A 72089-nucleotide genomic window follows, 5' to 3' on the forward strand; every position below is an offset into this window, starting at 1 on the left:
AATAACCTAGAAAAAATGAATAATGAAAACAGCATTTGTCCAAATGAGGTGATCATGCATCATTTACTTTGCAAGTTATTATTTTGGATTACAAATTATTTCTTTATCTAACTTTACTTGATTGAGCTAACCCTGCTAGGCTTTTCAGATGAGACCTTTGAGACATCCAATATTTATATAAAAATGCATACTGTATGGTTGAGACCCAGTACACATAAAAAATGACCCAGCAGAGGTAGATTACAGGAGAAGAAAAGAACAGTGTTACTCATTTGAACATCTCAGTGTACAGAAGTAATTTACTTGAAGGTACAAGGATATTTTTCCAATTAATCAAAATGCATCTTTTCTGATTTACTGATATAATCAGATGGACAGAAAAAACAAATACAAAACATTTGCATAGCTGCTGGCATACGGTATCACATAGAGTTTCCATCATTAATTAATTGCCATTTTCTTCCTTTCCCCCATTTTATGCGTTTGCTTTAGATATGTCTTTAATATATATAAGTTTTCATCTTTTTTGAGAAATGCGGGTTTTCAAATACCAATACCACCATTTTCATTTCTCTTTTAGTATATTATATACATGTACAGATGTATTACATCTCAGCACTTCATGTTGTTTGCAGTGCAACAGTGCAAGCTTCATATTTTCAGGGCCCCACCACCACTTTCAAAGATCCATTCTATTTTGTAATTTATAGTTATACAACCCAAACTTAAAGAAAACTTTACAAATTTTAATTAATTGTAGAGATATATTGTAATATTTCTTAAATTCTTCTTAAATGATATCATACCTCTCATCCATAATTCCACAAATAGCACAATCCATATCTTTTTAAGAGGATCTCTACTGACCATCATCATATATTTTAATAGATCATCAACAGAGATTTTTTCTAAAATTATGTTAACTATTTGCAGAAATAACTGTATTTATTAACAATCATTTGATGATGTTACTCTCCATATAAGCAATCTTCTCATACAAAATTCTCAACAAATATAAATCTTTAATGAAGCACAATGGTAAATAAACACCCTGCAATATATTTTCCAGTGTGTGTGTGTGTGTGGGGGGGTGTTCAGTGTGTTCCATTCTTTGCACTATTATGTCATCACCTTATAAGTACATAGAAGGTAACTGCTGTTTAACCAGTTTATACACCACTCTGAAAGACTGGACACTTTATCTACTGGTATAGGTTTATAGGAGAGTAAAGGCACTGTATACTCCAATATATTGTATTTTACTGTGTTTATTACTTCATTAAGAGTATAGTTACCTCCAGATAATAACATGAAGAAGCCTGGATATATGTGAAGCTTGCAACTTTTGTAAATATAGTATTGCTCAAGTACTAGCATTTTTGTATTTTTTTACCTTTAAATCTAGATCCATTACATAATCCTTCAATTTATAAATATTTTCCTTAGTTCCCCTTTCAGATAAAAAATAAAGTATTTGATTGTTTGTATATGGTATGGTATAGTTCCTGTTCTACCTTCTTTTGAATTAGCAGTACGTTATGGGTCTGCCTTGTTTTATTGATGTCTCAAAACTTTTAAACTCATATGGCCATATGATCGAAGTTTTGAATCTTTGAACACTTTGAATTGAGATCACCGCACAGCACAGAAAGGGAGGTTAACCATTTTCCTCACCGTAGTGTGATCTTAGAGTTGGTATATTTAAGTAGGAGGGGGTGTGGGGGTGCAGGGGGTGCAGGGGGGCTATAAAAAATATAAAGGTGAAGCTTTTTGTTTAGGTTTAGTGTTTTTGGGTTTACTATCAAATGACTGAAAATCAAAATACTGAATCCCAAAAAGACTGAAAATTCAAAATATTGAATACAATTTTAATGCATGGGGCAAGCTCCCCTCATGTGGGGGCATACGGCCCTCACACCCCCTGCTAACTATATATACCAACTCCAAGATTGCACAACGGTGGAGAAGGGGCAAATTCCATCATTCAGTATTTAGAATTTTCAGTCTTTTTGGGACTCAGTCTTTTGGTTTTCAGTTACTTGATAGTAAACCGTGTTTTTGTTGTAGTTTCGAAGTTTCAAAACTTCGATCATATGGTCTCGGTCATATGGGTTTCAAAGTTTTAAAATTTCGATAAAACAACATAGACCCCGCTTATGGGTCTACCTTGTTTTATCAAAGTCTCAAAACTTTCAAACCCATATGGCTGAGACGATATGATCGACGTTTTGAAACTTCAAACTCTTTGAATTGAGATTGCCATACAGCACGGAATGGGAGATTTACCATTTTCCTCACTGTAGTGTGACCTCAGAGTTGGTATATTTAAGTAGCAGGGAGTGTGGGGGAGTCAGGCGGGATTGCCTTCCCTGCAAAAATGTAAAGGTGAAGCTTTTTGTTTAGGTGTAGTGTTTTTGTTGTAGTTTCAACTTTTCAAAACTTCGGCCATATGGGTTTCGAAGTTTTGAAATTTCGATAAAACAACATAGACCCACGCTTATACATGTGATTCAGTATAGCCAAAATATAATTGCTATATAAACAGAAAAGTATGTGTGTATCAATAGTTGCACATTTTCTTAGATGTAGAAATGGCAATATATGTATGTTTTGTTAGCTACATGAAAATAATAGCTATTTGTTGTAGTAATAATACAGTTGTGTATGATAGAATAGACCTTTGCACAATGACTGCATCTTACCAAAAGCTGCATTGCCTCATATTACAATGCAACTTTGATTTGTGTGTGTTCTAAAAGAGAGAACCAGTCTGTTTTGTTTTAATTAATTTTCTAGAAATGGAGATGGCCTGCTACTTTTTCCTTTATGTTTGGACTGCTGTTTTGATTTGACAAAATCTCTAATTGAAAATGATACCTGAATCAGGATACCCATATTTCCCTCTTACTCTAGATTATAAACATGAACTCTGTAAAGCAGTAACAATTTTTACAGTGATTGTATAGAAAAGAAAATACAGCCAGATTTCAAGGAAACAATAAGGTAAAAATCTGCTAATGTGCCTATTTGTCATTTGAAGCTGCTAAATGCATTCAGTGACTTTGCTATAGTTAGACTATTGTGTTTTGTACAAAGTATTAAGAGAAAAATATTAAATGCAGTTAAGAGTTATGCTATTACCAGCCATCTGTTTAAAATACATTCTTTTGCATGTTTATTTTGGTCATCTCTATACCTTTATCCACTTTCCACAGACATAAACAGTTTTCATTTATTCACTTAGAAAAGACTGACTAGTTTTATTACCTTATAAAGGTAATCTCATTGACTGGTAAAATCCAATCTTTTTGAAGAGAGACTGATTATAAACTTCAATAATTTAATACAGTGGTTGTACCATGAATGCATGAAATGGATTCGAGTACTGGATATGTATCAGCAGTTTCTGCTGGGAAACAGAGTGTGTGTGCATGTACGTGTGTGTGTGTGTGTGTGTGTGTGTGTGTGTGTGTGTGTGTGTGTGTGTGTGTGTGTGTGTGTGTGTGTGTAAATGGTGGCTGTATGTGTGTGGGTATGTGTGTGTGAAAAATATTTTGGATAAGTCTCAGCTGCTGTTGCTAATATTGCACAAGAAGACACTGGCCTCAGACCGAGGTGGGCAAAATGCTGGGGAAATCAATGATTTTAAGCCTGTTCTGTACTTGTACAATATAAAACCTTGCTTGGGTTTAGAAGGTGTTATTTATTACCAGAGGCAGAAATGTGCATTTGTCATAAGTTCTGAAGGCTGGCTATTCCCTTACAAATCTGTTTGGGTGACCATAGTGTGGGATTCAAGGTCAATAACTCTTGTTCTTAACATAGCTGATGATAGTAGTGTGAGATGCAAATGCCAGAACTCTATCCACCAAAGGGAGTATAAAATATTCCTATCTATTTATCTTATCTTCCTTATTATTTTCAAAAGATGATGACATATCTAGTTCACCTAAAACTGTGTGGCAATAAAGCTAATGAATTATGCTTTCTGGTAAACAGTGTTATTTCTTCAAGTATATGGCCAGACCTTGCTGTTAAGGAAACCATGCCATTATTTTTTAATTTTTTATACTGATTTCTGACACTATTAGCAACACTTTCACTTTTATTCAAAAGTGTTTTTTCTGAAGACTTTGTTGAATAATTTCCTCTGGCCAATATATTTCCATAATTTATTCTGTATTAACCTTTATTTCCTGTATCTAAAATGCACTGCACCCATTCCCCTTTGCTTAAAATCCTCTGTCTGCTAACCGTATCACTATTACTAAAATTTAAGCAGTGATAATCCCCTGGATTCAATAAATTCCGTGCAGGAATAGCACTATTCTTGCACGGAGTGGTTTGTGTCCGTATAGCACAGCAGCGCACCTTGCATATTCATGAAGGTGCGCTGCTGTTCTACCTATACAGACATGAACCGTGAACAAGTGCAGGGGACATGTCCCAGCAGTGCTTGCACAGTTAACACTCCCCCTGCACTCAGAAAGTGCCATTACGACACTTTGAAAACCAACAAAACTGTCCGCGGACACAAATGGAAATAATAACTGTGTCCGGGGACACTGAAATGTAGAAAACAGACAGGCATACCCCTTCACAGTATAGACCAGCACAGGATGTCCAGATCAGGACATACATAGGCCATTAGGGGGCAGCAGAACATAAGGCATGTAAATCTGTTTTTTTTACTTATAGCTGAACTTCACCAGCTCTGCTGAACAATCTTTTCCAATTATCCCAGTTGGAACATTACTTCTAGATATCACCCCCTATCCCCAGAAAGGTATTAATAGGGAATTACCTTTTATTCATATAAGTAAATAACATAGACAGCTTAATCTATTGTAATGAAATACTCCTGCTAGAGGACTCATTAATTATACCTTCTCCCCTACATACCTAGACCAAAAGGACACCCTTTGCATGTAGTTAAGAAAAGTAGTTACAGAAAGTGCCATGTACCTACCCAAAGCCTTGTAGAACACAGGCTCACTGTATAACTGATTACCTCTCAGCTCTGCCTGCTCCATTCGCCCTGTGGGCTCACTCCGCTGCCCTACCCTACCCCCAATTTCTACACACCCTCAGGGGCCCTAGACTTATACTTCTCTAGCCAAACCCTCTCTCCCAACCCTCCAATCCTACGCTTTAACCAATCTAGCTAATTTAACCACACCCCTCCTATCTACCTCTCTCCTTCCCACTTCATCCACTACCTCCTCTTAAAATACTTAATCTTATTTCATTACTTTTACCACTTCTTCCTCTTTAAGGACTCTTCAAAACCCTTACATCTTTTTATCTTATCCTAGCCCAGGTCCTGCTTTAGCAATACAGGTAACCCTAACAATATGTCTAAAACAACAAAACCTATCCTAACCAAGTTAATACTCATAGCTACTCTTATACCTGTCCTCACCTCTGCCTATCGCCTCACCTCCATTGAAAAATTGAACTATTACCACTTCAACTACTCTCCTAAACAAACAGCTAATCAAAAGTATACCCTTACCCATTTTCAAATAATTATTACATCCACATCCTGCTACCTGCTAGCCAAGTACCATCGACTCACACATAACAAATTCAATCACATCACTGTAAAAAAAGCTGAAATATCTAACCAGCTTCATTAACTACCCTGTTTCTGGCCTAAAAACACCCACCTTAGAAGACGGTGACATCCACCCTAACCCAGGCCCAACTAATGTCCCCACACTAACAACTCCTTGTACCACTCCCTCCACCCTAACAACCCAAACCAGTCTAATTCCTTACTTGTAGGTCATCTCAATATCTACAGTATTAATAACAAAATTGCCCATCTCCACACCCTCCTTGCTATGCATTCCCTTGATATCTTCTGTCTCACAGAAACCTGGTTAAACCCTGGAACTAAGGACAATGAAATAATTCCCCCAGGTTACAATATATTGAGACTCAACCACATAAAACGTAGAGGAGGGGAAGTAGCACTACTATTTAAATCCGTGCTACAGATCTCCTCTATACCTTATAACCCACCTCAAGATAGTAAAGCCAAAGCCCTTATCTCCCTACTTCAACTTAACCCCAGCAAAGCCCTATACATCATCTGTATCCACTTACCTCCTGGTAATAATAGTACTATAATAGAGAATATTCTAAGCTGGGCATCCAGTACTTACCCACAAGAAACAATTATATTAGGAGACTTTAATACTGACTGGAAATGTGTAAATACAGATAATACTTCATCACATATTAATCTTCATGGCTTTAGTCAAACAATTACCACCACCACTAGACTTAACAAACCTAACAACAAAGAGAGTATCCAGGATTGTATACTTATTAATAAACAACAAGAAATTTACAAGGTAGGAACTCTACCTAAGGGTTTTGAAGAGTCCTTAAGTGATCATACTTTAACTTACATTATAAGACAAAAGAATGACATCCCAAACACCCCCACTTATAGGACCTCACGAACCAACAAACACTTTAACCCTGTAGTATTCCAAAATGAACTTAATGCCTGTAACTGGAACCCACTAAAAATTCTCCCTCTTGAGGAGGCTGTTAAATATTTCAACTCTAAATTCTTAACTATCCTTGATAAGCATGTACCTAAACGGTCCATCAGAATAAAGTCCAAACCAGCTCTCTGGCTTTCAAAAGAAACTAGACAATAAATATTGCTTAGGCATAAATCTTGGGCCATGTGGCGAGCATCCCAAAATATCTCTGAGCAGCAAACATTTAGACAGTTGAGAAATATTACAAAAAAAGCAATACTCACTGATAAAAAAACGTAAAAGTTCTGGTCTAGCTTAAATAGACTCGTACACCCAGGGCACTCTAGTACACCCCCCCCCCTTTAGGGGCGGATAACAATACCTCCCATCAAACTGCCAATGCCTTCAATATCTTTACCAGAAAGGCTCATCCAGACTCTGCTACACTTTGTTGTGAAGGAAAGGTTAGTTTGCTTTTATTTTTTGTATTTTTGTATTACTTTATTGCCTTTCTATATTTTGAATACTGTGGTTTGTTTTCTTTACCTTGTGTGTTACTTGCATTCTGCTTTAACAGCATATTAAAACTTCAGTATCCTTCCTTCACCAAGAATGATGCCACAATATAGAGACAAGATGATCAGCTTTAACAATTGGCTTAATGTCTGGTGTCATTCAAAGGGGATCCAGTGTCTGTCTGCCTGGGATGACATGCTTGACAAGCCACGCTGCTTCGCAAGGGACGGCTTGCACCTGTCACCCCTGGGATTCCGGATATTGGCTAAGGCTCTTGCCACCCCCATAGTGCCTTTTTTAGGCAAGGCTCAAATTCTAAACCTACCACCCTAGAAAACAAAAATGGGAAGAAATTGAGGGTAATGCTGCTCAATGCCAGAAGTCTAAATCTCAAAATGCACGCACTCGAGGCCCTTCTCAGTATGGAGAACATCGATGTCTGTGCTGTAACTGAAACCTGGTTCAAGGCTCCTGAGAGCACCCGGCACTATTAGGTTTTACCTCATATCATGCGTTCGGCCCCAAAACCCGGACCACTCCACAAAAGGAGGGGTGTATCCATATTCATAAAGGATACTCACACCTCCAGGTTGGTGGCAACGCATGAAGCTTCGGAAACCATCCAGGTGCAACTAACAATAGGCAAAACTGCTCTACAAATTGTAGCATGCTACAGGCCACCCTCTCAAACTCAGGAACCCCACACAGCCTTCCTGAAGACACTGGAGGGTATAAATGTATCTCCAAACACCATCATATTGGGTGACTTCAACTACCCGAATATAGACTGGGAACATTACTCAAGCCCTAACTTTCTAGCCCAACGGTTCCTGGAGTTCATAAATTCAAATGCCATGGAACAGCTAGTCACTGTTCCCACGAGAGGAGAAAATATACTAGATCTCATTGTCACAAACATGGGGACAAAATGCTCCACACGAAGTATATCCCTCATTGGTGAGATCTGATCATAAACTAATCTCACTGGAAATCCACATCCCGGCCCCACCCCAAACAAAAAAGACCATAGTGAAGAACTTCTCTAAAGCAAACTTCACACTACTCAAGACTGGTGTGGTATCCTTCAAGGCCCCTGAGTCAGAGGAAACCACAACCCAAGCTGGAAGCCCTTACAAATGCCTTCTATGAACACCTCCAGGACTGCATGGATCAGGCAATCCCAAATAAAACCAAGACTCTTTCCACAAAGGGCAAACGTCCAGTCTGGTGGACCCCAGCCATTAACAAACTTTACAATAAGAGGAGAAAGCTATTACATGATAGAACAAAATCCATAAAAGGGAAGTCACCCCTGATCATTATTAGTAAAAATTACGAGCACTCATAAAATCAACTAAGGCCAATTTTGAGAGAAAAATTGCCATGGATTCAAAGGACAATCATAAGGCCTTTTTCAGCTATGTTAGGAACCTGGGTGGAAACTCACAGATATGCTCAGAATTAGTCCAAAATGATACAAAAATCACTGAACCCACAGACATTGCCAACATACTGGCAGACAGGTTCAGTGCAAACTTCACCCCTCTCCCCTAAAGGAGAGATAACTATCCCAGCCGAGTGTAGCCTCCCGGACATCTCAAATGCGCAGGTGAAAGCTGCTCTCTCTAAAGCTAAAAACACAGCATCAATGGGACCGGATGGTGTCCCCGGCTGTGTGCTACACGAGCTAAATGAGGAATTAAACCCGCACATAAGGCAGCTGTTTAATCTCAGCCTTACCACAGGATACATGCCCAAGGAGTGGCGACGGCAACTGTGGTCCCACTCCACAAAGGTGGCGCCTCACGGACCCTGGTAATTACCGCCCATAAGCTTAACAAGTCTAGTCTGCAAAGCTATGGAGAGGATCATAATGGAGCTCATAAACAAAGATATAGGGGACTTGCAGACATTGGACCCGACCCAGTTTGGCTTTGTCAAGGGAAGATCATGCCTTTTGAACTTGGTCGACTTCTTGAAATAGTCACCAAGGCCATTGATGAGGAAAGGCAGTCCATACAGCCTACCTTGACCTTGCAAAGCTTTCGACACAATACCCCACTCGGGTATTGTAGAAAAGCTTACCAGCTTAAATGTAAACCCATATGTCACAAGATGGGTTGCAAACTGGCAAGGACAGAACCCACAGGGTTAGAGTTGCTGGCGCTGTGTCAGACTCCAAGCCGGTCACAAGTGGTGTCCCACAGGGCTCGGTCCTTGGCCCCTATTGTTTGGCATCTACTTCTCAGAAGTACAGGCCAACATGGGAGGACTTTGGCTGACAAAGTTTGCAGATGACTGCAAACTGGGCCATAGTGGAAAGTGCATCGGACACTGATATCCTTCAGAAGGGACTCACGGAAACAGATAGCTGGTGCCAGAGCCATGGCCTGAAGTTAAACGCCAAAAATGTATAGTCATACCCTTCGGGAAAAACAAGGTAACCCCAAGCTACCATATAGGTGGCAATCCACTAAGCACAGAAGAGGTTATCAGGGACCTGGGGACCCAGGTTGACAGTGGCCTTTCTTTTGACACTCACATTGCTAAAGTGGTTAGAAAGACCTTCTACATTGCCCACCTGATCATGAAGGATTCACATCCAGATCTAGTGAGGTCATTGTTCCCTGTACTCTTCACTTATCAGACCAATGATCGAGTACAATGCCCCATTCGGGATGTATCTCACCCGACATCTGCAGCAATTGGAGAGACCCCAAAAGTTCCTCACCAAAAGGATAAAGGACTCCAAAATCTGTCATATGCTGCCAGATTGAAGAAACTCCAGCTCTATTCAGTCGCATACCGTCTGCTCAGAGGTGACATGTGCCTGACATACAAGGCCATGTCCAACCCGAATTAATGGACATGCTCCACCTCAAAAATCCAAATCCACCAAAACCACTAGAGCAAGCGACTTAAACCTTAGCACGGATATAAATAGGACGTGCTGGAGGGATAGATTTATCACTCAGAGACTCCCTATGCTGTGGAATAAAATCCCGGTCCATGTGAGGCAGAGCACCTCGCTGACTCTGTTCAAGAGAAATCTAGACCTGTGGATGGGAGATCGTAGGTTTACCCCGGGAATCATCTCTGGGTCACTGCTGGACAGAGGCACAACAAACTAATGGGCACAGTATTTTTTCATATAAGGGGTGGCGTAAGCCACAATAATTTGGGCTAGGCTTATAAATGCCTTAGGGCAGATAGCCTAGTATAAACCTATGAACCTATGAACCTATAAAAGAGACCACAGCTCTCTCTCTTCTGAGTCAGGCAGAATTTTTTTCCCGCCCTCCCACGCAGTTACAGTTGTCTTGTTAAATGCCACTGTCTTTCTAGTTGTCTGTCTCTTATGTTAATCTGACCATATATCTCATTTCCTCTCTACTTTCACTGGCTTGTGTGAGTAATCACAAAATCATCATTTTGAAATCCCTCCTTCAACTATTTAAATTTATTGGCCATCCTACTGTATTCCATAGTACCAGAATACAAAAGTGACCACCCTTTCAATCCATCTTGCTGTTTTAAAAATAGTAACTCTCCACTAAACCTTAACTTTTTAAACAGGTAAAACTTAAGTTACCTACTTTCACATCTAACTTCTCTAGTGCACACTGCAGTGTGCATTTTTTTTTCATCTTACCTTTAAGCATCCCTGTGACTAGCACTTTCTCTAATACCTGCTGGAAAGCACTAGGAAGCCTTAAACTGATACAATCACTCAACTCTCCTTGTTAATAAGGAGAAATTAATAGTAGGCACTAAACAGCCTATAATTGCAAAGTACCTTGCTAAGGTAAGGGAAAACAGCTCCTGTACTTTACAAAAAAAAAAAAAAGCACCAAACCAGGCATGTCCAAGGGTCAGCTTCCGGTGATTTCTCCTGTCCACTTGGTGAATCTGGGCATACTGGGGCAATGCAGTAATTACCTCATGTACACAGACAACCCTCTCCTTCTACCACCCAACACTACAACCTGTGAGAGATGCACTTACATAGCCAAAATGTAAGCAAAGCTCTCTCCACCCAAGATTGTGCTAGACAGTCAAGAGGAGAAGGTTAACACCCACACTACACCTCAAGCAAAACATAGCCCTTCTAAACCCACACCACCAACACCCACATATAGCAACACTAAATCCACATATGCAGAGGCCCTTAACTGTAACCTGCCCAAGCAACAAGGACCTCTGAAGCTGAAACGTAAACAAACACCAATCACAACCAAAGTGTCACATAGTTCACAACATCAGTGTGCCACCCACGAAAAGTCCCTAAGGCAAGACAATATACCTAATACTTTAGTCATAGGTGACTCTATAGTCTGGCACACTGATGTCCCTCTCACCAGGTTGAACAAGGAGAAAATTACAGTCAGCTGCCTGTCGGGTGCCAGCATCCGCCACATAACACATGCATTCAAGTCACTTCACAACAAGTACAAATATGACTCTGTCATTGTCCATGTTGGAGTGAATGACTTGAGATGTACCTCCCTGGTCTACATGAAAAGAGACATGGAAGAGCTCTCGGATCATGTGGCCCAGGCAGGTATGACCCTAGCCCTGAGTAGCATCCTGACTTCGCCCAGAATTATACCACAATATAAGGACAAAATGATTGACTTCAACAATTGGCTAAGCTTCTGGTGTCATTCAAAGGGGATCCAGTATCTGTCTGCTTGGGACAACATGATTGACAGACCACAATGCTTTGCCAGAGATGGTCTGCACCTGCCGCCCCTGGGATTCAGGTTACTGGCTAAGGCTCTTGCCACCCCTATAGTGCCTTTTTTAGGAAAAGTTCAAAGGACAAAACCACCACCGTAACAGTTACAAGCATGCAAAATCTGAAGGTAATGCTAATCAATGCTAGAAGTCTAAACCTCAAAATGCACTCTCTCGAGGCACTCCTAAAAATGGAGAACATCGATATCTGTGCAGTAACTGAGACCTGATTCAAGGCTCCAGAGAGCACCCCTGCAATACCAGGCTACAACTCTTACCACACTTTTCGGCCACCAAACCAGGACCGAAACACTAAAGGTGGAGAAGTGTCAGTATTCACCAAGGATGTTCACACCACCAGGCTAGTTGCCCAACACAATGCGTCTGAACTTCTGCAGGTGCAACTAACACTAGGTAAGACTGCAATCCAAATTTTAGCTTGCTACAGATCCCCCACCACACCCCAATTCTCACTACACCTTTCTAAACATACTGGAAAATATTAAGATAGAACCAAACACCCTAATACTGGGTGATTTTAACTACCCTGCCATTAACTGGGAAAACTACTCATGTACCAACACCTTTGCCCAACGGTTCTTGGAATTCATAAATTCCAATGCCCTGGATCACTAATTCATAATCCCACCAGGAGCTCCAGTATCCTAGACCTGGTCATTACCAACATGGGAAATCGATGCTCCACACCTATGGTCACCCCCTCATTAGTCAGGTCTGACCATAAGCTAATAACCCTTAACATCCACATGCCACCCCCACCCCCCAGTAAGGAAACCTCCATAAAAAACTTCTCCAAAGCCAACTTCATGCTACTCAAGTCAGAAATGCCAAACTTCATGACACCCATGCAGACGGGAACTGAAAGTTCAACTGCTGAATCCTACACTAAGGCACTGTATGAGCACATCCACTCATGCATGAATCGTGCCATCCCAAATTGAACCAAGATGCTCTCATCCAAAAAAAGGAAGCCAATCTGGTGGTCCCCTTCCATAAACAAACTTTACAACAAAAGGAAGAAACTGTTGCAGAAAAGAGGAAAATCCCAGGATGCAAAAAACTCCCTTACCAGCCTCAGTAAGAAACTGAGATCCCTCATAAAATCCTCCAAAGTTAGTTACGAAAATAAAATTGCCAAAGATTCCAAAGACAACCACAAGGCATTCTATAACTATGTCAAGAATCTAAATGGCAATACTCAGATCTGCTCTGAGCTAAAACAGAATGGCATTAAATATACTGATCCCAAGGATATTGCCAATATCCTGGCAGATCGATTCAGTGCCAACTTCACCCCCCTCTCACCCCCTAAATAGCCCATCTCAATACCGGAAGATTGCCAAATTCCAGTAATAATGGCCACAAAGGTAAAAAATGCACTCTCCAAAGCTAAAAATACAGCATCCATGGGACCAGATGACATCCCAGGCTGTGTACTACATGAACTACATGAACTGCAATATGAACTGGCACCTCACCTAAGTGTCATGCTTAATCATAGCCTCACCTCAGGTTTTGTGCCCACTGAGTGGCACAGAGCTACAGTTATCCCACTCCACAAGGGGGGATCCACCTTGGATCCTGGAAACTACTGTCCCATCAGTCTGACAAGCCTTATCTGCAAGGCCATGGAGCGTATTATCATGGAACATAAACAAAGACATTGGCAACCTTCAAACACTGGACCCCACCCAGTTCGGGTTTGTGAAGGGCCGATCTTGTCTCCTGAATCTGATTGACTTCTTCGAATCAGTCTCCAGAGCCATGGACAAGGTGGTCCACACAGCCTATCTAGACCTTGCCAAGGCCTTCAACACCATCCCCCACTCTGGAATCATAGATAAACTTACTAAGCTGGGCATTAATCCCTACGTCACGCAATGGGTTGCTAACTGGCTTACTGACAGAACCCACACTGTAAAGGTAGCCGACTCCAAATCCAGCTCCAGACAAGTGACAAGTGGAGTACCTCAGGGTTCAGTCCTGAGACTGCTCTTGTTTGGCATCTACTTCTCTGAAGTACAGGCCAACAGTAAGGGACTCTGGCTAACAAAGTTCGCAGATGACTGCAAACTGGGAGCCATTATTGAATCCCCAAATTATGTGGATACTCTACAAAAGGGCCTTACAGAAACAGATGCTTGGTGCCAGAGCCATGGGCTCAAGCTCAATGCCAAGAAATTTATAGTTATCCCCTTTGGGAAAAAACATGTATCTGTCAATTACCATATAGGTGGCAGTACACTAAACACCGAAAGTGTGATAAGAGACTTAGGACACAGGTGGACAGTGGTCTCACCTTCGATAACCACATCGCCACAACAGTCAGAAAATCCTTCTATGTGGCACACCTCATCACTAAGGGCTTTTCATCCAGAAAAAAGGAGGTCATTGTCCCACTGTACTCATCCCTCATTAGACCCATTATAGAATACAATGCCCCATTTGGTATGTACCTCTCAAGACATCTGCAACAACTGGAAAGGTTGCAGAAATACCTCACTAAAAGAATCACAGGCCTAAAGCAAATGTCCTATGCTGACTGTCTTAAAAAACTCCAGCAATACTCTGTCACATATCGTCTACTCAGAGGCGATCTCTGCTTAACATACAAGGCCATGTCAAACCCAGAGCTGTTGGACATGCTACACTTAAAGAAATCCCAATCCCTCAGAGTCACACACTCCAGGGATCTAAACCTTGTCATCACAATAAACAAAACATGCTGGAGGGATAGGTTCCTGACCCAGAGACTCCCCAGACTCTGGAATAGATTGCCCATACATGTCAAGCAGAGTGCCTCTTTGGCCCTCTTCAAAAGGAACCTTGACGATTGGATGGGAGAAAGGAAATTCACCCCAGGGATCACGTCAGTTGCCCTGCTAGACAAATAGTTTAGGAAGAAATAGCCAGGGAATTGTTATGGCTAGGTTTGTATAGGCCCTAGCGCTGATTGCCTAGTACCAACCTATGAACTTATCTTCTTCACAGACACCATAAAATCTCTAGCCTGACAAATTTTCTCAAACAACTCTAATCTCCCTACCACTTTACCTGATACTCTCCCAACATTCCAAATACAACCCATCACTACCTCGTACATCCAAAAACGTATCCAAAAACTTAAGCCATGTACCCCCGCTGCTGACCAAGTTCCATCTGAATACCTGCAAAAAGCAACTAAAGCAGTTATCCTGTATCCATCTTATAAACAGAATCATAAATGAAGAAACCATTCCTGATATCTGGAAAATCTCCCACATTATCCCCTTACATAAAGGCGGTAACTCCAGTGATTATTCCAACTACAGGCCCATAACTCTCTTATCACCCTTAGCAAAACTTATAGAAAAATGCATTCACCATCAACTAATAAACCACTTAACCCAACATAATATACTAACTAACTGTCAGCATGGCTTCAGGCCATTTCATAGTACCACCACAGCTCTCCTTTCTTTCACCGACTCCATCAATAAAAACTGTAATAACAACATCCTCTCATCAGCACTCTTTATAGATCTGTTAAAAGCCTTTGACATGGTCAACCACCCCCTGCTCATAAAAACTCTTGAATCCCTCTTTCTAGACACCAAGGCTGTTCTCTGGTTTAAGTCCTACCTTAACAATAGGCAACAAGCAGTCCTCTGGGAGAATAAACTATCTTCCCACCTGCCAGTCTCCCTTGGAGTCCCAAAGGGCTCCATTCTAGGTCCACTTTTATTCTCATTATTCATCAATGACCTTCACTTAGCAATCTCTCAAGCTACCTGCATACAATATGCAGATGATTCCACATTCATATGTTCTGCCATCTCCACATCTGAACTACAATCTCTAACCCAAACAGTATTTAACACAGCCGAGGCTTGATTCTTAAAATGTTGCCTCCTTTTGAACGCCAAAAAAGCCAAACTCTTACTCTTCGCACCTAACAGTAAGTCCCCCCTGGTAAATTTCTCTATCAAATCGAATACCTTATAACCCCCGATTCTACCACCAAACTGTTAGGAATCACAATTGGCAATTAACCTTACCTTTGATAACCATATAAATAACACTATAAAAATAAATAGAAAATTGGACTCCCTATATTGAATAAAACCCTTTTTAACACCAACAGCCAGAACTACAATAGCTCACTCCCATCTAATCTCAACTCTTCTTTGTGCTTCCTCCATTTATACTAACCTAAAGAAAAATAATCTCTCTAAACTAGCCAACTCCTATAACAATATTGCCAGATTTGCCACTGGTAACCCATTTAGAACTCACCACTGTCTGAACCTTCAGCAGCTAGACTGGCTTGAACTAAAAAACATTTTGATACTTTCCCAACTTACTATTGTCCATAAGATATTCTACCAACTTAATAACACACCAATACTTTCTAATCCTATTACCGCCTATACAAACCTCAATTCCTTACGCTCTTCCACTAAACTATTGGCTAGCATTAACAAGTCTAATAACTTGGCAGGTGACTCCTTGTTTTCTAATACCACTGGGAAATGTTGGAACCTGTTCCCATCTGATCTAACCTTACTTCCCTCCTTTCCACTCTTTAAACAAAGGCTCAAGATGCATCTTAAAACACACTGGTTATGCCCTTGCTGTTATCCTGACTAATCTTCTGCTTTCTCTATTACCTTATCTCTATACTGCCTCCCTTCACCAATTAATACTGCTTACCCCTTAGGAAGTAGTAATTGTCTTAAATTATTGTTACAACTATGAGATGAATTAAACTGTGAATGGATTGTAAACTACCTCACATGTTTTAATGTAAGAGTATCTTATCCTTTTAGGTAGTGTGTTTTACAAATAGTATAAATCTTTTTAGCTAATGCTCTCTGATTATTTTAACATAATTTCTTTTATATTTGTGTATGATAATCTTTTTGTATGGTGTGTTGCATAAATAGTACAATTTTTTTTGCTAATGCTCTCTGATTATTTCTAACATAATTTTCTTTTATATTTGTGCATGATAATTTTTTTGTATTTTATTATTGGAGCTTTTCTCCCCCGGCGTCTGCTGAAAATTGAAATAAATCCAGTTGGACTAGCCCGGTTAACAAATGTAAAATAAAATAAATAAATAAAGTACACACTAGCATACCAAATAACTCAACACCATCATGTTCCCAAGAGGAAGCAATTAAAAAGTGTCCCCAGTTGTGGCCAGAGTCCACCCATGTATGATGTAGTTATCCAGATGTCCTGCCCAAGAGGCTGAGAGGTATGTGCATACCCCTAAAGTGAGAAGAAAATTAAAATCCATTTCATTTTTTTCCATCCCAAGTTAAGTTTAGCATAAATGAGCAGGTGTGCGTATCACACAGCTGTGCTTAGCACAGCTTAAATATCCCAAGGGCCTAAATATAAATATACAGCTAAAGCTATCAAGGTGAGGTAGTGCAGTGGTTAGAGCTTCTGCTTTGCATGTAGGTATTCTGGGTTCGAGCCCCAATGAAGTCTGTTCACTTTTACATGGGAAAGTAGTATTAAAATTCTTTTGTTTTATTAAATGGGGTAGTAAATAATATTTATCAACCAAGGTAGTGTAGCTTGTCCAAAAGTGAGGTGTCAGTCTAGAAACATGTAAAACTCCCATATAAACACAAGTGCCTCATACAGTATAGTCACACAAGAATACAACATAATGAAAGCACATAAAGGATGTCATGGATGGTAAATATAAAATTATAATATGTCAGTAATGATGAAACAATCCTGATACTCTATAAAATGAAATCTGAGCAATGCTAAATAATGGTCAGCTATGCTAAGCTGGTGTAAGCATTCCTTGAATGTAAATGCTAAGCAGTAAGTAGCTCAGCTAAACAGATTTGTACACTGGTAAGCATCGCTAAGCAAAACCTACGCAGTTAAAGCTCCTGATAGTTTAACCATTTGTTGGCATCGTTTAGCTTCACGCAAACCTGTGCAAACCTGGTTACAACTGCTTAAAACTGCCTTGATCACACTGTCTGCATCAGCCTCTGTTCTGCCCAACAACAAAATAAACAGCACTTACAGGTCTTGAACCCAGGACCCTATAATCCATAGTCACAGCAATTTACCACTAAGCCATCTGAGCTGTTGGATTTCCTGCTGTTTTTCAAACATATCAATAAGGAAGAAACATTGTGGAATCACTAATGATTGGTATTTACAAATATATAAATAAATATATATATATATATATATATATATATATATATATATATATATATATATATATACAGGTTCCCTACATTAGAATGACAGCTCAGAAGCTCAGAAGATCGACACTCAAATCACCGATGCCAGAAGAACAAAACCTCAAAAACATGAAAGTTCACATGCCCGACTAACCACAATCACGACACTTAACAAAACAAAAAGTTCACTGTTACACACAACACACACACACACACACACAACACAAGCACACCAACAACCTAAAAATCTACACTACACCTTACACAAAACTATCTATGCACTAACCTTAACCCAAACCCTTACCCTAAGGTCCGACACTACCGCACACTTACCTTACCCGCACCCTAACCCTAACTCCCTCACTATCGCACACTTACATTACCCGCACCCTAACCCTAAGTCCCTCATTATCCCACACTTAACTTACACGCACCCTAACCCTATGTCCCTCACTATCGCACACTTACCTTACCCACACCCTAACTCTCTCTCCCTCACTATCGCACATTTACATTACCCGCACCCTAACCCTAACTCCCTCACTATCGCACACTTATCGGGTCACACTCACAAGTTACCCCATCGGTGTTTTCGCTGTCAGGATTACGACTTGTTGGTCATCTGCTTCGTCGATCTTCTGAGCTGTGGGTCTAACTTAGGGAACATATATATATATATATATATATATATATATATATATATATATATATATAGATATATATAGATATATATATATATATATATATATATATATAGATATATAAATATATAAAACATATACATATATAAATAGATATGCATGGGGATACATATATATATATATATATATATATATATGTATAATATATATATATATATATGGGTCTACTACGATGACCGAGCGGCGGTACCCCGACCGGACGCCGACCGACGCCAAGACCGACGAAAGACCAAAGGAGGGAATGGGTGATTTGAATCGCGGTAAGTGTGCGGATTGTGGAATGGGGGTAGCGGTCAGGTAAGTGCTCATTAGGAGCGGATGGGGTTAGGCTGGTGCGTGAGAAGGTGTGTTAAATGTCGGGTGGGTGGTATGGTGTGTGCAAGGTAAGTGTGTGCTGGTTCGGTAAGGTAAGTGTGTTAGGGAGGGTAGAGTTAGTTAGGGTTAGGGGTGATGTAGGGTTAGGTGTAGGGTGTGTGGAGCTTGGTCGGAGCTTGGGCTAGGGGTGGGGTGTTTGTGCAGGTGGTAGTAGGTGGTGTGTGGTGTAGGTGGACCTTAGGGTTAGGGGTTTGTTAGGGGGCTAGTGGCTAGCTAGTGTGTAGTGTAAGCGTGTTGTTTACGTCCGTAGGTGTCGGTACGGTGGTTGGTGTGTAATGGTGTTCGTGTTTTGCATTGTCGTTTGTGTGATGATGGTCATCTGGCGTCGGGGGAGTTTTCCATCGGGAATTGTCGGTCGGTAATTAGTAGTAGACCCATATATATATATATATATATATATATATAATATATATACATATATATATATATATATATATATATATATATATATATATATATATATATTACCAATAAAGACTAAAGTATATAATATATATATATATATATATATATATATATATATATATATATATTTATACTTGGCCATTAGCATGCTTAAAGACTTTAATATATGCTTTTTTTGGAGCTGTCATGCCTCCTTTTTGTTATTTGCCGAAATGTATTTGGTTAGTAACCGAATCCATTTCTGCAACTAACACTGTTCATGCATGGATACCTGCCAGCAAATGAGTTAATTAGAATTCTGCACTGGTTTCCTTGCAAGAACAGTGTAGGCAAGCTCGTGCATGTCAAAACACTAGTTTACTGGATTGTTTGATGGCCATATTCTGTGCAGGAGCAGCTACACTGTTCCTGCATGGAAAAATTACTTTATCAAATCTCAGGGAATATCTTTCACTTCTTATCACCTCACAAAAAGAGGTGATCCAGTTTGATCCTAGGGTGGAGTGCCTTCTGTGCAGAGTCTGCATGTCCTCCCTGTATTCAAGTGAGTTTCCTCATGGTGCTCCAGTTCCCTCCTGGATTCCAAAGACATGCAGTAGGTGGAACAGACACTCTAAATTGGCCATAGGTGTGATTGTACATGTGAGTGTGTGGTGTAGAAGAATTACTGAGGTACATCCAGCCAGTTGGTGATGTAAACCTTGGCTCTAGATGATTGTCACTGTTGACATGACACGCTGACCCCATGTGCAAAAATGGGAAAAGGAGTTGTGGATGGATGGATAGCTGGATGGATTTCTTTCACTTCTAACTTACCAATTTATCTTCTTTATGCCATCCTGTAGTATTACTCACCTGATTAGAATCAACAGTACTTTCCTCATTTACATTCATCTGCAACTAACTGAATGCTTGTTAGATCAGTAACATTCTAATTTGATTAATATTATTTTCATTTACCATATTAATAACCCTGTTTTTATCCATTTAAACTGAGTTTTGTGTATTTTCTTGATAGACTTTTTGCTTCTGCTCAAGTTGTATGTCCTTTTGTTCCTCTGTGTTTTTTCTCATTCCTGCTGACCATTAGGCCTTTGCAGTTGAACTAAATCCAATTTGTTTCATCATGATGGTCATTTGCAGCACAGGAGCAATAGCTTGTGTCGAAAAATGTATTTGTAAAGCTGTTTGTGTTAAAAATATATCAACAGTGTGCTCTACTGGGCAGAATAGAAATGTGCATGCATTATTGTAAGTGTTTAAATGTATATATTGTAAGAGAGGATACTGTAAAAGAAGAGGTTAATCTCAATCCATCTGACTTGAAAAATAGTAAGAAAATTGAATTACTGGACCTAGGCCATAAAGATGTTATCTCACAGTTTTGAATGAACCCAGGGATGCAATGTCTGTAAGAAGCATGGTCTGTTAGTCTCTGGAGGAACAGAAGTTTGTAATTGTTTTATGACTTCCAGAAGCTGCACCAGATCTGAGCAATGCTCTTGTGTGTTTATTATTGACATGTAGGTGCTAAATCCTGTAAGTTTCTAAGAATGGGGGGGGGTTGCATGGGAACCAGAAGTCAGATGATCAGCTGTATATTATGTCATTCTGTACAGAAGTAATGTTTTAATATTAGGTGAGACAGAAGTCTCAGGGCAGTCTGTTTCTTGCACCTGACATAGAAGGATCCCTCACTTATTTCATCTTGCCTTGTTTTATTAAGTAAGTAGGAACAGTAATTCTCTAGATCAGCCAGGAAAATATAGTGAGAATAGTTAAGCATTGTTTTCTGTAACTGTGTGAATCTTTCCAGCTGTGTTATTTTTAATATTTCCTGTGATTGAAACCCTTGTGTTTACTGTAAATAGATATTTTGTATTTTCATGTGCTTTTATTATTTAAACTTTTCATTGTGGCTGGTCCTTTAGAGAATATTTTAACATTTGAGAGTACTTATATATATTGGTGACACTGTGGCCACTCCTGAAATCTGGCTGTTTGGTCAACATTAACATTTGTATTAATATTAATTGTGTTCAGTATAATTTGGTACCTTCTAAGATCATTAGGTAGCTGGCTTTGTAGTGTCTGGTAGCAGTGATAATTACCTTATAGTCAGGGCAGAAGGGGGTACAGTGGGTAAATCTGTGCCAGCCTTTCCCAGGTGTGTGTGTGTGTGTGTGTGTGTGTGTGTGTGTGTGTGTGTGTGTGTGTGTGTGTGTGTGTGTGTGTGTGTGTGTGTGTGTGTGATAATCAAATCTCACAGGGTATTTGTGTCAGCTACTTGGAGCATGGACATGAAGCAGTGGTTTCACAGTGAGGGTGCTGGAGGACTTGGTTTGGACACTCTGCTTATGACTTAACCCAATAGCTGTGCTAGTAGGAGTCTTATTGGGGTCCTGGAGGGAAACAGATATAAAGAAATACATACCCCATGCTGACTTTGTTCTCTGTATGCTCTTAAGGGAGATTGTACTTGATGCAAAGAAGTCTGCTTCTGGAAATACTGAGTGTATCCATTTGTATTGCAAGTGAACACACCTCTCCAGTATCAGTTATGAGGATACAGGCTCCTTGATTCATAGTGGCTACAAGAGAAGGGGCAAAAGCAGCTTTTATACAGCCCTTCTAAGATTTTTATCAGTTATTGTGGCATATAACTGCCACACCTAAAACAGATTTTTGTAAAAGGAGTTTGAAAATCATATTGGGTATTGCAGGTTTAGCTATACTTTGTAATCAAAACAGACCATTCCCAACAGTTTAACCTACATACTAAAAAACAGTGTATAAAAAATGTAAACATGTAGAGAAGCATAAAACATCAAACTTTCAAATTAAATAGAAAATACACAGTGAGAAGATACACCAAATATCAATTATACAGTATTATCTAACTGAGCAACTTTTCTCATCTCTATATCTGCCAGACATCAGCTAAAACAGTCTCAAGTACTAGCTATTTCAGTCCTGTCCCTTGTTAACATATATATTTATTTTACACAATTCAGATTAGAAACATTAGGTTAATGGCCTCTTTTCATGGGAGAACTGAGGTGATATCCATACTGACAAGGAGCCAGGGCACTGAGGAACTTCCTGTACCATGACCAAACTCCTGGTGCATACAGCCATTGAGTGTGAGTGTTCATTCTATTTTTAGCACATTGAAGGCTGGGAGAACAGCACACAAAACATGGCAACCAAAGTAAATGGAGTAGAGGCAAATGCTGACTCTGTAGAGATGTTTGCTGAGCTTGAAAAGGAAAGTAATGTTTGGGAGAAGGAAGCCAGTGATCATATTGAGGAATCATAAGAGATATTTCAGCGCAAGCTATTTGAAGTGTCAAAGATGAAGAAGAAGAGGAAGTTATAATTGCAACCCTCTAGTCAAGTAGCAGGCTGTGGGATGATATATTAGAAAATTTGATAGAACAAAGTGAGCCAGAGATGGGGAAGGAAATATCGTAGCGTAAAATGATGGAGGGAATAAATAAGGAAGAAGAACAGCAAATAAAAAAGATATCATTTGCAGTAGTAGTTGGAACATAAAAAGAATCTAGAATGGAGAGAAAGAAGACAGAAGAACCAGAGAGGAAGAAGTATGTAGTGAGAATTCAGAGTAAAAATGAATTGGAAATGGATAGGTATGAAATATGGGACAACATAATTGTGCATTTAGGCATAAAGGCACAAGAGGTAAGAGCTTTTATTCTGATTAAAAAGAGATTTGTTATGATATTTGTTGATACTAGTGAACTTTTTGAAACTTTTTTTGAAAGAATATGAAGAGAAAAAAGATATATATATCCATGGAATAAATATATTACAAATATTTTTTTCAAGAAGCACAGAAATAAAGTTAATATACAACTTTGGACAGAACCTGAAAGTCTGTAAAATACTTATTAAGGAACATTTGTAATAAAGTGAGGGACATTTCTAAAGTTATTTATAACAGAGGATGTTGGACAGAGTCTCGGGACTGTAATGTGTTTTTGAAAATGTAAAATGGCAAAATTGTACATATTCCAAGCATGATTAATGTTGATGGTCATAGAGTTATTGTTACAACTGAATACATGTTTTTTCCGTTATAAGGAGGGACATTTTGTGAATAATTATGACAAAAAGGGATGCTATTCATGTTGGGAAACTGATCATGATGCTAAAAATTGTGAAAAAAATGTTATAAATGTAAGCAAACAGAACATGTATGGATGGATTGTGGGGAAGGAAACAAGATAATGGGATCCTATCTCCATGGGAGATGAGAGATAGGAAATTTACCCCGGGGATCATGTCAGTCACCCTGCTAAACAGGGGTCCAGGGAAGTAAATATTGTGGGAAGAAATAGACAGGGAATTGTTATGGCTAGGCTTGTATAGGCCCTAGGGCCGATAGCCTAGTACCAACCTATGAACCTATAAGAGTGTGATGTAAGACAAATATATGAGCAATGTACAAAAAGGGGAAGGGAAGAGGGAAAGTCAACAGAAGTTAGTAATGAAGTAGATATAAACTGGAAATGCTTAAAAGAAAAGTTCAGTTGGGAAAAGGGTTAAAGATAGGGAAAGAAAATTTCAGGATTTAGGAATGAAAGTAAAAAGAAATGACATGGATAAAGAGATAATTTATCATAAATTAAACAGAAGGGTGACAAATCTTTGGATTTCATCTATTAATGTTAATAGTATAAAGAATATATTTAGGAGAATTGGAGTGATAGAATGGTGTAATACATGTGATGTAGAAGGTATTAGGGTTTTTAATAAGGAAGAAAGAGTACTGGCAGAAACATTACGGTTAGGGGCAAAATATGGAATTTGGGTAATGGAAACTGTTCACGGATTGCTATATTGTATAGAAAGGGAATAAAACTTTTGGATCATACTTTAGTTAAATTAGGGAGATTGATGGTAGTGGACTTTAGATAGGAAGGGAAATCGTATAGATTAATAACAATATATGCATATGTGATATGTAAAGAAAGGGAGACATTATTTCAATAAATATTAGACTTGTTATAGTAAACATGGATATAATAGTAACAGGAAACTTTAATTGTGATTTAAGAAGTAAAAAGCAAAAAAAAATAATAGATTAGATAAGAAAGTGATGGAAGAAGTAATAAAACGTGGCAAGTTAGAATTATGGAATCTAAATAAAATACATATTAGAGAGGAAAATTTCAAATTTCAACAGAGATAGATTATTTTCTGTTATCTAAAACCATGAGAACTGTGATAGAAGAAGCAGTAGAAACGTGGGGTCATTTAGCAATATGGGTTGAAATAGATGAGAGTAAAGAATATATAAAATTGGAAAATGAATTAAGAAAATTAATGAAAAGTAATGGAATGAGAAAGGTCAAGAAGATCTAACAATGCTGTGGAAGGATCATTTCACAATGAGAGATTTTTACAAAATTTGGTCAGAATGGTGAATGACATTAAAGAAACATATAAAAAATTATTTAATATGAGAAAACAGGAAAAGACAAAAAGATAAAAAGTAAAATAAAGAAATACAAAAAGCCATTTTAAATAGTCTTGGTAGGAATGAAAGGGAATAATTTAGAAAAGAAGATGAGATTTATCAAAAAAAATCAAGAGAAAAATAAAGATATATAAGCAAAAATATTTTACAAGGAAAAAATGAATAAGAATCATCATATTTCAGTGCAAAAGTAAAAGAAGATAGTGGTATAATGAGAGAGACGAAAACTAAAACCAAGAAAAATTGAAAGAGAACAGAAAAATATAATAATGAGCATCATAATTATGTATATAAAGGAGATGATAAAAAAGGGGATAAAAAGGAAAAATCAGTGGAGGGTAATACAGTTTACGGAATAAATGAATAAAGGATTGGAACAACAAATTACAATAACAGAAATAGACAAAGTAATGAAAAAAATATAAGTTCAGCAGCTCGACCAGATGGTATAGGATACTTATTGTATAGGAATGTAATGCAATAGCAAAAAGGAATACTGATAAAGATATTTAATGAATAGCTAAATGATGGGATTAATTATGAAGAAATATGTAGGGGTGTTATGAGATTTATATGGAAGAAAGGAAAAAAGAGGCCAATAGTGTTGAATAACAGTAATTATAAATTATTTATGAAAATAATACAATAATACAAAAAGATTAGAAAATAAGTTGAATTATATAATGGAAGAAGATATTTATGGAGTTAAAGAAATTGGAAGCCAAGAGTTATTAATAAGAATTAGGGAAATAGTAGATGATATTAAGAAAACACAAAAAGAAATAAAATTAATAGTGGCTGACATAACTAAATCATTCGATTCAACAGAGCATAATATATTACAGCAAATAATGGAAGAATATATTTTTGATATAAAGATCAAAATAAGTATGTGAATCAGTATATACATATACTAAAATAAGAATTTTAGTAAATAAGTTTATAGGTTCATAGAAGGTTACTATGCTAATGGCCCAAGAGCCCTTACAGGTGTAGCCATATTTATCCCAAGTTACCCCAATTGTCGGTGGTTAAGTGAGTGAAGTTTGCAGAGGCAAAGGTCTTTGGTAGTTAATACAGACTTCCTCTGCCCAGAAGGGGCATGGGCATTACCTCAGGAGTGTATCTGCGGTCACCCATCCATTGATTTAGGTTGCAATTGAAGAGGGTTAGGGAGGGGCCATGTTTCATGTGTATTGAAAGCTTGGTCCAGAGAAGTAGCAGTTTCTAGGAGATGTCTATCTCTCCAGCATGACCGGATCAGGGGCTAGGTTAAAATCCCTGGAGAAAGTGATCCTCATGTGGTTTGATTTATGCATGTGTCACATTTCCATCAGGGCTGGGTCAGAGATTGTCCTGTAAGCCAGGCACAGGTCACCATTTAGCAACCTGTAGGAGACAGAATACAGTGACTGGGCTTTCAGCCTTTCCATGTAATACTTGTTTTGTATACCCTGTAATGTCTTGGCAAGAAAACTCTGTGTTCTCTCCAATTGTTGCAAGTCTTTGGTGAGGTACTTTCAAAGAGAGCATTGTACTCAATTATTGGTCTGATAAGGGCCAAGTATAATGGAATTATAATATCCTTAGATCTAAATGCAATGATTTATTTATAAGATGTGCCATATAGAAGTATTTCCTTACTACTATGGATGCATGGTGGTCAAAGTTCAGATTGCTATCAACCTGAATACCCAGATCATGTACCATGGGGTCTACACTTAGGGGGGGTACTGTCTATAATGTGATTAGCAGGGATCTTAGCTTTCTGAAAAGGAATAATAATGCATTTTTTGCATTTAGCTTTAATCCATGGTATTGGCACCAATCATTTGTTAGCACTGTCTGCAGTATATTAACATCATCGGGAGACTCAATGATTGCTCCCAATTTGCAATCGTCAGTGAACATGGTCATCTACAAGTTGTCCAAGTTTGCATGGATGTATAACAAAGAAAATCTGAATAGTAAGGGGTTCATCACCGAACCCTGTGGTATACCACTGGTGATTGGTCTTTTGCTAGAGCTGAAGTCACCCAATTTGACAGAATATGTCCTGTCAGTGAGCCATTTGGCTACCTATCTGTTAATGTAGGGGTTAATTCCCAAATGGGTGAGTTTCTGTATAATACCTGAGTGGGAGATTGTGACAAATGCCTTGGCTAGGTCAAGATAGGTGGTATGCATTGTCTTTCCATCGTCCAGGGCCTTGGTGACTTTCTAAAAGAAGTCAACCATGTTTAGCAGACATGATCTACCTTTAAAAATGTTGAACTGTGTTGGGTGCAGAGTTTGGAGATCACCAATGTTGTTGTTAATATGGTCCATAATGATTCTTTCCATCACTTTGCAGATGAGGCTAGTCAAGCTTATGGGCCTCTAATTCCTAGGTCAGCTGATGGTCCCCTTTGTGTAGAGGGATTACTGTTGCTGTCCTGCATTTCTCCAGAATGTAACCAGTTTTTCAGGCTGTCGTTAAACAGTGATCCTGGTGGGTCTACTATGTCATGTTCTAAGTTGTTTAAAAGACAAACTGGGATGTTGTCTGGTCCCATTGATGCCATGTTTTTGGCCTTGGAGGGTGCCAAAATGATCTGCTATCTTGAGATAATAGGCTGAGGAATGCTGGCAGATATACTTTGGGGGATGACTGGAAAGGACAGGGGGGTGACGTTTTCTCCAAGTCTGTCAGCTATCGGGTTGGTTATTACCTCTGATTGAGTATGGGTGATGCCATCCACAACCAGTTCAGGGTATAACTGGGTATTTCCTTTTAGATTCTTTCTCTTGTTGTATGGTCTGTTTATACTAGGAGTCCACCAGGGTGGCTTGTTTTTTCAGCAAGACCTGGTTTTAATCTGGTCAGGTACAGCCGATTCTATACAACTGTTTAAGTGGTTATATAGGGCATTGATGTACACCTCTGCATAGGAGTTCATTTTATTTGTGTTCAAAGTGGCTTTGACACTTCTTATGCTGCCACTTAGTAGGAAGTAATTTGTCTTTGAAAAATTCTTAAGTGTTTTTGAGCTTGATGGGGTATCTGGTCTTATAATTACATTGAACAAGACTTATTTGTGGTCTCATCTTATCGGGGGGGTGTCACACGGGGGGAGGTCCATGCTTTTTCATGTTAGTGAGTACTATGACCAGGACATTTGAGCCTCTTGTGGGTGTGCTGACTACCTGTTCCAGAGCAATGGAATTGACAAAGACCAAGAACCTCTGAGCTAGCATGTTTTTGGTCATGTAAGTTTACCAGTCGATGGTAGGATGATTAAAATCACCCATGACTGAGGTGTTGGGCTGTATGGCAAGCAACTCCAATAAGTCCAGATATGCGGTATGCTTTTCCTGTTTCATGGTGAGGGACCTATAGCTAGCTATGATGTAGTAGGGGATTTGCCTTTAGTTAATTGGACATGGAGTAGCTCAAGAAAGTCATATTGTTTGACCAGTCTCAAGGTGTACTTATCCTTAATGAAAATGGATACACCTCCTCCTTTAGTTCTTTTAATGCTCATTTTGTGATATGAACATATGGAAGGCATTGTAGCTGTGTATGGCTCGGGTGCTTTCCGCATCTTTAAACCATATTTTGGTGACTGCACAGATGTCAGCATCTTCCAAACTGAGGAGTGCTTCCAGGGAGTACAATTTCTTGTTTGGACTCCTAGCATTAAACAGCAATACCTTGAGTTTATCTAGAGAGGCTTTTATTATGTTGGGAGGTTGTTTTTTTGACATCACCTAAAAAAGGCACAATAGGGGTGGCTAATGCCTTTGCCAGTATCTGAAAGCTTAGAGGAGACAGGTTCAGACCATCTCTGGCAAAGCAGCATGGCCTGTCGACCATATCTTCCCAGGCTGACAGATATTGGATCCCTTTGGACTGATACCAGAAGCTAAGCCAATTGTTAAAGTCAATATTTTTTGTTTGTATTGTGGCATCATCCTTGGAGAAGGGAGAATCCTGCTTAAGGCTAGGCTTATACCTGCCTGTGACACATAATCTGAGAGCTCAGTCATGTCTCTATTCATATAGTCCAGTCAGGTACATCTCAAGTCATCCACCCCCACTTGGACTATGACAGAGTCACACCAGTACTTGTGGTTGAATGACTTGAGTGCTTGAGTGACTTGATGCATCATGGCACCTGACAGGCAGCTAACTGTAATCCGTTCCTTATTCAGCCTGGTAAGGGGAACATCTGTGTGTCTCACAATGGAGTCACCTGTGACCATTACATTAGGTTATTTGTCAAGACACGTGTGTGTGTGTGTGTGTGTGTGTGTGTGTGTGTGTGTGTGTGTGTGTGTGTGTGTGTGTGTGTGTGTTATTATGTGTTATGGTTGTTCTTTGCATTGTTATGTGTGTGTAAGTGGTTTCCGTTTAGGAGGCCTCTAATCTTTTGTCAAGTTACTAATGAGTACCTCTGTATATGTGGGTTTATGTGTCATGTCCTAATTTAGTGTGGGAAGTGTGTGTGTACTGACAACCTGTTTGGCATCTGATTGTCCTTATGTGAGAGTCTTGCCTCCAATTTCATAGTATAACTGCATCCCTCACATAAAGCATCTGTTTGCTTCAAGAGTAAGTGGTTGTCATTATACATGAAACAGTTGCTACATTGCCTTAGGATTTCATGTCTTTCAGGCTGGCCAGAGAGATGATGGGAAACTGCCCATCCATGATAGCAGGCTCTTACTGTATGTTTCATTAGGGAAGAGATTGGGTTAATTTGACAGGACTGTGCTGGCAGTGCTGAGACTTCAAGGGGGACCTATACTTTGTGTAGACTAAGGTTGATCAATAAGGCAACATTGCTCATTTTTCAAGGAGAAAATCTTGGAAGGGTTTCACTGACAGCTGTTTAGGGAAAAACTGAGCTTCTAGGATTTTGCATCTGTACAGAGCACTGCTAACTGCCTCTGTGTGAAGAGCAGCACCTTGGAAATGTGAGGCTTAAATATGAGCAAAAAGAAACAAGTTTTAACCTAACTACTAATTAGGAAAGCACACAATAAGCCTCCCAATAGCAATCCCCAACTGAGACAAGTTAGATCAGCACACTTCTGCCAGAAGAGTGCAGAAAAACACCTTCTTAATGTAAACTAGCTGGTTTTGAGCCCAAGTGTAACAAGACCACACAAACTACCTACAACAGCCCTACAACTAATAGATACAATGTAAAACTGTGCAATTATATACATGATTAAGTGAATAAATAGAGAAGAAAATAGGTATAAAACAAGGATGTCCATTGAGTTATATTTTGTGTGTAATAGTTACGAATACTGTGATTAAAGAATTAAATGAAGAATTTGACAAAATTAAATATGTACAGGAAATGGGAGTGATACATCCCACCATTATGTCTTATGCTGATGGTATAATATTAATTGTCAAAAATGAAGAAGAAATTAAGATACTTATAAATGTAAATAGACTGCAAGAAGTAGGACTAAGCATTGATAAAGAAAAATGTAAGGTTTTAGAGGTGAAAGAAAAATATTGATGTTAGGAATTCATTTTTGGAGAATATGATATATTGAAGGATCAATGTGAAAAAAAATTTGAGAGAGTTAAACAGCTTAGTGTTATATAGAATAGATATAGATTGTCATTTAGTAAAAAAGTACATTTGATGAACACAATATGGATAAGAAAATTAACAATTATAGATAGTATAATATATATATTTCAATTATATATGGAAAAGGAGGAAAGGGGTTTGGGTTTACCAACTCCAACAGTATATGGAGCCTCATTAAAATTTTATTAAGGTCTTGAAATAGATAAATGGAAAGAGAATAAGTTGATAATAATTATATTTAAGAAAAAAGAATATAGGGTTTAAGTAAAATAAGTAAAACGCAGAAAGAATTCAGAAATTAAGAAATAAGACTGTATCAAGAAAAAATAAAATTGTGAAAATTAAAGACAGAAGGAACAAAAGAAAATAGGTAAATGTGGTACAAAAATATAATGCAGCAAATCTATTGTGTGAATCCGTGGAACATTTATCAGATGAAAAGGTAAAAGCTATAAAGCAAAAAGTAGATGGTGTATTTAAATTTTTTATGTCAAGATTTCTTATGGAGGTTACAAATTAATAAGTTTCCAGTAAAGGGAAATATGCCTTATAAAAATGTAAATGAAAAAAATTGTCTTTAGTATGGAGAACTAGAAATAACAGAACATGTTTTCTTAACATGCAGAACAGTTAAAAATTTATGTGAAAAATAGAAAATTAAATAGTTAAAGAATTACAATATTATAACCAGCTAAATATGGATATGATTGAATATGTTTGTATGGGAAACATAGTAAAGAATATTTCAATAATTTGGATAAAAAATGTTTTGCATTATATGTATAATTTGGAATGAAAGGCTGAATGAAATTATGTTCAATATAACTGCGGTGGTGGTGCTGCGGTAGCATTGTCGCCTCACAGTTAGACGTTGCCCGTTCAATTCTCAGTTAGAGCGTCTTCTGTGAGGCGACATGTGTGAATGGGCATTCCTTCGTTGAAGGTTGTGCATTAGGGCGGGCAAGCCAGCACGTAAAACTCTACTGCCAATCATTAGTGGACCGGAGTTCCGCTGTGGCGACCCCTAACCGGGAAAGAAGAAGAAGAGAGAGAGAGGTACTGAGCAAGAGAGTCATTTAGTAACAAAACTTAAGCTTGTTTATCCGAGTGTTGGGCAGAAGCTGAGGATAATAAAAAGAAAACAGATTTTTCACAACAGACAAAACATGTAATTCATATTAGAAGAAATGGGCACAAACATGGACAGATATAAACTGTGGGGTTATATTGTTAAGTCTTTATGCTTAATTTCAGTGGATTTGCATGTTAATATTCAACTTGGGAATTAAAGTTTTACTGATGTATTTTGAAGCAAATAAGCTAAACTTCAAGTTTGTGAATCTTTTTGATAAAAATCAGGAATATAAAGTTTATAAAGACTATGTTATTTCCACTTTCTCATTGCAAGTAAGAAAATGTATTTTATACAATTTAGATGTTGAATACATGGATGGAAAAAAGTATCTTGAAAAGGAATGTCACTCTATTTTTGATGTAAAAACATTTACAATAACAAGGATTTGGAATGGTGTCTGGGAAGCAGGGATAACACTGAAACTTGCACAGAATGCTTTTGTCTATTTTCCTAGAGCCTGTATTGTAAACAATGTTAGAGGAGTTTTAAATTATGACGGTTTGCCTAGGCCATATATCAATATCTTTATCTATATCTATACCTTCATCTATATCTATATATATTTGTTGGAAATAGAACTGCTTGTTAAAAGCAGTAAATTTGGTGGTAAAGGGCATAGAATTAAGGAATGTATAATTGCACTGCACTAAGTCTTGTAATGAAGGATACATGGTTTGATTGTCACGGACAGTAAGAACTCTCTTGTAATACACGGGAATAGCAGTCAGAAAGAACTTAAACAGAGAAACATAAAGATGACACTTGTGAGGCTTCTGCTTGGGTAGAAAAACAAAGTAAGATAAGTGTGCAAGGCATGCAGGCAGAAACAACTGTCTGTCAGGCATTAAGTAATGTTCTATAAGAATATAAAGGAGAAGACAATGACAAAAGAGAAGAACCTGCAGAACTGGATGAAGGATGGAATGTTAGCACTGAGGATATGGAAGAGGAAGGGAAGACAAAGTGCTAATATATGCAGCAGAGTTCGCAATGAAAAAAGAAAGCTCAAAGGCATGAGTAAGAAAAGCAGTTATTCATTTTTCAATTTCTCTGTTAATGTCAACAGCATTAAGTGTGAACTTCAACAAGTTAAGTATTACAGTGGTTAAAAAAGCAGCATTATGACTTTATAATTCTCCTGGATACTAGACTTTTTTTCATCAGGAAATAGCAATATAGCAGATTGCAGGGGAATTGCATTCTTTGGACTGTTCAGACTGAGAAATGCTCAGTTATTGCTTTCCTTAATTAAAGAGAATGTGATCACAATTAAATATTTTTGATACTATGGACAGATAGATGGTTAGAGGTGGATGCAATGTTAAGACACACTATAGTTAGACTACTTGTAGTATATGCTAGTCTGAAATATGCTGACAAATGCAGCTTAGTAAAGGATGCGAGGGCAGATATTGTAGTGAATTTACCATCTGTCATAGCAGGTAACTTTAATTATAATTGCAAAAACAGTATAAGAGAGCTCTAAAGGATAAAACTCAAGCCAGTCAGCTCAAAGTCACAAAAACAACAAAAGTCAGCTCAGAGTACCATAGCAAGTTGATGTTTTATTCCAAAACACAAAGAATTGTTTTAAAAACACAAGATTACATAAAGATTTCACTCTTCTGCTTTCCATAAAGGCAACAGTACCAGACCAGTTTATAATTAACTTAAATATCATGTGATCATTAAAAAGCATCATAATTGGTTATGTCTTTAATGATCTTAGCTTCAAAACACATTTATATTAACTGCTCCATTTAAATCTGGGCTGCAATCTGCCCTTAACTTAGTAATCCATCTGTATTCTACATTTTCTGTTCTGCTTTGTATGTCGCCCCACGCAAAATTATTTATTAAACTCGCCACCACAGAAAATTTAATGTAATGATCATGTACTTAGATTTTATGTCTATAAAATGCACTTACCTCTATCCCTCTCCTGATACTGGTGAGGTGGTCACAAATCCTTTCTTTACGTTTACAGTTCTTTTTCCCAACATAATATGACATACATTTCCCACAGGCAGCTGCATAAACGACATTAAATGAATCACAGTTCACTTAACACTTGAAATAATGCTAATTTCCTTTTATAGGATGAAAGAAAAAAAATTCCTTATTTATATATTTACATTATACACATTTATTACATGGAACTATACTTTTATTTTGCCCTTTCCTATATTCATTGCCCTCTCTTGTTCCTTATAATATAATCGTTGCTTTAAGTTAAAGGAATTTTTATATGGAAATAATGGCCTATCTTTAATAATATTCCCTAGTGTACCCAAAATGCTAAGAATATGCCAGTGTTTCATTGCATGCCTACTGTGTGTTAAAGGCATACATAGAGTGCTAGTGCTAAATCTTCAGGTTGGCAAGAACACAAATGATGAATGTTCAAATACCCATTCAGAAGTATTGATTTTGTTAAAAGCCTGAATCACCTAGAGTTATATTTTATGGTTATATAAAAAGTGAAGTCATGGAATCAAAACATTAGGTACTGTCAAACAGACATACTATTAACAGAACAAAGGTTGGCAAAAGAGAGGCTAAACAGAAACTGCCATATAGAAGTACCCTACATATGCCTTAAGTCTATACTGGTTGAGCAAATTGGCATAACCAAGGAAATTATTTTTCTGAGCTGTGGTACAGAATCAGAATTGCCTAGACATAGTAAGGCCTTGCTGAGTCTAATTTTGGTGGCTACCTAAAAAACAATTACTGTAAAATGTAAATCAAAGTCTAAACCAACTGTACTAGAAGCAGTGAATATAGTAACATAGATAAAACAACTGGAAATGGGATCTTTAGAAAAGGGTAGGAGCAAATTACATAGGAAAAAGGGAAATATGGGAGCAGTACATGCAGAGGAGGAACGAGGTTTAAAAGAAGGCAGGATTTGAATGAGCTGTGTAATGTTTGACTGACAATGACTGGATAGATTATAAGTGATGTATAATGTTTGCAGCTAAAATTATGTCAGTATGCTTGTGATGTATAATGTTTGCAACTATGATTATGCCAATATGGTTTGTTTTTATTTATATAAATGTGTGATTGCCTATGTCATACATGATAATTTAATAAAGGTGTTTCTTGTTAAAAAATGATTAGCCAGAAAAGTACATATTTCATGAAGAACAGTCTAAAAGTATGAAACAAATAACTGGACATTCTGCAAAATAATCTAGACTATGGAGGGGAGGGGGATAAAGACAGGAACCCTCTGTGCATTCATTTGCATAGAAAGGCGGACCATGAAGAGCATGTGCAGTGCATTAACTGGGTGCCCAGACTACCTGAAGCCAGCAGAAGATCACTAAAGCCTTTTTATACAGTGACATTATTTAGAAAAGGTATGATTTTTTTCCTTAAATAACATCATTGCATAATAGCAATATTCCACTCCTGTATGTGGTTAATGCATGATTTACTAGTGCTTGACTTTGTTCAATCGTGAGGGAGAGAAAACATGCCAGCTGTGGGTAAATCCTATATTATTCACATCCAGTTGTGGCTTATTGCTAAATTAAACATGTTAGTGTATGAAATACAGGTCAGAAGAGAGGGGATACTTTTATTTATTTTATTTATTTCAAATTTGTTAACCGGGATAGTCCACCTGAGTTTGCAAACAAACCCATTTTCAGTGGAGACCTGAGGGGAAAAGCCCCAGCAAACTTAAGTAAAGATAAAGTTATAATATACAAATATTAAATAACAATCACAATACAAAATAATTGCAAAAAGAAAAGGTTATTAGGTATTTGCATTTCATTGATAATAAGCAACCCATTTTCAGTCGAGACCCAAGGGGAAAAAGCCCCAGCAAACATAAACAAAGATAAACATACAGGACAAAAATAATTAAAAAAACAGTGCCAGTACGAAATTAATTATAAAGAGAAAAACAAAAGAAAAAAATTATGAACATTAAGGGTTGCACTGATAGCAGTGGTCAAAATGTACTACATATGAGAGTAAAAACAAAAAGATAATCTTTGTTCAAAAGCAGGACAATGTATAGACATTGATAGGAAGTGGGGGACAAAAGATAAACAGAGTGGAGAATGGGAGGGGATAGAAGGGGGGGCTGTAGTAGGGCTATAGTAGTAGAGCTGAGGGTTTAGGAGGTTAGTTTAAGCAGAAGTTACTAACAGAGAAAGAAAGCTAGGAGATGCAACAGGTTATACAATAGGTCAGACTAAGACTACGTGTGGTCATGGCAACGGCATACTTTCAAGTTTAGTAGGTGGGATTTAAGATCCTTTTTAAAACAGGGAAAGGAAAGGTTGGGTCTAATATGGAGAGGGAATTCGTTCCAATTTAATGAAACCGAGTGTTTGTAAAGTAGTTTCCCAATATTCCTTTTGGGTTTATAAACTGAGAGAAGATACTGATTAGCACTCTGGAGAGGCCAGGGGGTTGAGACTAGTGAGTAACATGGGAGGTGAGAGCAGGGCAGGCAGAGGGGTTGCTGAGCATGGAAAAGGTAGTGTGGAGTTGTGATTGTAGGAGAAGGTGTGGAAATTCCAGCCACTGAAGTTTGTTTAGTGAGAGGCAGTGATGTGAAGAGAGTGTTTGGTTTAGAATAAATCTGGCAATTTTGTTGCATGTTTGTTCCAGTTTCTGCACTGAGGTAGTTTTGATATTGGTAAGGATGGGGGAAGCATATAGAAAACTAGATAAGAGAGTGCATTTAGTGGCAGTAGTGATGAATTTTTTGTTCCTGTATAGTAGTCCAAGTTTTTGGTGGGTTTTTTTGATGGCCTGTTGTATGTGCAAGTCAAATTTTAGTCTGTTATCAATTATTACCCCAAGGTGTTTGGTGTGTGAGGCAGGGGAGATAGTGGTGCCATCTAGGGAGGAAAGAGAAGAACTGGCTTTAAGGTGAGAGGGTGCCTGAGGTAGGAAGAGAAGGAGTTGAGTTTTCTTAGGGTTAAGGATTAGTTGATTGTTTCTGAGCCATTTTTCAGCAGAGAAGTTTGTTTATGGCAGGGGACCAGCAGATTGACTTCCTTTTTTTGGAGGAGAGCATCTTGGTTCTATTGGTTATGGCGAGATCCAAGCGTTTGTGTACATGTTCGTACAGCGCATTGTCAGTGTACATGAGGCAGTTGCTACATTGCCTCAGGATGCCCAAGTTCACCAGGTTAATATGAGAAAGCACAGGGAGTTGACCTTTAAACATGCCTGGAGGGGTGGGCATTAATAATAAGTTTCCTTGTAGAACATTTAGTGCTGGTAGCACTTTTGTGTGCTACAATAATTGCTACAAGAAGTCTGGTAAAGTGCTAAGCTAATAAGGTAATAGAAATGCAGGAGGGGAGAGAACTAGCAGATCTAAGGGAAAAATTAAAGAGCAGACTTTGGCACTGCTCAGAAGCTTACAAACAGTCCTGGATACAGCAAATCTGTATCTGGACTAGACTATTACAGGAAAGGCAGGAAACAAGAGCAAATGTGGGCTTTTAAACCATAAAGTTGAAAGATATGAAAATGTATGCCTGTCTTTGATGTATTCATACTAAGGAATATTTTTCATAGCCTTCACTTAATAACAGTTGAGGCATTTATGAGAGAGGTACGTGAATTAGGATTCTCCAGTACATCCTTTACAGTTGATGTAAGATTAGGGTAAGGGTGCTGCACCAGGTATAAAGAATTCAGGAAACCCTAGCCAAAGATCTTCCTCTAAGTAGTAGCGATTGGTGTGGAGATACAAGCCAGAGCTATGAAAGATTTGCCCCCAAACACCAAAAAGTCTGTCAGTAATCAGTAGTAAATCATTACATACTGACAGAACCCACACTATAAAAGTTGCAGACTCCAAATCTGACCTCAAACCAGTGACAAGTGAAGTACCACGGGATTCAGTCCTGGGACCTCTCCTGTTTGGTATCTACTTCTCTGAAGTACAGGCTAACACAGAAGGCCTCTGGCTAATGAAGTTCGCAGATGACTGCAAACTAGGAGCCATAGTCAAGTCCCCAAATGATGTGGACATCCTACAGAAGGGCCTCGCTGAGACAGATGCCTGGTGTCAGAGCCATGGCCTCAAGCTCAATGCCAAATAGTGCAGTGTCATCCCCTTTGGTAAAAACTCTGTACCAATGAACTACCACATAGGCAGCAATCTACTTAACACCGAATGTGTGATAAGAGACCATAGGACCTAGGTGGACAGTAGTCTCTCCTTTGATAGTCACATTGCCACAGTAGTCAGGAAGTCCTTCTACATGGCACACCTCATCATAAAAGGTTTCTCATCCAGGAAAAAAGAGGTCATCGTTCCCCTCTACTCGACACTCATTAGACCCATTATATAGTACAACGCCCCTTTTGGAATGTACCAAGTCATCTGCAGCAGCTGGAAAGGCCACAGAAGTACCTCACAAAGAGGATTACTGGCCTCAAACAAATGCCCTATACTGACCATCTCAAAAAACTCCAGCTTTATTCCGTAGCATATCACCTACTCTGAGGTGATCTCTGCCTAGCATATAAAGCTATGTCAAACCATGAGCTGTTGGACATGCTACATCTAAAGAAATCCCAATCCCTCCAAGCTACATGCTCTAGGGACCTAAACCTTGTCACCACAATAAACAGGACATGCTGGAGGGATAGATTTCTGTCCCAGAGACATCCCATACTCTGGAACAGGCCACCCATCTATGTCAAGCAAAGTTCTTCATTAGCACTCTTCAAGAAAAATATTGATGAGTGGATGGGAAATAGGAAATACACCCCGGGGATCACTTCTGTGTCTCTGCTTGACAGTGGCACAGGAAAATAACTTTCTTGGGTGGCGTAAGCCAGGGAACCTTGTTGGCTAGGCTTACATAGGCCCTTGGGCCGATAGCTTATTACCTACCTATGAACCTATGAACATTACAGGGTTTTTTATGGCCACAAGGACTTCTACCCAATGTGCTATAACAGCAGGGGATGCCCCATTTTATAAATGTTGGCAGCAGTTTATCAAATCACGTATCATCTTCAGTTAGTTCAACTACACCGAGTCCAGTGAGAACCCAGCTCAGTTTTCCAAATCTGTTAATGAGAATATTCTCTCATAAGTTCTCATTTGTCCTTACTATCAATATCAGACTATAGCATTAAGAGTAGTCTCATGATAGTGGGGCCTAGGGCCACACCCATTGCAAATGGAATAGCTTGCTTTAAAATGTGTTTGTGTGTGTGTGTGTGTGTGTGTGTGTGTGCGTGTGTGCGTGTGTGCGTGTGTGTGTGTGTGTGTGTGTGTGTGTGTGTGTGTGTGTGTGTGTGTGTGTGTGTGTGTGTGCGTGTGTGTGTGTGTGTGTGTGTGTGTGTGTGTGTGTGTGTGTGTGGGTGTGCAGGTATGTGCACACTTGTGTGGATATACTGAGATGTTATCAGAAGTTGATGAAAACTGTCACCATAAGTAGCAGACTATATGCAAGTGTCTCTAAACTTATTATGAGGGCTCATTAGCTCCTCTTAATGTTTATAAGGTTTCCCCATTCAGTGCAGCAAATCCTGGGTCTAAGAACATGGTATAGATGACGATCATGATCTTGGTACATCTAAGGTGTAAATCTACAGACAAATTTCCATACATAATAACATGCATATTATTATTATTATGATGGAATTAAAAAATAAAGCCAACTTGTTTGTCACTATATTGCATGCCTATACTGGTGAAGTCAGGTTTTCATATAAAACAGTAAAGACGGGACTTCAGTTTTATATAACTCAGTTGCCAAAATTCCATCTAAGTGTTCACAGTTGTTTAAAAGCTAGTTATCTAAATTATTTTAAGAAATTGCTATTTACAATAAAATGGATGTGAAAATAAAGTACTAGAATGCTGAAAAAACAGAAACGTGAAATAATAAGGTAACAAAAAACAGAAAGCTATTGATTATTGCTATCTGACAATCTGCATGATCAGTAAGATATCTAAAAACAAGTTTCAGCATGACAAACACAAAAGTAGTAACAGTGTGTTTTCATTTACTCATATTTGACCATCATGCCTGAGGCTCATAAATCCCTTTCTCCTATTCTCATTATAGTCAGGTAGTCTGAGACCTTGTTTAAAAGAAAAATGATTAAAATTATGAAGTGCCACAACTTTGTACAAATGTCAGCTGTTAGGACCAGTTTTGATGCAATATCTAATGTTCGAATGAAGTAACTGAGAAAGTGAGAGAGATGGAATTTGAGAGCAAACTATTGCACATGACAAAATAAAGATTTTAAACCTAGGAGGCAGAATATCTCCTGTTGCATACTTAGGTTTATTTATTAATGCGGTATTCAGGAAAAAACAAAATTTCATTTCATCCTCATCATAGGTTTTTTTCTGTCTGAAGACACTTCTCACACTCAAGTAAATTGTTCCTGAGCTGCCTTTCTTATACAACACAAGGCTGGTCTTTATATCAGACTACTCTGACCCCTCACACACTTGTACACACAGACACACACACACACACACACACACACACACACACACACACACACACACACACACACACACACACACACACGTAAGCATGCACAGAAGTGAAATTACCCCCTAATTGTATGATCCATGTCCTACCTTATTTTTCATTAATTAGGTTCTAGTCTAGTTTACCACTAGCAAAATTAATGCCCGTAATAAATATGTGAGAAATGGAGTTCAGTCCCATCTTTAAACCTCCTAACTTAAAAGTAAGGGACAAATCCAAAAATATTTAAGAGCCGACATGAGCCCAACATTAAAGGTACTTCTGAATACTGACATTACGCACTTTTGGAAGCATAGCAGACTTTCTAATAATACACCTTTTCTGAAGAATAAGAATGATTACATTGTTTGGGATCATGCAAAAACTTCAGTCTTCAGTTTTGGGTTACAAAATCAAAAATTAATTTTATTAGGCATTTAACATGCATTTGAAGTAAAATCTATGACAGCTGGTATGGATTAAAACAACTAAACAAATCTTGCTCAAAAACTAAATAAACACTGATATACTCTTCTGTTTTCTTTTTACTCAATTCTTTCTCTCTTATCTTTTATAACAGATAGCTGTTTACAGAGTATATGGAAGGAATCACATTTAAACTGATCGGTTTCCTGTTTGTTGATACAATGTACAAAATGTATATTTTCAAAACAAAAATGCCAAAGATGACAGGGAAAATCATAGCATGAGATGATTGTGATTGATTAAGAAAAAAACTCCACACCCCACCATATCCTGGTTTCATGTATACTCTGAATTGTTGCTAACAAAATTATTGTATTTCTTACTTAAACATAAGATTTAGTGGTGGCAGAGCCATTGAGCTTAGACAACTAATAACTAAAATGTGACACACATACCATTTTGCCTCGTTGGATTATTTCTTATGTTGGCTGGTTTTTCTTTGTGATGTTAATTCAGTCATCATCTTTCAGTGGCTCTCTAGAAATCAGTTTAGCCACAAAGCTAAATTGCTCTTAATGTTTCTCACTATTTTTCATGACAAAAAGACTAATTAAAATTTAGTTTGTTTATATTACCAGGATGTGACTGATGTACAATAAATTTATTCCCTGAAGCAAGTGTCTCACTTCTATTCAGAAAAAAAAGTACTGTAAAACTTATAGCATGCTTAAGAACAATGTCTAGATATAGAAAGCATGTTTGACATAGAATTGCCTTTTGGAATGTTATAAATGTCTGGCTATAGGTGGAACATGACATACGATAACCTGATGTAATGATACAATTGCCAAAGGACAGGCAAGCAAATAATTAACAAAACACCAGCTGTTAAAGTGCTGACAACTGATGTGTAAAATGATTCTCCAACTATCCACAAATAGCTGTGACTGAATTATTGCTTGCTAAACCTTAAACATTGCAGGACCTGCAGCTTCAAGCAGGCTAAGCTTTCTTACCAGCTGATCCACACTGCTGTGCTGGAGTCATGCTATTTCCTTTCTTCCCAATTTATACATGTGTGTGTGTGTATATGAATATTTTAGGAAAACGTTAAAAACAAAGGAATATACAGATACACTTGTATACCTTTTAACCTAATGAAAGCTTCTTAACATTATCATTGCTATTTAGTACAACTGAAATGTGACACTGTAGAATATAATGATATCTGAAATTTATCTTTCTGTATTTTTATTTTTTCTTTATATACTTATTTTTGTAACTTGTATGTGATATTAAGCATTTGCTATTTTGCACTGCATTTTACACATACACATACACACACATTTATATATATATATATATATATATATATATATATATAAATATATATATATATATATATATATATATATATACATATATATATATATATATATATATATATATATATATATATATATATATATATAGTTCCACTTCACAATATCAAATTACTGAAAACTCAAACTTCATATGGTCAATTCCATATGAAGTTCGAGTTTTCAGTAACTTGAAATTAGGAAGTGAAATAAAAAAAAAACACATCATTTCTGCAAGGAGGAAAGCCCCCTGCACCCTCCCTACTTAAATATACCATCTCCGTGATCTCACTATAGCGTGGAAATGGGAAATCTCCAATTCTGCACTTCTGCATACAGCACGTAATGGGAGATTTCCCTTTTCCCCACTGTAGCGTGAGCTCAGAGTTGGTATATGCAAGTAGAGGGGGGTTGTGGGGTGCATGGGGGTTTGCCCTCCCTGCAGAAATGATGTGTTTGGGTATTTTTTTTATTACACTTTGTAATTTCGAGTTACTGAAAACTCAATCATATGTTCTCGATCATATGAAGTTTGAGTTTTCAGTAATTCAACATTGTAAAGTGGAACTATATATATATATATATATATATATATATATATATATATATATATATATATATATATATATATATATATATATCTACATCATATGCACCCATCATTGATACATGGGTGTATTAATATACATCGAATACACCCATTGCTGACATAGTAAACATCAACATCTTTACATCAAATCCAAGTACTTCAACAAGTAACTATGTATGTGCCAAGAAAGTGCAGAAATAAAAAGCAAACAAACAAATAAAACATAATTTTTGCTGGAGGAAAGCCCCCTATCCCCTTCATGTGGAGGGATGTCCTCCCCCATAATCTCTGCTAATTATATACACTAACTCTGAGATAAAATATGGGTAAGGGCCTAGGAATTGTTCAAGCTTAGATACCAGCAACCAGCTGTTTAGTCAGTCATAAATGATCAGCTAAGCAACTGCCAACCAATCACACTTTCGACCAGTGGAATGGAACCCATAACCAGACACACACACGCGTATCTATATCTATATATACATATATATATATATATATATATATATATATATATATATATATATTCACGTCATAATCTCAAAATACTGAAACATCGAATTTCAGTATCTCGAGACCATGAAACTAAATCCACAAAACACCGAAACTACAAAACCCCGTGCCCAAAACTGCGAAATTCAAAAACCCAAATAAACTGCACACACCACACATACACCAAAACATCCACATCACAATTTAAAATGCAAAACTACCCACATACACAACTCATGCACACATAAGCAGAGGGGTAAGCCCCCCTGCATCCCCCACAGCCCCCCTACTTATATATACTAACTCCGAGATCGCACATACAAGAAACAAAAGCAAACTCACACATGCACATTCTCCAGTCCCTCACATACACATCAAACATATCAGCACACTCACATACACTCTACCTCCCACTCAAAACCCTTACAAAACACTCACTTACCTGGCATAACACCCAGATCCACACATGGCACCGCGCACCATCAACACACAAACCCGGAAAGAAGGTAGCGCAAGTCCATAACCGTGAATTTGAGATATTCAAATTCGCGATTATGAACTTTTGCTATTTTCAACGTTCGTCTTTATAGTCTTGAGATACTGAAATTCGACATTTCAGTATTTCAATATTATAAAGTGTTCCTCTCTCTCTCTCTCTCTCTCTCTCTATATATATATATATATATATATATATATATATCTTCTTTGCTATGCACAATTACTACAGGACTACAATGTTTGAGGCAGGAAGAAGTTTTCCCCTTATACTTATTATAATCAAGAGAATGAAATATAGGTGGAGGGGTTATATTTCACTCCCACCACTGCTATGGAAAAGGAGGGGGTGAAAAGGTATTTTATTTTTCCTGCATTGCTGCCAGGGACATGACCACTAGGGGGGTGGAATGGTGGGACTGCAGTTGTTATGAGCATTATAAGTAAGTAAGTAAGGTGTGAACTATGATTTTAGTACAGGATAAGGGACTTCAGTCCTACCTTTACTAGAGGCTTGTCAAATGAGGTTACATGGGTATGTGGATCTTATTATTAAAAATACAGTATGATCTGGCAGTGATAGGAAGGGCTGCTAGGTCTGCCTTTAAACATAAGCACTGCATACTAACAGAAGTGAGGATGTTACCCTTTAATTTAGTTATACTGTAGTCAAAGACATGGCAATTTCTTTGGGACTTCATTAAGAAGGCTCTCATGATTTTTGTTTGGGACATGGGATCTGCTGGGTGAGCTGAAAGGTGTATCATTTAAAATGATTACTCTGTTGTGGAAAATAATAAGAAAAAGGATGTACACAGGTTAAAATGATACTGTTCTACTTCTGAGGGGATGATCTAAAGGGGAAGAGGAAAAGATTTATCATTATTACAAACCTCTGCTGATGACATTATAACATAGAAAAAGGAGGAAAGCTATGTGTATTGCTTGTTCTCATCTCTACTGCTATGTCTCTCTGAATATTACAGCTGTTGTGGGTCTATATCACATTGTTGATCTTTTAAAAGCTCACATCTCATACGGTCAACACCATATGATCGAACTTTTAAAAGTTTGAACATTTCAGTGGAGATCTCCGTACAGTGCCGAATGGGTAGCTTTCCCTTTCTGCACTGTAGTGGGATCTCGGAGTTGGTATATTTGAAGAGTGGGGGGGTATATGGGGTGCAGCTCCCCCACATGGAGGTGCAGGGGGCTTGCCCCCCTGCTTAAACTATTCAGGTAGGTTTTTTCTTTGGTTTATTTTTTTCTATTACATTTTTGAACTTTTAAAAGTTTGATCATATGGTGTCGACCATATGACGTTCAAACTTTTAAAAGTTTGATTATGTAATATAAACATGCTGAGGCTTCATCTATGCCACCAACAAAAGAAGTTACTTTGTATTGGAAGCATTATATCTCTAAATCTTTGGAGGACCAAAGGTATGTAACCATTTGAAATGTCAGAGCCCGCTAGAGTGAGTCTCAAAACACGGTGACTGAATGGCCGAAAGATCTTACTTGTATAGACCAAGTCTGATAGTGCTATTTCTCAGAATATTCCCTTTTCTCCAAGGTATGGCAATCTCAGAGTATGTATTTAGCAGTCCGGGGATGTGGGGGAGCGTGTCCTCCCCCCCGCAAAAAAAAAAAAAAAAAAAAATTAAGGAGAAAACTAATTTTCGAGATTCACTCCTCTCTGAATTGCCCAGTGGGGTGGCTTTTCAGCACTCAGCATTTTGAGTGCCAACATTTCAATAAGGAAGCCCCAAGGTATGTAGTCATGGTTCTGATGTTCAGAAGGAAGACTTTTCATGATTCTGAGAACTCATCTTAAACAGTATAAGATGCTTTCTGTGCCACCCCTTTATAAAAGCTTTTCTAATATTTACAATAGCCTGCAGCTTCTGTAATCCATACTTTCAAAAATCCAACCAGCTAGTTTAAGAACATATAATTTTCCAGTAAGAATGCTTAACTGTAAAACTGTGTGCAAACAAGGAATTAAAGCATCCATACAGGAATTAAATACAGAGGATTATGACTGGATCTGTGAACATAACCGATATCTTATGCATTTGAGAATTCCTTTTAAGTTAAGAGAAGCTCAAGAGATTAATCTTGATATCCACGTGAAGAAAACATAATAAAAATTATGATCAGAGAAAGCAATCATAATTGTTTGCACTGCAGTGAGCTTTTATCTGATTCATTACTGCCAAGTATGGAAGCATGAAGTATTTATAGCTTTAAAAGCTATAGAAGTCTTAGAGCTGCCACACTGACAGGGTCATGGCTTTAAAAGCTGTCAGACTGACAGGGGGAATGGCTTTAAAAGCTGTCAGACTGACAGGGGGCATGGCTTTAAAAGCTGTCAGACACTTCATTCTGCCACTCTTTTTGTTTCAAAGTGAGGCGGCACAAAGTATTTAACAGCTTTTTCTGTTACCTTTGAATGGTGGCTGACACTGGTTGCATCACATTCTAGCACATGACTACAGTTTAATAGCAATTAAAGGTGCTTAACCAAAGCTTGTTAAGTACCTTTCTGATATCAGCACACCTCTGTGCAACAAAGTTCATTCACCCTAAAAGGTTACTACCCACTTTCATGTGTATTGGTTTTCATGGCATTTTCCCCTTCATGAAAATGCTTTTCCCCAGATACATCTCCTCAGTAGTGAAACACATAGATAAATGCATTTAATAAAATCACAGCGCAAGTTAAGAGCAGTGAGTTCATTTTTGTAGTCAGAGAATATCTAGAGGCAAATGTGAGATCTCACTTGCTGTATCCAGCTGTCTTTGGAATAGTTCTTTTTGCTTTTGTGAAAGACCAAATGCATTCTTGGATGCAGAACAGGCAAAAGAAAAAAATTAATAAATTTATCCAGCAAAAAGTGAGACAGCAGGCTGAAAGGGATTCTGATTTTCATTTGTCTGTCAATGGCACTGCCCATAGGCAGAACCTGCCAGTAAAACATTTTCCAGTTTTCCAAGGGAAAATGATTTAGCAACAGGAAAAAGTACAGGACCTCAAAAGGAAAAAAAAAAAAAAAGAAAGAAAACAAGGTAATCGAGATGAAGAAGAAGAGACCATTAAGAGTTTGAATGCAGGAAATAAATAAGCAAATTGTAAAGTGTCATTTCTATAAGATGCAGATTAGACATGAGAACATTGCTTCTGTAAGAAGTGTAAGGAAAAAGACTGGAGGCTTGTGGGTTACTTTATTTTTAAACTGGTATGAAGAGTGCAAAGCATAGTTTCCCACTTTGTCATTAATATTTAAAGGATAAGGAAATATAAGTTTTTCCTGAGATGGGCAGGAAACCCCAGGTAACTAAGAGAGCAGCTGTGTTCAGAATTTTAGGGGGCATTCAGGATTAGAAAACCAGATTATAGTATGAGGGTCATATGGCGGTTTGGAGAAGTAACTCCTAGGAGTTTTTGTAGATATGAAAGGAGAATTTAGCTAATTCTCTCTTGTTTGGGAACAAGTATTACAAGCCTTGAGAAAGTTTGGCCCATAGTACCAGAGAAGCATGGAGCCTTTGATAAGACTCCTAAGGAGAATTATTAGAAGAGGGTAAAGCCTGGAAAAGACTGCAGATGAAAATGGCACAGCATTTGGTTTAATCAAGTATAAAAAACAAAGTATAACAACCAGCAAAGGACTGAGATTTTAGTAGTCTGCAAGCCTTTTATCTGTTATATGTATTCTTCTGAAAAAGCGTTGTTTTACTTATTACCTTATGTACTGAGTAAAAATCATTATGAATTGGTTAAAATGAAAGTTGAGTTTAATTTCATACAATTTGTGGTTTTAACATGTATACTAGAGCTAATTCCCCATAAAAAATATACATTGGTAGAGTTCGACAGACAGAAATACGGTTTATTATAAACTATAAAAAATATTGCTTTCTGATCAACTTGTAAAGCAAACTGCTCTGTCTAAGTGGTTCCACCACCATGGAAAAAGGTTAATTCACTGAGAAGCAATGTTTTCAAGTAATTCACTGAGAGGCAATTATTTCTGTTAAAGTAAAAATTTACTAACAGTTTTCTGAATATTTTAGGGCTACAAATTCCGTTTCACCTGACCTGTGTTCAATAACCAAAAATAAATGTAGGTTTTCAGAGTGCATCTCACTGTTAAATTGCTTTGAACATGGTTCTTAGCCTTATCGTGCCACAATCAAAAGCATAAAGTCAGTTAGAAGAAGAAGGTGGACCCTAAGAATAGGCCAATAAAATAACTGCTGGATAAGTGGGAACAGCTACAGAGGAAGAAGTGGCACTATAACAAACACTGGTGAGTACTTCTGTCAAAGCTGTATGTTAATGCCATTGCTGAAAGGTTACTTAAGAAACATGTATAATGAATTGCTGCACTGGGAACTTATATGGACAAACATTTCATATTTAAAACAACCTTCTCTGAAAATAGGACAATGATTACTCCACAAAAGTGGTAAGCAGAAGGAAAGCATGTCTACCTTTAATAAAATTACTTAAAAAGAATGGTATCAGCATTAACATTTTATTTCTGGCAAGAATCAGAATGTGTTTACCTGAAGGTATTACATTCTTTAATTCATTGGAAGAAGCAAGAACACTTTGACAAAGCTACAAGTCAGTTTGCTTTACAGAAGGCATGCATTGTGATGCTAATTACCTGAAAAGACAAGGAGAAAAAATATATGGAAAACCAATATTAAAACTTAGAAAATCAAAGACAAATGACAGCTTTATTTATCTACAGTTCTATCTTCAGTATACATACAAAAATGACATGATTTTTGCTAAGCTAGTAACTGTATAGAAAAAAGACTGTATGAAAAATAAGCTTTTAATATATGATAAGTGTTCAGTTACATTGAAACTGCCCAGTGTGATTAATTTATGAACAGGGGAAATATACTTCAGATGTAAGATTTTCATAAAACTCTTGAGTAAATGCACATAGTTAGCCTTGCTATTTACAGTTACATTCTGAGATCTATTTTATTGTATCAGTCAATAGGAAGTTAATTGATTATATATAGTTAAAACTAGTTAAATAGTTAAAAGCAAAGGTTATCACATGTTCACTAAAATGAGATACAAGTTGTTTTATGGAAGATGTTTACTACAGGGGTATGATGATACAGCCCCATGAAACAAAACAAAAAAAAAAAAAAGGAAAGAAAGGGGGATAAAAAGGGATGGGGAAATATGAATGCTATATGTTATATGCTTCAATTTATTTGTTTCTACATATTAAATCCAGTGTGTGTGTGTGTGTGTGTGTGTGTGTGTGTGTGTGTGTGTGTGTGTGTCTATATATATATATATATATATATATATATATATATATATATGCATATATATATGTATGCATGCGTGTATTTTACATATTTTAATTTCTTTGATTTCGCTGACAAAATTCAGTATAAACAATTTAAAAGAATTGTTCTGATATAATTTACTTGTTTTATAAATGTAACGCCATTTAATCATACTTTCGCTATTTTTACTTCAGGGCAGTTGGTATAACTGCATGGAATTCAAATGCATCTATGGTGCATTTGACAACGGATGGGTTGTTTTTTTTAAATTTTTTTTTTTTTTTTTTTTTTTACAAATTAACATTTCCCTTTACAGTTAAGCTCCATTGCAACTATGCTAAAATGTTCTTGCAACTAGTGACTGCTGAAAAAAGAAAAAAAGAAAGAACGCAGCTTACCTGATGTTCCATTTAACCTGAAAATGTCTCAAGCTATTTTCATACCTACAAGACTTAAGCCAAGAAGTAAACAATCTAAGTATCACAATATTATCACTCATGATATGCAAAGGTAAACAAAATGTATTCTACTATAAATCATTGGCTTCACAAAGATAACGATCCAGAATACGGAAAAATAATGTCCGAAACACAAAAGGGTAAAACATGTGACTTTAAGCATTTTCCCTGCACCCCTGATTTGGGAGGCAAAACCCCCCACATCTTGAACTTATCTATACCAATTCCACTGCCATACCAACTCAAAGAAGGGAAGAATCTCCCAAAATAAGTTATTATTGCCAGCATACACTTAGAATTGAAACTGGTAATGATTTCCAATGGAAATATATACTATTACAGAAAAAAGAAGATGAGGGAAAATCTTCTTCTTTCAGCTTTTCCCAGTTAGGGGTTGCCACAGCACATTACCTGTCTGCTCATGACTGGCAGTGGAGTTTTACAGTGTCAAGTTGCCAGCCCAGTGCCCAACCTTCTGCAGAAGGCACGCACACTTACGTACTCACACCTAGGGCCAATTTAGAGTATCCAAAGCATGTCTTTGGGGGGAAACCGGAGCACCCGGAGGAAACCCACGCGAACCCAGGAAATACATGCAGACTCTGCACAGAAGGCACCCCAGCCAAGGATTGAACCGGAGAACCTCTTGCTGTGAGGTGGCAAAGCTAACCGCTGCACCACCGCGGCCGCCTGGATGAGGAAAATATGAATGTTATATGTTATATGTTTCAATTTATTTATTCCTGACTCTCAGTTTTTCCCCATGGGGAAATGAAGCTCAGGGAATTTTACCTCGACCAACTGTAGGGATATCAACAAACATACATAGCAACCGAGAAGGACAAATTCTTATTCATGTTATTTTTTTAATGTATTTCAACTTTAGATTTTAAATGGTTATAGAAATTTGATAATAGGTGTTTGAAAGGGAAAAGTGTGTGTGTGTGTGTGTGTGTGTGTGTGTGTGTGTGTGTGTGTGTGTGTGTGTGTGTGTGTGTGTGTGTGTGTGTGTGTGTGTGTGCACTGCATTAGCATGTAAGATATAACAGCTCCTTAATGTTCAATTCAGGTATGGCTATTTTTTCATTTCACATTATTTCATTGGATGCATTGACTTAAAGCTGTATATGAACTTATAAGTAAAGGGAGTCTCATATAAATGCCGCTGTTGCAGGGAGATGGCAGTGGTTTTCACAATTTCACCAGTAATGATATATGGTTGAATGTAAATGCACAACAAAATATATTTAGCTATGTTGAGCTCATAAGGAGTTTATGTGTCAGCTTAGACCTTATGAAAACATTTGAAGTTTATAAAGGGATTTTATCTAATAACATAAAGAAAGTAGCATGGCAAAAACAGCTGTCATATGGCCGGTAATAAATGTGTTAATTTGTGGTAGTCCTTGATATGTAAATGCAAATTGATGTATTAAAATATGATCCTAGAAAGAATGTAAAGACACTAGTGCCAGTTAGTGCCAGGTATAAAATGTTATCTTGTGTCAAAAATGTTTAAATAGATTGTGATCTCCCAATGATCTTTGCCAGGGCTGGATGAAGACTGTTTTTCCTGCCATTGTTAATTTTCTTGGCTAGGAGTTAGCTAAGTTTTGGCACTACTAAACAGTTGCCCCACAAAATAAAGCATATTATCAAGACAGTGAGAATTAAATGGAATTTTTCAGAAAGACTGGGTATTAAAGAATTTGTCTTCATAAGAATAGACTAGCTGCCCTTGTTTTAAGTACCTGGCTTATAAAAGACTTGGGTGCAACTTTATTTCATTTATAAAACATTCAAAGAGACTTATATGTGTTATTCTTCATACCTGACCAAACAACTTTCAAATATCTAGCTTGAGGAATGGGCATGTACAGACCTCAAAGAAAAAAGCACTTCTTATGTAACCTCTAAGTGATTTGGTCAGATACAGCAAAGATTAGTGAACTGGTGGAATACTTTTCAAATAGGAATAATTGATGTGGCATAGGCATAGAGAATAAACAAATGTAGGCTACATTTTGTGGAGTAGATGTCCTTATTGGCTCTCCAGACCCACCGGAGTGACTGGTTCTTCCTCAGACCAAAAAGTTAAAAGAAAAATGAAAAGCTTTTTTGTCTAAAGAAATCCACTGTTGTATTACCTTAGGTATTTTGTGGGCAGAGAGCGGTAACCAGAGTAGAATGCTAATAATCTAATAATCAAGTAATAAAAATGGGCAGCAATCCTTCTTTCAGCTTTAAAGTGTCTGGTTTATTCAAATAATTAACATATTTGCCTATCAGACTTTATCAGATACAATGCTTCTGATGAAGTCTTATTAATTTGAATAAACTGGACAATTTAAATCTCAATGAAGGATTGCTTCGTATTTATAGATATAGAGTTTGAGATGTATTATCTTATATCATGATACTAAATCCTTATATAGATGGTGATCACTTGTTACATATTTGTCAATATTGATTTTATAAAGATATAAGTATAGATTTGTTGTCAGTTGGAAAATTACTGATATCATAGAGTGATGTATACGTGCTCAATAAAAATGCATGTTAAAAATGTTAAGATAGATCTTATAGTCTCGGAATGCAGGCTTGTGTTTTAAATTTCATTTATATATTTCATATAAATTTTAAATTTCATAAAAATTTTAAATTTCATTTATAAAGTTTCCTAGAGCAGGATAAACCATAGAATTAGTTAATGTCATCTTATAGTAGCTATCTCAAGTCATCCGTTAAATGTTAGGACATTGTCTAGAATTGGTATTTTGTCTAGATTTGTAGTCAAACTAGGAGTGGCAGTATCCATGAAAAATGGCAATATGAATAAAATGAATTTAAGGTAAGATGTGCATTAAGTTACAGCTATGTATTGATTAGTTTTGAAGTGTTATAGAAAGGGAAACATTAAAATTATTTAATAAACAATTGACAGAAAGTAAAATAGCATATCAGGTAGCAGTAATTTGGCCAGTCAGCATTATTTCCAGCAAGCAGGAAGGCATATTTATTCATTTTAGTGGCTTAAATAATGGCAATAAAAGAATATAATTGATGGAATATTTAAAATATTTAAAAATAAACAAAGGAGACATCTTTTTAACAAAAAAAAACCCAGCAGTAACTTTAAAGGGATGCATTCTATAGTGATTATTAACAAGAAATTTTATGCAATTGCAAATCTTTTATTGGAAACCTGGAATAGATATAAATGCAGAAATTTTATTAAAAATGTGGTCTTACATTAGTAGGAGATTCTAATTATATCCCAGTAAAGTGGACACACATACAAGCAAAAATCCTAGAATAGTTGCTCCAGTAAAGATTCTAAGTAAAGGACAGTTAACAATAATTTCAATGAATTAATAGTAAAAACTGAAACTTACTTTTTTCACTTGTTACTCTTATTTATATGGAATACAACCCCATATTGATAGACTCTATGTTTCCATAGAGGTAATGAATAAATTTAAATATGTTAATACCACTTCCTGCAATCTGCCTGTTGATAATATATTATGTATTGAAATAACAATGTATTTAAAGAATTATTAAATTGTATAAAGTGTATCAGCATATACCGGAAAACATTTCAACAGTGAGATAATACAATTTTAAAAATGCAAGAAGATTTATAAAAAAAACAAAGTTAGCCCAAAAAAAGGGAAAACAATTTGAATACAATAAAAGATCTAACAGTACAAAATCAGAACAGTTTGAGACATAAAACTGAAATTACATTAGAAAAAAATGAAAATACATACGTATGTGATGCCTCCAATGAATTTGCATAGATTGGCTAATAAAAGTAAAATATTAAACAGAGGTGTTCAAATTGATAACATTCCTAATTCTCTTACAAAGAAAGAAACCTCAAATAATGAATATATCTATTTTTAAATATCATGCAGATTTAAATAAGAAAGAGAATAGTATAGTAAAGGATAATGTCAACCATTAATACTAAACTGACTAAATAAAAAAAATAAATAAATAAGCAAAGCTCATTAAATGAAATTAAAGAGGCCATCAAAAAGTAAGAATGGTAAGGCTCCAGGATTAGATGAATAGAAACGATTTCTACTCAGTATACTTACTCAGATTAATAAAGCATTTTAATGGTTCAAATTGGAAATGTAATTCCTCCATCTTGCAAATTCTCATTGATTTCTTCCATACTTAAACAATGAAAAAGTAAAGAAAATATAGGATCATCATATAGAACTATTCCTCTTCTCAATGTGGGTTATACCAATTATATATCAATAAAGATCAGACAGGAATAATAATTAATAGATTAACATATGATAATATTAAAAAAGAAATTACCTAAGACATAACTACACATATGAATAAAGAACTAGTTTTAATTAGCTTTGATATTGAAAGAGCCATTGATTTAGTTATTATGAATTATTTATTCAAAGCCTTAGAATTGTTTGGGTTCTCTGAAGGATTTATAAATATAAAAATAAATCAATATACAAACTCTAAAGTCTATATCAAAATAGGACTATTTATTTTTTCAAGCATTCCGGAACAAAACTGTCACACTATCAATCATTAATGTTTTAGTTATTAAACTCCTGGTTAAAAATATTAGATTTAATCAAAGATTTAGCAACTTGAGATCCTGTTTATTCTAAAACAAATCTGGCCTAACACATCCAAAATAACCCATCAACATGGCAAAAATTATCTTTCTCTCAGGCTGCACTTGAAATAAATATACATGCAGAACTGGAGTACTGATGTTTTTTCTCTTCTGATATAGCCAGTAAGACAGTATCATAAATGGTTGATTCTTGTTGGAGAAATCAAAGCACACAGAAAGAAAACAGACATTACTGAAACAATGCAGTGTATTACCTCAGAAATATCTTCTATCCAAGATAAAAATTGTGCTTTTTGACAGACTATAGAGCAATGAAGTGTCTTAATAATTCATATTTACAGACTAAATATCTGGAATATATTAGTGTCGTATTCCACTATATTTCTAAATTAATAATACTATTGCTGCAAACATATATTTGATTTAGGGCATTTATTTCAGATATTCATACAAGTGTGTCATAACTGTTTTAGTTTCTTACATTTTAATAATTAGACATCCCCAAGTGATATACATATATAGTGACTTATTACTGTGACTGTAAAATAAGCTTATTCCATTACACAGAATAATTTTCTCATTGAAAGTACAGCTTTGCCATGTATTACTACACTGCTGTGACCTTATCAGCCAGTAGCATTTCTCCAAGTGAAGGTTCTTGGCTGTTTACTGTTCACAATCCTCCATTAAATATGCACTATAACTTTCCCTAATGCAAACATCACATTGCATGCTACATACTCTTAATATGGCAAACCTCTGGCTATAGTTACTGTTCTAGTCCTTATTCCACAGTTTTCTGTTCCTGTAACTTTTGTTTCTCTATCTTTCATTATGTCATGCAAGTCACTTCCTCACATGATTGTGCAACGTCTTTTTGTAAAGGCCCATTGCACATGACAGGCAGATAACTGTCTAAGGGGTAGTTCAGCAAATCCATCCTGTACCCTACTCCCCACCAATAAATATTAATAACTCTGAGGTTAAAGCACCTTAGGGTCAGCTACACCTCCTTGTGGGTCTACTTTCACCAAGGGAAATAGTAAGAAGGATTTTGATAAATTGCTTCTCAGTCAGTGTCACTTTAGTAATCCATGTTACATCCCTTTTTAACCCTTTACCTTATTTAATTTATTATTGTCATTCTTTCAGTTAACTTTACAGTGTCTATACTTCATTTATACTTACTACCTTCTTCACATATTTCCCATTTTTTCCAAATTCCCATATGAATTCTTTATGATTTGAAGACCTCAGAAGAAATCTCTTTGCATTTTCGGAGTATGAGGTTGTGTGTCAGAAGTTATGTTGATTACTTTGGGGAGACCATGAAATAAACTCACTAGATCAAGTGATGTCCCAAGACAAAGTGCCTCTAATCTCATTACTGTATAATCCTACATCTTCAGAGATAGAACTTGTGTAGATCTACAGCCATAAAATTCTCTCATTAAATTTGTTGCCTATCCAAATGAGACATTTTTAAGCAGAGCATGAGAACAAGAACTGTTAAGACATTTGTCTCTCTGTCCCAACTTAAGGAACTCCTGCTCTGCATCAATTTAATGACTTCTTATTTGGTAAAAACAGACAAGGAAAGTCATCTCTTATAGAAAAAATGGGGTTGTTGAATATTTTACAAGCAGTCTATGAGATCAGAATAAAAGTTACGGTGAATCTTTGCTGAATGGCCTGTTTTGGTTCAGCATATAAACATTTAGTATATATTGTGGAGTATGCACCTATGTGACTTCTTGCAATACACTGAAAGACACTTCAGCAAGTCAACAGCAAATTGGTGGTGGAATCTGCACCTACATTTCTAGACCTACCTAGGTCTGACCATTAGCTTAGATGTGTAAGATTCTGAGATATTAAGGAGATGCTTCTTGTAGTCCATGGTACAGAGCTGTATTCTTTTCCACCTCTGTTTGCCTATGGTGTGTCTCTGAGCAAGTGACTTAATCAGGCATTGTGTTCCTATTTTGCTCTGAAAAAGGAACACTTCTGTCCAGTGGACTTACCTCATAACATGCAAATAATTAAAAAAATTCACTGCCTTCTTGCTTGAAATGACAAAGTTCTAGCTGGCAAAGGGAAAATGGGAGTTCTGTTTAACCATTTACTAACCTAAAGAACTCTTGATGAATATAATATATGACACTTCTTATTTTCAAGAAATACATCATTGTCTAAGGACAAATGTACAGCACCCAATGTAGAATTAGCCTAAAAGTGCCTGTTTCTTTGGCAGTTGAATATTTGTCTGAAATGTTTTAGGTAATAAGGAATTTGCTTTGATCTCACAGTAGACCAATTCCAGTTTATTACATATATGTAGCAGATTGCATTATGCCTACTGTTAATGCTTTCAACGTTGATCTTAGCATTAGCCCTAATATTAATGTCTTTAGTGGTGATCTTAGCCTTATTTTCTCACTTTTTCTTCATGTGATTTGAGGTTGCCCGCATTATGAGCATTAACAAATAGCTATGTATAGACAGATTCAGCACCACATCCTATAACTCTTACCTACAACAAATGTTTAGTAAATATCAGAATAAAATGGTTTCTTCTAATGATTAGCCTTCTGTTTTGGAAAACAAGCATACTGCTGACAGGAAACAATTGCATATTTTCTTCCTTTATCAGCATATTTAACAAACGTGCCGTGAGACTAGATTTTTTTTAAGTATTTATGGAAACAATTTAAGTTTTAAAAAGGCTAAATGTCCAATTAATTTTAAATCCCTTACAATGATAAAAATGTAGATTAAATACTGCACTTTCTAGTAAGATAGGTTAAAATGTAAAAAGAGTAATGCAACAGAAATTCTCTCATTATTGATAAAGTGCTACAGTACTTATAATTAGACCAACTGAGAGAATCTTTCCTTTAATAAGTGGTCATGAAGGCTTCCAAAATGTTATGCAATATGTTAAACATGTTTCTTGACTATTTGTATGGTACACAGATGAAAATGGAAGCCACTCTGATTCTTTTTCAATATTATTTCTGCCTTCTTTTTTATGTTTTGCTGCATTATACACTTTGTTTACTTTTGTGCACACTTTTATTGAACTGGTATTTCAGTAGACAAAAAAAGTCTTATAAAATCCGAATGATAAAAAGAATGTGTAACACCATCTCAGGCAGAGATTGAAGGAACTTTATAGTTTTTAAATTTTTTTTTTACTTTTCTGCCTTCATCTTTCCAAAATTTATTTGTAGTATTTTGTTTTTTTAGATGTTTTTAGAAGACTTTGCATTCAGTTTTTCTTAAGTTTTTCTGCCTTGCCAAACTTTCTTTCCCATTTCTGCAACTAATTCTGCTATTAGCACAAATAATAAGGCTTTTAATCATAATTCTGAAGCATGGCATTCACACTTAGCAGTAATATGAAGCTCAAGGTAGCATGTTTAAATTGGGATGCAGTTTCCTGTAACTTATTTCTAAAATATCTAATCACAATTATTTACTTATTGACCAAAGGTAGGCTAGAAGCTACAGATAAACCAAATACAAATTAAAGGTGGAGTGAAGCAATTAGCAGTTTCAAATCAGCAAGCAGAAGAGCAGAAGTAACATGGGCAGATACAGAGAGTGGAGGCACTAAATGGTATCAGGCAACAAACCCGTTTAATACAGGTGTCACATTGTATGAGGGGAACGTTTGACCTCTCAGAATTAGGACCCACAACCTTGTAAACTTGAAGTCAAATTGTTACATGTCAGTAACAGTTCTACTTATAGAAATATTCCAAAGTATCTCTAATATTAAGGCAAATTATAAATCAATTGTGTTGAAGGAGAAAAGTGTTGAGAGCACAGGACATGTAAAGAAAACACAATTCTGCTATACATTTTATATATATATATATATATATATATATATATATATATATATATATATATATATATATATGGGTCTAGGACTATTCACTGAAAGCACATTTCACTGAAACACATTTCACTGAAAGTTATATATGGCCTTTTCCCCACTGTAGTGCGAGCCAGGAATTAGAATATATAGTAAGGGGGGGTGTAGGGGGCACCACCTCCCACATTGGGGGGTGTGGGGGCACCACCCCCCACCTATTTTAAATATTTTGAACTATATGCATGGATACTTGCAATTTCAATACATTACTCTTTTCTAAACTTAATATATATCCAAACTATGTGGGGGGGGGCCCACACCCCTTACTATATATTCTAACTCTAGGGTCACACTACAATGGGGAAAATGCCATATATAACTTTCAGTGAAATGTGTTTCAATTAATTGTGTTTTCAGTGAATTGTGCTTTCAGTGATTTGTGCACTGTCATTTGACTTCCAGTGAAATGTGCTTTCAGTGAACAGTGCTAGACCCATATATATATATATATATATATATATATATATATATATATATATATATATGTATATATATATATATAAAATTAAATAGCTGAATAATATTAAGGAAATTAAATGACTGCTGAATCCTAAAAGGGTCTACAGGAGAATTCTGTCCATGACCTGGTCCACAGTAAAAAGACCTTTTTGCTTAGAAACAAAAGAGTATCCACCCATCAAATGGTTAGCAGTTTTATACAGCTGCATATTGATTTAGTTAACTTATTGTGGCAAAATGTCCTGAGACATCTTACAAGGAAGTCTTAGCCATTTTTGTACAGTTTCTGAATAAATGTTGACTTCAGGTACTCTTTCTAGGAGTGCAAGCATTCCATAAAAATATGTTCTTGATAAACTGCTTTATAGAATTTATTATACAAACATAACTTAACATAAGGTTTGTCTAAGCTATGTACATGCAAAGAATGCAAGATCCCAAACTGCACACTGGAAGCAGTTAGTAAATATGTCAGTATTTTTCCCATATAAAAGTAATTGGTTCTTTACATAATCCAGAAGTTGAGTGCACTTTTCTTTGGACTGACAGTTTCTTTACACATTGTCAGTATAATTATTATTCTTGCAAAGTATTTAATGTTTTTTGCACATTGTTCCATGTCAGATTCTCTTTGTGCTTTAACAGGAGAATGAAAAACGCTGTTCAGACTGGCAGGAATGTAAACAGAAAATCAAATCCATTTCTTATTATTTTTTGTTTGTCCTTTGTATGACACTCACATGCTCACATCCATACTCAAGAGACAGCAAAATGACAAACAAATGTAATTAATGGAGGTTAAGTTTCAACAATTTGACATTTCCTATGTGATAGAGAGATGCTGAGGATGCTTACTAAAATTCCTCAGAACTACAGGTGTAAAGGTAGACCTGAGTGATCCCTCTACTCTGAGGTACAGACATCTCTGCATTAGTTTGATGTTAGTTGACTTTGTGTGTTATAACACTGTTAATTGTTTGGACAATTTCAACAAAAAAGTTTTCAAAAAAAAAAAAGTGAGAGAGAAAGTACAGTTGTGTACACTTACCATAAATGTAGATGTTCACATGTACTCACTGTTGCAGTCCTAACTTATAGGATTTCCTGCTTCAGAAGCCCTTAGTCAGCCTGACTACCAGAGAAAAACTCCCTCTTCCTTGAGCTGGCAGACACCCTACCCTTACATCAGGATGGTTAGATATAATGGTAGCCAGCCGATGCTACAACAGGAGTTTTTTCTTTCTCCTAGAAGGTAGGAGCACTATGGATGAGCCTTAAGCAAGGGACCAGGTTAGAGGAAAGGGGGCCTGTAGGGCATCCCTGCATATGGTCCTCTGGAAGAAGAGGGCAGAGAAATAAGCTGTTACTGTAAGCAGCATAGGGGGGAAGGAGGGAAAGAAATAATACTGCAACAGTGAATATACTCGAACATCTACATTTATGGTAAGTGTACATAACTGTACTATGTTCTTAATGCTTCACTGTTGCAGTTCTAACTTATGGGATGATTCCCAAAGCTGAGATGAGGGTGGTATGTGTTTTAATGGGAAGAGAGGGTGCCCTGCAAGATGGCAGTGGCAAATCCTGCTCTGGACTTGGAGAAGGCTGTCAGGTAGTAGTGCTTGGTAAAGGCATACACAGATGACCAGGTAGCTGCTTCCAAAATGTCTTTGGTAGGTACTCCCCTCAGGAATGCAGTGGAGGTAGAAGTGGCCCTAGATGAATGGGCCCTGACAGATTCAGAGGGCTTTTCCCATGATAGGTGTAACAAAAGGAAATACAGTGGGAGATCCATTTGGAGATAGTTTGTTTGGAGAATGGTTATCCTTCAGAGCCCAAGGCAAAGGAAACAAAGACTTGTTAAGATTTTCTGAAAGTTTTAGTCCTGTCAAGGTAGTAGTGAAGTTGTCTGTGCACATCCAAGGAGTGAATAATTCTTTCCCCTTGGTTCTGTGGTTTAGGGAATGTAGCCCAGTGCTCTGAGACATCCCCTGACTGAAAGGCATTGCCTCTGCACAATGTCCTGGAAGCACTGACTTAAGAAGGAAACCTTGCCTGGGGGAAGGGAGGCCTTCTGGAGAGAGGAATCCAGCAGAGCCCCCAGGAAAACTATCCTTGTGGAAGAGCTTGTGCTGGAACTGCTGAAGTTTATGAGGAACCCTATTGAAGAGAGTAGGGTCTGGGTGAAGGCCAGATCCTTGAGGAGCTTGGACTGACTTGTGAACTGAATGAGGCAGTCATCCATATAAGGGTAAATTTGGATGCCTCTTGTTCTGCAGAAGGTGATTACAGGGGCCAGACATTTTGTGAAGACCATGGAAACAGTAAAAAAGCCAAATGGAAGTTCAGTAAATTGAAATTGACCGGTACCTGCTCTGAAGTGAAGAAAACATCTGCAGGATTTTTCTATAGGGATGTGTAAGTAGGCATCTTTCAGGTCTAAGGTGACCATTAGAGCCTGAGGTGTGATCATGAGAAGAAGCTTTTGAAGAGTAAGCATTTTGAATTTTGGGACTAGGAGGGACTAATTGAGGATGGACAGATCCAGGATAAGGCACCAATTGCCTTCTTTCCTGGGGACTAGAAATGGCCTGGAGTAAAACCCTTTTCCTCTTTGATGAGCTGGTACTGGTTCCACAGAGCCCTGGGAGCACAGATTGTGAATCTGAAATGGCCTCTGCCCTTTGATTTTGTGGTACATCGGGGTAGTCTGAAAATGTTAAGGGTTCTTTGAAAGTGAGGTTGTAGTCATTTGAGATTGCTTCGAGAACCCACCTGTCGGAGGTGATGAGAGTCCAGTTTTCCTTCAATAGGGAAAGTCTTCCTCCTAATCTTCCTCCTATCTTTTCTGGGGTTGGGGGGAGGGTGGGAGATTAGATGAGGGGTGACTCATTGCTGATCTCTGCTTGGGCCCTGTGACCTAAAACTCCCAGCATGGGTGTTCCTGAGTACCACTGCCTTGCCCTCTGTAATTGTTGTAGCTCCGTATGAGGCCTTTCCCTTTGGGTTTTCCTTTGATTGGGAGGGAAAGGACCAATTCTTAGTGGGAAAATTCTTACTGAACCTAGGTGGCTGGACATGGAGGACATTTTTTGATAGTTTGCATGGATTTTGCTTTATCATCCATCTTTTTTAAAACAGCCTCAGCTTTTGGTCAAAAAAGGGAGTCCTTATCCAGGAGTTCATCTAGCAGTTTAGATTTGACATACTCCGGTAATGTCTGTTCCCTAAGCCACACCTTCCTTCTCATAACTGAGCCAGAGACAGCAGCTCAGGAAGATGCGTCTAAGGCATCATATTCACAGTGCAAAGAGTGTCTAAATACATGGGAAATGGAATGGTAGAGCTCTGGCAATTCATTGTCCTCCAGGGAGGAAATCTTTTGCTTCATATTTTCCAAAATGGTCTGCTGGTATTTTATCATATGGAATTGACAATTGAGGGCCCTCATGACCAAGATAGAGGAAGTGTAAACCTTCTTCCCAAATCTGTCAAGGGCCCTGCTTTCTTTGTCCGTAGGTAATGAGTTTTTAGAAGTACTAAGCCTAACTCCCTTGGGGCCTGGGGTGACAACCTCTGGGTCAGCAGAGGGCTTCTTAAAAATAATTTATCTCAGTCTAGAACCTTGTACAACCTGTCTGGTTTGCAAGGGGCTGAGAGAAGAGAGTCTGGGTTAAGGAAAGATTGCATGAAGACATCTTCCATCACTTCTAAAACTGGAGGGATAACCAAGTGTGATGGGAAATCAAGGAACTCCCTGACCCTCTTTTTAGCTTGGGGGTATTCCTGTGCCTGCCATTGGAAAAACTCTCTCATGGTGCTCAGTGTCTCCACAAATGTAATGTACCCAGGGGGTGAAGCATAAGGTAACACCTCTCCTGAATCAGAATCCTCAAAGGAGGTAAAGAAGGGTCCATGTTCAAGGGTAGAGTCCTCCTGATCAGAGTCTTCATCTGAATCTAGGGGTTCTGAAAAGTTGTCAGGTGTAGGGTCCCTCTTCCTTTTTCCTGGTGAAGATTCGGAGGGGGGGGGTTGCCTGCCTCTGACCAAAGAAATAAGGTCCTTAGCCAACCTGACCAAATCCTGCTAATAACCTCTGAGGTGGAAAACAGTAGGCTTAGGCACAGTATTGAGGTTAACCTCTTGTTAAGTGTAGCTTTTGCCTTGGGCCTGTGCAGGTCTGCTACTCTGATGCCAGTCTCCTTGAGAGAAATAGCTGATGTTGGCAGACACCCTGAAGGAATGTCATTGGTTGAAAATCGTTCATCAGAAGTTGAGGTCTGCTTAGTGACTCTGGACCCGACTGATGAACCAAATGCCAAGGCCTGCATTGAAGATGAGTGACCCAACAGCATGTCAGACTCTGAAAAGGACTCAACAGAGGCCTGCACCACCCCCTTGCTCACAGAATGGGGCTGCAAAGATGCCTCTCCTTCCTCTGCGATAATCAGCCTTGGGGTACTGGTGGATGGAGAAAGGTTGTCATCCAAGACCCTAAGTCTAGGTCATTTTTCCTTCTTTCTCTTAGGAAGCTCAGCTTTGGGATGGCTGACAGACACCATTGCATGAGGGGTTAGCCGTTTACTGACTAAGGCGCTTACATAGGATTTCTGTCCTATGCCTTATAGTCCTAGTGATGAAAAGGGTACACAGATGCCAATTTGGGATGTCATGGTTTGGTGGTTCACCTATTTGTGCTGGCTGTTTTGTGCTGTCTTTTGGTACTGTTTTGGCCCCGCACTTTTGTCGTATTTGTGTACTGTTGCTGTGTGTTTGATGTCATGGTTTAGGCCTAAACAAGCAACAGACAATGTATGAAAATCTGTGTGTGGGATTTGTTTATTACAATGAAGACAGTTGTTAACGTTATCTGACATGAGTCTCAAGTAAGGAAAAGAGTTCCCCAGTGGGGTACTTAGCTTTAGAAGAATTTCTCACTCCGGTGCAGACCAACCAATGGACTCAAAACTGCTTCAGGCTCCAGTGGCAAGAAAGACTAGTGTCATGGCATTGGCTGTTTCCCTTTATAGCCAACCCTCCTGACGTCAGGGTAGGGCGTCCGCCAGCTCAGGGAGGATGGAGTTTTTTACTCTAGTAGTCGGGCCAATCAAGGATGTCTGAAGCAGGAAATCCCATAAGTCAGGACCGCAACACTGAAGCACAAAGAACATCAAGAGAATTTCTTGCTGCAATGTGAAATTTTGCAGAACAGATTGCCCTCTCATTCAATGTAAAAGATAACTTATTCCAGTCAAAATATTACAAAAAGTGGGATATCAAATTCTGGAAAGATATTATTCTGAAATATGAGCAGATTGCCCATGCTATCTAGGTAAACTGTCAGCCCAAAAAACATGGACATTTTTCTGTGTTATAAAAACAGAAATAAAGCTAAATGATATCTATATAATAACGATAAGATTTGTGTAATTATGTAGAGTATGTATAATGACCTAGGGAAAATCTCACAAAAGTTACTGTGAGGTGTTAAACTTGTGTTGAACTTGCAGCAAAGTTTTTGTGTTCAGAGACAACCCTACCACACTGCTATAACCCAGAGACATGCAGCATTGCAGTGGGCTGTCATCCTAGATGCTAAGGCAACATTCCAGGGGGGGGGCATTTATGCTAATTAGCCACGTGCTCTCCCCTGAAGCTCCCTGCTGTTCAGAAGGTATGTAGCTGAGTGATTCAGGTAAAATGAAATGACAAAGAAGGGGAAAAGGCTTAGAACCCTGCACTCCTGCATAGGAAACAACAACATTAACCTGCTGCATTAATTTGTAAGTTGGTGGAGCACGTATTTTTTACCATATAATGAGGCTCTCTGACATTATTCAGGAAGTTATAAGAGAGAGGGACAGGGAGTATATAAGTATACCTCTCAACCTCAGAGTGCAAGAAGTCTAGCCAAAGCCAAAAATTAATGGTGATAGAGGCACACATTAAGGGACCAATTCTGTTATTTTTCTTATAAATTTAGAAAGTCGCTAGAATAACAACTTTGTACAAGCATTTACTAAAGAATATGACATGTGAAACTAATGCCTGACATTAATGATTGAGTGTAGTCACCCATGATTCCTGAGGACAGGAAAAAAGGAGACATTTGGGGACATTCTGACAACACAGGGAGAGATATGGGATATCTAGGTTTTGTGCGTGTTTGTGGAATAGTGGGCGGAGAAAAGAAAATGCAGCTTACATACAAAGCTTGTGTACATGCAGGCCTTAAAATTCAGACCATTTCTCCCCCCCCCCTATGCCTTAGAAAGAAAGCTGCAATTGATCTGAAGGAAGACCCTTTGAATTATTGTAGAAAATGGTAACAATACCTCCTTGGTAATATTAAATCATTGTAGGCTGAAATTAAAAACTTCTTGGTTAGTTTATCATTTCCTCTCTAGTGTTAGTAATCAGCTTAGCTGACAATCCCTTACCATCTAAAGGCATTGTACAAGAATTCAAAAGCGTACTGAGTAGCTCAGTATTTCATCTTTTCAACACTCTCCTACACTCAGCTATTACTGCCCAACATGGCTTCCAAATGCTCGAGTACCATACCTACCATATGATTTCATTAAATGCAGTATACAATCTCATCAGTCATCCTCATAAGTCATCTTTTTTATACCTTTCATTCTTAAATTCCTCAAGAAAACTGCTTCTTTTTTCCTCCAATCTCTTATGCATTTCAATCTCTCTCACTTGATTCCTCCTTGAAAGTATCTAAAAAAGTACATTTAAGAAAATATATCTCCTATAATCCAGTCACATCTCACTCCTCCAACAACAAGGATCAACAGACTTAAAAGGTACCTCTAAATATATCAGTGAACCATCATGAATGCAATGGAAAGACAATCACTAATGCAAAAGAGACAGTGGGCAGCATTTTCAATCTCACAGACTCCAGTGACCAAAGTAAATAGCTCTCCTGCTCTGTAAGTAGTCTCTGAAGACTTAAGCAGAACTCTGCATCTGATGGTACATACTGTACAGGAAAAGGGAAACAGATAATCTGGAAAAGATACAATAGAAGGTCAGTACAAGTGTAAACGGGGCTGAAGAGGATTTACATGAGAAGGATTTTGAGGCTTTGCCTTTTCCACCTTGATAAATTAATTAAATGATTGATATGGGTCTGCAAATTCATTAAAGGACATAATAATGAAACTTAACTGAAGAGGAAGAAATGAGAGTGAGGCATGACTTCAAAACTGAAGACCTGAGGTTCAGAATGGACGTAAGAAAGTATTACTTCACTATGAGAGTGGTGAATAAATACAATGGGCTGCCTTTTAAAGTATAACACAGCAAACAAATGAATATTTCAAGAAGATATAAGGTAACTGAAAAATTAGGTCAAGATGAGAGAGGCAGCTATGGGGTACTAGCTGTAGCACTGAAGCAAGAAGCAAACCAGAGAGACTTCATCAGTCTTCTGCTAGATTATGTGCCATACCTCTCAACTGTACAGATTTTTGCAGAATGTCCAGATTTTTGTCTCATATTTTTTTTTCCTGATAAAATTTTGGTTTTGTGGCAAATCATTGCCATGTTATTGAGGATTGAAGTAAAAAATAATGACAGGCATTTGAGTTTCAAACCTCATTCTCTTTAGAAAATTCATGGTAATGCAAAACATGTTATTCTATCGGGTCAACATTATAACAATGAACAATCAAATGATCGAACATTGTTATATCGAACTGTAAAATTCGAATTAGCAAAACATCAAACAACCAGAACCGTGATTTTTTTTTTCCCAGAGAAAGAAAATCGTTGTTCCCAAAAAAAAAAAAAAAAAAAAAAGACATTAAAACATTGCATAAAGTGGGGGGCTTTGCCCCCCACATTCCCCCTACTTAAATATACCAACTCCAACATCGCACTACAGTGCCGAAAATGGCAAAGTGGCAGAAGTGGCCAAGTGACTTCTTTCCCAGGGAAAGAATTTGCTTATATGCGGCTTTGTCATTTTGCCTTTTCGACATTTCAAGTTTGACCAAGACGCATTCGACAAAATGCGTCTTCGGTCATCTGGTAGGAACCCATTCTATCAATGTTTTAAGTTTGTAAGAGCAATATTTAAAAATTCTCCCTATTTTTGGGCCTTTGTCCCCCCATTATTTATAGCTTTGTCCGGATTTCTTGATCTGAGTAGTTGAGAGGTATGATCTATGGGTGTGTGCATGTATGTGTGTGTGCATGTGTCTATGAATATATATATATGCATGTGTTTATGTAAACACAAATGTATGCATGTATATTATACACTTATGTCCATATGCATGTAAATGTACTGTACATATGTATGTATTTATGTGTGTAGGTATATATGTATTTGGGACTACTTCATTTAAACGAAAGACCAGAACAACAAAAGTCACAACATCGAGACCAAAACAACGAATGTTCACTTAAATGAACTCCCAAAACAATGACACCTATAAGAACAAAATGCAAAACACAGACAGTAATGAACAGTTAGCAAAATAAACTACACAGCGCTCAATAAATGCTAACAACGGTGGACTAATATGTCCACGTTTGAGAGATGGAAGATATAATAGTAGCAGCGCAAACAACAGTCCTTTATTAACTACAAGTTAGTGGCTTCACATTTTCACTAATCTTGCGATAGCTTTAGCAAACTCAGGGGTTGAATAATCTGCCCTATTAGACAACACCTCTTCAAACTTCTTATGTCTCTCCACAAGCTTCCTCTTCTTTGGAGATGGCACATAACCAGTTGCCATCCTCACACGTAACTCATCAAAACGATTTTGTTCCCGTACCAAACATGAAAGTAGCACTGACAAATCTGTACCCCTTTCACCTATTAGACACTTTAATCTCCTGTGCCACGCTTCCACGGTGTTGTGCGTTCGTGGTAAGCATAATTATTTAACTCACTCACGTTCCAAAAAGTGATAGGAAACAGTGGGGGAAACCTCATTGTACAGTTCTGGTTTGGAATTTATGCTGTTTTCCATAAATATACCAGTCAGAGAAATATTTAATAACTTTACGTCCTTCTTGTGGAAAATCCTCTTTCAGCAACTCAAACGTGTTCTCTACCTCACTTTCTTGTAAAAATGCTAAAGCTACTAAACTCTTAATAGCTAGCTGAAAGGATTGAGATGAATTGTATTTAGACGTTAAAACTAATGCTTGAACCTTGCGCCAAACATTCTGTGCAAAGTGGAATAGGCAGCGTTTTGAACTAGCATTTGGAACATTTAACCTCACGCTTTTAAGGGCAGCAATTTCGAAGTCACATAGAACTAACCTAACTGTGCTAGCTAGTCCATGCTCTGATAACAAATAGAAAACACAATGCCACAGATAATTATAAGATTTGAGAGATTTCTTTGACAAGAATGTGTACAGCAGTGGGATTGCTTTACTGTGTGTTCCATACTTAACAAAGGCATGAATACTATACAACTGTCTTATTGTTGCACCTTTCTTGAAAAACATTCCCTCCATGAGCCAAATGGTGGCACGGCTCAAGTAGTACAAGTTAGTTGGTGTAGTGAAAACAAGTACGCTAGTATCTGTACTAGTATAACACATAGATTTACTTACAAACATACTCTCCTTTAATGGGTACTTCATGAAATCAGTCGTAGTTATTGTCAAGTCTTCACCTCCATGCTGTAAACTCCTTTTATGTCGTACACACCCCACTTGCTGCAGGAGTGCATTCCTGCGAGATATATGGCAGATGATTTCTAAGGAAGTGGAAGCTACAGCGTCTTCCACTATCAGATACGGGGTGTGATGACTATACGTAGCTCTAGTTTTTAGTTCATGACATACTTTGTATCTATCTACCTCTCCGGGTTCACTGGCATGGTTGTGTGCTACGGTCTTCTCAAGAATATCACCATTAGGCATTAACAATGTGATTGCACGTCCTTTGCAGCTCTGTGTTATTTTATATTTGCAACACCAATATCTTTTGTTTTCTCTACACCTTTCTAGATAATACATGTAGTTATCCGCAACTAAAAATTCCTTTCCTTTCTGAGATTTAACAGTTGTATACATGCTACCTAACACTCCCAGGGCTTCCATCCTTCACTAAACAATGTGAGTATGGTGCATGGCACAGTGTTTACATAGTCTTGTGACAAAGTTATACAAGTACTAAATGTGCTGACGTTGCGTTGTTATGGTAATATACCCTACCTAATTGTAATGTTCTATCTGTTGTGTTTTATACTAGTTAGTGTCTCTTCTACTGTTACATGCACTTGTCAGTATAAGTTGTTGTTTTGAACATTCGTTGTGACATTTCGTTAAAATGCACATTCGTTGTTTTGATCTCAATGTTGTGACTTTCGTTGTTCTGGTCTTTTGTTTAAATCAAGTAGACCCATGTATGTGTGTGTATATATATATATATATACATGTGTCTATGTAACTATATATGTATATATGCATGTTTTGTATGTATAGCCATATGTACATACGTGAATGCATTTATTTATGCATGCCTTTTTGCAGATATATATATGTATATATACATATGTATAAGGAGTTTTGATAAACCTTCTAAACAGATAAGAGCTATTGGCTGTGGTATAAACTATAATAATGCATTATAAAGAAAAGCAATAAAAGTTACTGAAAGTAAGTATGAATTATATAGAGGCTCAGTCAGTCATTTCTAGTTTTGATTACACATATTCAATACTTTTGGTTATGAACTAATAAATGGAAGCCAGTAAAATCTCTTCCAGCTGGAAATTGTCAAATAGTTGTTGATGTCATTTTGCAGTAAATTAGCATACATAAAACTTCACAATTATTCTCATTATTTCTGCTCATTTTCATTTTCACATATACATGTATTTTAAGCTTCAGGAATATTTTATCTGAAAATGAGAAATACTGTATGCACTTAAGTGGAGGAAAAGATGCAGACAGGTATGACTCTACAGCTCAACATAACCCATTTCTTTCCTTTATTCTGCAGAACAGTGGAGCTGTTTTCAGTGGTCATTCTGTCTTAATCACAATATCCCGGAAGATCAACTGATATTCTGTAGAGAATGTACTGCACTTAATAGCTAAAAGCATTTAATGGTTCTTTAAGTGAGAGCACACTGCTGAATTTATCTTTTGCTATAAAATTAAAATATACCTTAACAAGAAAAGAACATCTTTAAATAAAAGCCCCAGATTTATAGCAGCTGTATTTCAGCCATGCATCAGTCAATAATGCTGACTTTCGCCCTTCTGGGTCATGATGTAGTTTCCCAAACATCAATGACTAAAAATATATTGTCTTACAGCAAACATGCGTGACAACCAGTGTTGCAGGAAAAATGATTCTTCCACTGCAAATGTCAGTAGTCATTCCAAACTTCCATGTACTCCAGGCAGGCATGTTTTATTTGCAGACGCTAACTTGTAATTACAGCCAATTCAAGGGAACATCTGTTAAATACTTGACAAAGAGGGGAAGTCAAATACCAGGAGAGAAATACATTTTACAGTTCCATTAGGAATCCGACTTTACAAGTCAGGCAATATTATGTAAAACAAATTGTTTGCTCATACATTAGGTATATTTCTGGACTCTATTTATCTAGCTGAAGCCCAGAATTCTCTAGGGTCCCATTTAGCTCTTAAAGATAACTACTGACTGAAAATTTGTGAAGGCACTTTTCAAAGCTCTAGAAAATACCATTGAGATGTATTACTCATCTACTAGGGCTAACCCTGTTAAATAGCAAGTTAAGTACAAAAAATAGAAAAAAAACATTTTTATCATGCATTGATCTTCTATGCAGTAGTAAAGTCTGTATCACTCTGAACACTTAGAAGCATGTTATACATGTTCTACCCCAAAACAAGGTGATGGGGGACAGCCCTACTAGCATGACTTTGCTTTTCAGCAGAAGCTGTGACTCAACAGTTTGACACTTTTCCTTTGTTTTTCAGTTTTTGTCTTCATTCTTCTAACTTTGGGATAGATTCTTGAAGAACCCTTCATCAACATTTCAGAGCTTGCATTGTGAAGCCCAGATCAATCAAAGAACAGTCCTAAGGTATGTGGAATTTTGCGAATAATTCCATGATTTACACTGGTGACAGTGAATTTGTTAAAAGTTCCCTTGCATGGCAGTGTTAGGCAGCAGTTAAATAACCATCTCTCACTTTCTTTCACCCTTGTTTCATCTGTATTAGTAATATGGAACCCAGACACACACACACACACACACACATACACACACACACACACACACACACACACACACACACACACACACACACACACACACACACACACACTCTCTCTTTCTATACCTATCATGTGCCAGCAGCAGCCTCCGCTCAGCCCCCAAGGGCTTGCAGGTCTCAAAGTGAATGAAATAACAAACCGAGTGCAATGCTATACTGGATTCAAATTCAGCTGAAATGCAGTTCATGTATTAAAACTACACTTCTTTGGTGTTGCAATCATGTATATATTTAAAGGTATGTATAATAATGCTATAATTCCTTTCTCTTAGATCATAAGAATGCTGTTCAATAAGAAAGTGTTTCAGCTCCTGTATCATCACTAAGTGGCAGTTCATATACAACGCAGCGACTGAAGAGGTAGTTTCATTGCAATACAGTATGACTGAACAGACATGGAGGCCAGCAAGGCAGGAGTACAATAGAGCTTCAAGAAAAATAAAACAGCCAGAAGTCCATACTGTTGCTGGTGCCATACTATGATTTTATATTCCATAATATTATGGTATACATCTGATACCAGCAGAATATATGCGATGGATACTGTGAATCACTTGGGGAGGGGTGGGCAGCATAGTAGAATGGTCATTATCATTCTGTTGTACTGCATCCACTGCGCAGATACAAAGAGGCATACCTCCCTTATGCTTTCATGCCAAAGCACTTTGATATTGTGACTAGCAATATTCGCGTGACTCATAAATAGCCACAATGGGATGTCATGCTTTGAGTAAACATCCCTTGCAAATACAATCATGTTTAAAAATAGAAATTGTGGATGAGCAGTTACATAAGTTATAAAGCATAATTATAAATAATAGCAACCATAGTAAGACAGCTAGGAAACCTTTGTAAATGTATAAACTATTAATAATAAACAATATCAACAAAAATGTTACATAGACACAGCTGTTCAAGCAGTGTAAATAAACAGTGCTAATATCCTTGTATACAATACAGTGATTTGTGTAAATAATATTCCTGTAAATGCACAACTATCATAGTTGTTGCACTGTTAAAGATGGTTATAGCATAACTTGAATGTAAATGCTGGTTTGAAAGTGTAACTCAACAGTGTTTGGAAAACTTGTCACTGCCTGTCAACCTGATGATGGCTGAAAATTGCTTTTGGATCACATTGCTTACTCAATTAACAAAGTTAAAGCAAATAAATACATACGTATTTTCTTTTGAGTATCTAGAAGCAATTAATTTTCAGTGACCCCCTTCTGATTATTGCTTGCTCTAAGTTCTTGCACTGATTTGTATGATCTTGTTCTTGATTCAGCAAAAATGGCAAATTTGTGTGCTTTTGTAAATGTTTCCAATTGTTCAGTTGCAGATACAACTCTCACTCAGTTACTGTCTCAGCCCTTAGGGTCTTATCACTCAGTGCTTGAGCTGTCCACTCATACATGGATAACAGCCCTTAGTAACAAAGACTGGAGCCTCAGAAGAT

The sequence above is a fragment of the Protopterus annectens genome, chromosome 10.part0 (genome assembly GCF_019279795.1).
Source record: "Protopterus annectens isolate FY-2018-M chromosome 10.part0, PAN1.0, whole genome shotgun sequence".
In the NCBI taxonomy this organism is placed as follows: Eukaryota; Metazoa; Chordata; order Ceratodontiformes; family Protopteridae; genus Protopterus; species Protopterus annectens.